Source organism: Hydra vulgaris, chromosome 06 (genome assembly GCF_038396675.1).
Source record: "Hydra vulgaris chromosome 06, alternate assembly HydraT2T_AEP".
In the NCBI taxonomy this organism is placed as follows: domain Eukaryota; kingdom Metazoa; phylum Cnidaria; class Hydrozoa; order Anthoathecata; family Hydridae; genus Hydra; species Hydra vulgaris.
In genome coordinates, this window is record NC_088925.1 from 2,284,052 (window position 1) to 2,356,140 (window position 72,089).

Here is a 72,089-nt window from a genome sequence, read left to right on the forward strand (position 1 = left end):
AAATATGCCTAGATTTAATTCCTCGGCCTTAATTACCATTGAATTAATTAAAAATAATTAAAAACTATATTGAATTACCAGATCTCAATTATCTATACTTAGACATACAGCTCTCCCATCTTTTTAAAAAACCATTTGAGACTTTCCAGGACCGCCCTTGACCACCCCTAAAATGAACACGTGTGTGGTTATGACCATTCCTAGAGACCAAATAAGCCTAGATGCTAATTTCCTGACAATAATTACCTATATTTAGACATACAGCATGTCCCATCTAACTTAAAAACTGTCACAACATACCACGACCACCCTTGACCACCCCTAAAATGACCACTTGAGCAGTCATGACCACTCCTAAAGACCAAATATGCATAGGTTTGATATACCTGACCTCAATTACCAATATTTAGACATGACATCCATCACCTATTTGACCATTGGTGCATTGTATCTTAAATATTGTAATACATAACGAACAAATATATATATAAGTTATGTTAGTGTATTCTACAAAAAGAGCGCTCAATATTCTTAAAGAACAGAGCAATAATAAATCAGTAAAACACTTATCTAATATTTTTCTTCAACACATGCTGAAGAAAAAAATTAGATATGTGTTTTTACTAAAAAAGAATACAATAGTAAAATCATCACTAAAATTTTGATAAAAGACAAAGACCAGCTTTATTTCTAACCAATAAGCTAAGAATTACTGATTTATTGCCCAGAATTAAATCTGCTCTTTTTTTATTTAAAAATTATTGTAGTTTTTTATTCACAACGCAACACGAATTAATATATTTTGTTTTAAATGCCCCCAAAAAGACCAAACGGTTTTGTAACAGATCGCGGAAACACTTAACTAGGAAGTTCACGCAACTTTCCTTACCGATGACGCTAATTATGCCCAGTCTCGCAATTATCTCGGGATCCTTTGTTTCTCAAATATAAATAATGTTTAAATAGTTTCTTCCCAGTGGCTTTAAGACGGGTTTATGACGACACGTTCGCAAGGATCCTAATAATGCCAACCTAGCTTACACATTCCAGGTACCCTTTTATGCAAATTTTTAAATGTTTAAATTGTGTCCGCGAAAAATAATTTAATTTGAGTGTTTAATTTAAGAGAAATTTTGACTTTATAGTGCGACTATAAAAAGACCTGTGTAATAAGAATCACTACTTATAATGTAATAAAAATTAGTGCAAATGTAGCATATAGCTACACCAAACTTTGTATAAAATTTCAGTCGGATTGGTTAACTGGTTAAGAATTTATGGCAGTTTTAAATTATATTTTGTTAATTTTTGCTACATAGACCTTGATACGTTACCAATTATTGTGATATTCTATCACTATTTTCAAAGTTAAGGTTACATAAGTGTTCTAATGTGTAATATCAACAATTTTTATTATAATTGTTTTATAGCTAAATGTGCCATTTTCATTCTATAGACAAAAATATTGGTTTGCTATTTGAAGCGTGGTTTGAATTGGCTTATGCATTGCGTAAATATCTCAACATGAATAAATTGTAAAACATTGTGTTTGATTTTCTCCACAAGAAATTTATTCAAAATAGCTGTTTTAATTAAATACTCTTCAATATTTTTCATGCATTAAAACTCATAACTACTAACAGCAGTTAAAGATTAAAATGGTTAAAATAATCATTATAAATCGTAAGCTATGATTTTCTGCTGCATAATCTAATAAGTCGAATTATGGTCGCAGTTCTTTAAATATGCTTACTGTTTAGATCAGTTTGCCAGTCTTTTGAGTGAGAGGTTACTTTTGAGGCAGTTAGCTGGTATAAATCCTTAACGCATTTCCAACAATGCTTAGATAAAACTTGAGAAAACCTATAACACCAACAGTTCAGAGCTTAACAAAATACTCATCAAATTTTTTGCGATTGAATAACATGATTCACAAGACTTGACAAATCATTCCAGTGAGCAACAACCTGATCTGTACCAGAATCTCCTTTTCCTTTGGTAATTTTAAAGTCACTGCAGGTGAAGAAATCACTCAAATGTTGACCTGCTATTAAGAAATTCTTATAAAAATTTGGCCTTACAACCTTGCTGCTTGATGGTTTAGTTTACAGTTCCAGGCAGTTTCTTTAATCCGTTGTTTGATACTCCCAATTTAATTGTACATTTAAAAGAGCTAGAGTGGTCAATTTTGAAGCGCTTGATAGTAGCTGGACACTACTTTGACCTTTGTCTCTTTTTTGAATGGTCTTCTTTGAATATATATGTAAAAATTATTCAAGTATAAATATTTACCTGAGGTAATTGTAAGAGGGGGCCCGTCAGATATTTTAGCAACTCAAATAGTTTCCTCAGGAGATAACTCTTTATTGGAAATAACTCGAGATGCAATTTGTTTGGCTACTCTGGCATCTTTCGCTGCTAAAGATTGAAGGTTTTCCCTGAACTTTATTTGAGAGCATTGGTGGGGCAAACCTTTTTCAAAAGGTTAGAGGCATGTGCTGCAACGTACATTTGGCTTTTTTCTCAATGGTAGTTTGCTCTTCAAGAAGATGTTTTTCCTGAAGCTTTGAACGACCAATTTAGCAGATTAGGCAGTAACACTCTTGTTTTAGGTCTCTCTTGTAATAATTAAAATTAAAAAAAGGAAGGGGAATAACTTTTTCCCCTTTTTGTTTTCTGTGCAAAATTGTTTTACACGATTTGCAGAGTCGTTTTGGTACCCAAGAATTGCTGATATTGATCTTTGTTTCGTATAGCTGGCATATTCGATCTCCTTGTAAAGCAGTTAGCTGTCTTAAGCATAGGTAACTTTACAAACGCTTTTAAACCATTCTTCATTTTGACGGTAAACATTTACATGTATTTTGACGGTAGATTATGCGTTTGATAATATTTTTGCGCAATGCATTAGCCAAGTTAAACCACGTTTTAAATAGCAAAGCAATATTTTTGTCTTCCAGGAGACTACACCCTACGGACTACTGGACGTCCGTGAGAAATGCAATGGACGTCCCCCGGACGACGCGTACTTAGTATGGTGACGTCTAAATAAATTGTTACAACGCGTTAGTTCCTTTTTTTTAGACGTCAACGATACGTCTTGTGCCCACTGGGTTACGGTAAGCAGAAGATAGTATGGCTCAAAATGAGGCTTTTTAGCTTTCAAAATAGCAGACCAGATAATATATATATTGATATATTGATAATAATATATATATAATATATATTGATATATTGAGAACATAAAAAGGATAGCTGCTATATTGACTGATTTAGGTAGAATATGCAAGGGGATGCAACTACATCAACTGAGGGTTTGGGTTGGGGCAAGTATAAATCGGTAAATTTAGTAGCACTCTTACATTTCTCACGAAACAGTATGATATCTGGTCTGCGTTTTTTTTAAAACTCAAAACCTCATTTTGAGCCATACGATCTTCTGCTTACCCTGGGTTACTTTTCAAATAGCTCTAATTTATATAGTAATCGCGATGCATTTTCTCGGAATTTATCGCATAATCACGGAAATAGTTCTTGAAAAATAAAAATAAAAACGTTTTTTTTTTTTTTTAATTTTATTTAACAATAATAAAAGAAATGCATAAATATAGATGTATTATCTTTTATTTGCTAATTTTTTAAGATTATACTATCTGTAAAAAGAAATATTTATACAATGTGTATATATATTTTATCACAATGGCTAACTTTGTATACACTAGTTAAGGGAAATAAAGGTAAGCTGTTATAATTATTATAACTTTTTATAATTGTTATAATTGTTTAAACCCATAAATACCACTTATTATAATAATAAGTGGTATTTATGGGTTTAAAAAACATTTAATATACTAATAATGTTTTATGATAAAAGGAAAACATGAATATTTATCATTATTATGTTTTTTAAAAATAAGAAGTTTAGAAAGAGTTTTGCAATCGTAGTTGGTTTTGTAATATAATGTTTAATATGTGTTACGAAATTTTATTTCAGTATGGATTAATTCATTTAACAAAGTTAATTTTTGCTCGCCTGCAAACTTACCAAATAAAAATATAATTCTTCAATGTGATGTCGGAACGAGTGGTTCGTCAGAAAACTCTTTTGACATAAATTTTAATTATTATTTAAATGGGTCTATCCAACGCTTTCGAGAAAAAAAAAATTTTCTGAATGAAACAAAAATTTTATGGAGCGGAGTTGGAAAATCATATTACAAACTACAACGTAATTTAACTATATTTAATGCTTCAAATAGTGATATAAATGTTTATTTTTGTTCTGTATATGGTGAAGGTACATTGTTAGCAAGAGAGAATTTTACTTTATCAAACATTGAAAGCAATAGTAAGTTTTTTATATTTTGTATTTAATACTTTATATATATATATATATATATATATATATATATATATATATATATATATATTATATATATATATATATATATTACATATATATGCCTAGAACTACCTAAAAAAAAAGGTAAACTTAATCTAACACAAATTAAACTATGTGCTGGTATTTTTTTTTCGTTGAAATTTGGCAAGTGAATAACAAATGCATGTAGAAAACTATTTTAATAATAAAAAAAAGGGGATCGACATTTCTTCGACTGCAATTTCATGTGTGAACATCAACCAAATATTCAGGAGCAAAATAATCCATAAAAAAGTTCAGTAACCATACATAAAAGTCTTGAAAAATTAAGATTAGCTCTTCTTCTTTCAAAAGAGTATCTATGTGTATATATGTTTCTAAAAAAAAATTCTACAAAAACACTTCTGTACCACGCTGCCTAAAAAAGTGTTAAAAAAATGAGAACCAAAATTTTAGCATAAAAATCGGTTCCGTAAATCGCGATTTCCGCGTACCTAATATATATATATATATATATATATATATATATATATATATATATATATATATATATATATATATATATATATATATATATATATATATATATATGTTCAAAACTTTAACTACATCTTAAGATAATAATAAACCAATAGCAATTTTAAAACAACTATTGAATATTATGTACAGACAGGAAAGTTACAAATAGTTATATATACTTATACTGACAAAATGTAACAACCTACCATGTAACTAAAATAACTACTGCAAAAAAAGTAGCAATCATTCAATAAATAGAATAATCCTAATATCAATAATCATAATAAAAACAATATAAGTACTATAATTATTTCATTAAAAAATAACAGAAAAAAAAAAAACAACTTTTTTTTTTCAATCACTCTCACAAACAAAAATGTGTCACACACACACAAACATTTAGTGACAAAAAGTATAGAGTATTCATAATAGATGAAAATATTCAAACAAAAAAGGAAATTGTATTATAATACCCTTCAAACACTTGTCATCAAGGTCAGTGAGAATTAAAAAATTAATTTAAAAATTATTCTATACTGTTTCTTTAAAAATAATGCGCTTTTTTATTATAAATCTTTTTCACTACTTTCCATTTTAAAATGTTTTTTTTTCTCTTAATTTTGGTTTTTTATATTCTTGTTTCTTTTCTTGTTTTTTTTCTTTTGTTTATTTGTTTGATTTGGTTTTTAATTTTTGTTTATGTTTTTTTCTTTTTTTTTCCTTCACTTGCTTTATTTTTATTTTATTTATTTTTCTGAAAAATTTCCATTAAACCTTTTCTTTTTACTTTTTTACATTTTTTTTCTAAATTTATTTAAAAAGTTCATTATATAAAAGCGTCCACCATTTTGCTAATCCTTGAAAATGAAATAGAATGAAAAATATTTTTTATTCAAAAAATTTTTAAATCCAGAGTTTTTTTTCATATAAAACACATTAAAGGGTTGGCAGCATTTAAATTTCAAAAATGTTGTTTTTTTGACACACTAATATATATATATATATATATATATATATATATATATATATATATATATATATATATATATATATATATATATATATATATATATATATATATATATATATATATATATATATATATATATAAATAAAAAAATATATACATTAACTAAAACTTAAAACTTTTATGACTTTCTTATTTTTTTTAGGATATATATATATATATATATATATATATATATATATATATATATATATATATATATATGATAAAAAAATTTATACATTAAAAAACTTTTATGACCTTAATTTTTTAGAAAGTATATATATATATATATATATATATATATATATATATATATATATATATATATATATATATATATATATATATATATATATATAAAAGATTACATTTTGAAAAATTAAAAACACACAGTACATAAAAAGATATCAATACTGAAATAAATGCATGCTTATATAAAAAAAAAATGAAATCACTAATCTTAATTCTCCAATTTTACCACATATCATTTGTTTATAATCATTTAAAATTGTGTAAATATACCTGCATGTTATCTAGTAATTATATATCTGATGATGTATACATTTATGATTTTAATTTTTATATATGCAATGATTGCAAACATCAGTAAGTTGAGATTTGATATGTTTATCAGAGTTATTTACTCTCACAATAGAGATATTCTGAAGATAAGTTACTCAAAATAGTTCCTTACTTTGCTTTAAAAAAATATGCAGCTGTGATGGTTAATAATGTGAAATCTTAAAAAATTATTAAGCCATATTATTTTATACTTATATGCTTTATTGGAATATATTTCGAGGCTGAATATATCCAGCATGATTCTGGTCTTTTGCATAAATTTATTTAAAGTAGATCTAAGACGAATCAAGTGGTTGTTGGAGGGAATAGTTATTAACAGGCAGTGTTTGTTTTTGAAATCATAAAATTTAACTGTCATAAGTAACAATTACAGCAGTGGCTTAGTGTATTTTGTTTTCAATCTCTATTACTTTTTTTCCTGACTCACTGAGTCATTGAATTGGTTGTCTAGTTAAATAGTAAAAATCAAAATGAACATCTCGTGTCTATTGGAGGAGATAGCAAAAATGTCAACACTGTGTTAACAGGTGGAGTTGTAGAAAAAAATAAATAGAATATTAATTTAGATTGTTTGTGATCTGATTCACACTGGTGAATTAGGTTTATGGCAACTATTTGAACATTTAGATTGTGCAAAGTTTTCTAATAATAAATAGTCTGGACCACTTGGAAAAATGGGCAACTGAGATTGAAATCAATACAAACTTTGTTAAGGAGTTATAAAATGATGTAACTCAAATTAGATAATAATCTCAGATTAAGAAGAATGCCAGAAATAAATCTTAATGCTGAACAGCTGTAAGATCTTATAACATGGAACTTAAGTGTAACTGAGCCTCCACTTACCTGTACTCTAAGCTCTGCCACAATCAAAGAGTTTGTTAATTATCCTATAGAAGTTGAATGGACTTCTCTTACATAGTCAGTTCAAAAATGCTTCAAGTTGGTAAATCAAGCTGCAAGTCATGTTCACATAAATCAGAGAAGAGAATCATGTAGATGTGCTTGCAATCAGGGAAGAGAATCGTATATACAGGTGCACGCAATCAGGGAAGAGAATTATATATATGTGCTCATCTTGCCAGTAGAATTTAATTTCAAAAAATAGTAGCAAAAATGATATGGCAACTCATGTAAATTTGCAGATGGATTAGCTAAAGAATTTAAAAATTGTTAAATTAGCTAAAAACTTGGGTTTTACTGTTATTCATTTATATACTTTTATAAGTGAGGGAAAGTGGTCTTATTTTTTTTAACTAACGTGTACAGTTGCAGAGAGAGAGAGAGGAGTGATTGAAAGAATACAGACAGAGGGGGTTTAAAATCAGAGACAATACTGTGTACATACTTTATATATGCTGCCCAGCCTTTCAAATAAATCTATTTTGCTGACTTCCAACAAGAAAAGTAAAAACAATTTATAACTTTGTAAAAATGGTCTGTGTAAGTAGCACCAATGCTCACTTCATTATTATTTAATATTAACATGTCTTAATTTCTTTAATAATTTTCGATATTTCCATCTTACATAATGTTAGTGGCACAGTAAGGTCATTATGGTTGGGGCTGAAGCAAACAGGGTTGGGAATTTGCAAGACAAGGATATAGGTTAACTCTTTGCTTTGAGTAATTTTGGCAAGAAGAGGGTTTTTTTGTCCATTTGTCCACCACTTATATATGCCTATGCATGGTGTATATTGTATAAAATGCTAACAATAATAGGTAACAAAAATAAACTATTAAACATTAAACCATGAATAACTAACAGCTAAAATAACCAAAAATATGATTTATATGAATATATAAAAATATGAATATGAAAAATATTCGAATATTGAATTTACCAAGCTAGCACTTATTGGAATTTTGTTAAATAAATTTTTCTGTGTTTAAATATTTGTAAAAACATATTTACTACTTTTTGGTAATTTTCTAAAAGAAAAAAAAGTTGACACACCCTTTTGACTCAGTAGTTTTATTTTTTAAGGTTTTTTAAGTTTATAACTATTTAATAGATTACTTATATTTCTACTTTACATTAAAAAATTTTTTAAAAAAACTTTTATACAAATATATATTTTATAAATTCATTTTTAGATCGTTTATAAAATAATAAATAAGTGTCAAACTATATTTGCTAGTTGACAGACTTTAAATATTTATGAAATTTTTTCTATATTAATACTCTTTTTATTAATTGAATGTATTGCTTTTGCAATGGCATTCTTATTTAGCTTGGTTAATGTTTTCAACAAGATTTTTTCATTATTATTACTCTTTTTATTAATGCTGTAGTGGTGTAGTGGTAGACCGCTCACTAGAGATAATAGCTCCTTTGAGCAGCAACCATGATAGTATTTGGACCTTGTTTAAAAGAGAAAAAAATGCTCATATTTTACAACAGTATTCCATACATGGATGAATATGAGATTTGCAGCATTAAAGAATGGAGTCAGGAGAAAGATAATGGCAAGCATCATAAGAATAAACAATGTTAGCAGATATTAACTTAGCAATAGATTATACATATGGTTTCCATAAGAGGTTAATAGTGAATGACAATCCAAGAAGACGTAAAGAGGAGGACTCAGTGAGAGGGTTGCCATTCATCAATATAGAAATTTTGGCAGAATTGGTATATTAATGAAATGTTTATTTTATAAGCTTTGTTAGAGTTGAAATTCACAAGCTACTGCAAGCCCCAATCTGTTACAGAAGTGAGATCAGATCATCATCAAAAAGATTAGCTGCCTGTTCAAATTAAAATTTAGACATAATATTGTCAGGAATGTTATAAATACAGATAAGAAACAAAACAGGACCAAGGATAAAAGGATAGAACCTTGAGGTACCCCAGAAGTTATTGGAAATGAAGAAGAGTGTTGGCCTTTCAGAATGAATTTGATAAAGCAGTTAGAAAGAAATGATTTAATAATCTCAAAAACTTTTCTAGATACTCCATATGTAACAAGCTTATGAAGAAGACCAGCATGCAAATTTTATTGAAAGCTTTAGATATATCAAAAGCAATAGCCTTTGCCTTGCCACCTCACCATCTAATGCACATTAGAATCTTTCAGTAACAGCAGTCAGTGAGTCAGCTCTACAACAAGAAGATCAAAAACTGTCTTGATTATCAGACAGTAAGTTATTTGTTAGAAATTCTTTGATTGAAGACTCAAAGATCTTGCTAATAATGGATAGAGAAGACTAACGGGATGATAGTTAGAGGGATAAAAATCTTCTCAAGAGTTTTAAAAAATTAGAACCAAAGATTCCATTTTTCACCAGGCATGAATTCAAGATTCAGTCAAGCACTTATTAAATAGTTTTGTGAGAATTGGAAAGAGTTCTGGAAAATGCTTTTTGTAAGTGAATGAATGTTGCCTGGACCATAAGCCATAGATGAAATTAATTGAGATATGAGCAATGGAAGCTGAAGGACCAAGCATTGATAAAACTTTAGGAATAAGATTCTAGTCATTTGGAGTCAACTAAACAAATGAGATTAAAATTAATGTAAATATAAACTATAAAATGCTGGTTTTTTAATTGTTATTATTTACCTTTGATTCCAAGAAAAGCTGAAGATGACATTGAATTTCTAATTCAATGTCATCTTCAGCAAGTTTTATACCTTGTTTTTGTTGCATTACACAACCCAACATTAAAAATGTACTTCCCCATCTTGTTTCATAATCAAATATCATGGCATTAGGTCGGACTGATGCTTGTCTCTGGTACTTGGCTAATATTGCTTTTGCCTTTGGTTTTCGCAACTTTTTCACCCTTTTTCTTAACCTTAAGTTAGACTTTAGTTAGAAAATTATCAAAAACTTTTGATTTACAAGGTGATTAAAAAATTAAGAAGTTGAATTGAATAGTTTTGAAATGGAATTCAAATAGAGTAAATAACAAAAAACAAATTTTTTATAAAATTAGATTAAATAAAAACTATATACTGATTTTTTTAAATATTACCACTTTACACATTAAAAGTTAAACATAATTACCTTTAGCATTATGTCAGCATTATTTTGAAACCAGAAAGTTTTGTTGCTAAAGTCATATTACTTGCATTGTCTATAATAACGATATAAATATTATTTAGTCCCCAATCTTTACAAATGTTTTTTAAAGCTTCTGAAATATTCCAACCAGTATGAGATATTTTGAATGGAACACATCTGAGAACTGCAATTTTTTTTTAAAGTCCTCTGTAATCCAATAAGCAGTAAATGGCATAAAAGATTCATTACTTGGTGAAGTCCAAATATCAGTAGTGATAGCATATACTGTGGGATTTAGTAATGATTTAACTGCATATTGAACTCTTTTGTTGATGTTTAGAACCAGCTTTGTCCAAAAAATTTTTTCTGATGGTACTTTGAATTTTTTTGAAAGATGGTTTATAAATTTTATCTACAATAAATTGAACTTAATTAAATTGAGTTTAAATATATGATATTCATAACAAAAAAGTTTTATCATAGCTTAATATAAAAGCAAGATATTTTGCTTATAAATAATAAAAAATAATGAAAAAAAAAAATAAAAGGACGAAGACATGTGACAAAGACATTGCTATAGATTTCATAGTTAATTAATTATTTTCCTTTTTTAATAACTAATTTTACTATTATTATTTCTTTAGCTAATAACTTTAATAGATTAAGATTAAAATTATTGAAGAAAAGAAGTATAGAAGTATTGGTAGATAAATAAGTTATAAAATAATAGCAGACATAAAAACATTAAGTTTAACAAAAAATTGCTATAAATTTAACAAGCCTTAATCTTTTTGCAGATGGCTTCAATAATCTATGGATGATAAAAGTTGCTCTTATTATACCAGTCAAAAAAAAAGTAAGCGAGACACATTTACTTTATGTTGCAATAACAACAGTATTAAACTATCTGCACAGACAAATTACTTATTTTTAATGAATGCTCTGTATACCAGCTAAAAATAAAGAAGTTAGACAAATTGACTTCCTGTTGAACAAAAGTTTTAAAAATACTAATTTTATAACTTTTTTTCTAGACATTTTATGTAAATGCCAATATTTATGTTTATGACAAACATCAGAATAATCAGACATTAAACAAGTTAGACACAATTATTAAATGCAATTAAACAATTAATTACAATGTTATTAAATCAATATTATTACTTTTATTATTAATTAAATTTTTTTTTTGACAATATTTGACAAATTTTAAAATTTTTAAAGTAGTTTTACAAATAAATTCAATTATGTTCTAGTATTTGTCTATCAATTTCTTGCAATTTATATTTAAATGTTTTGAAAATGTAATAATTTTTTAATAAATATTTGAAATGTAAAGTTCAAAAATGTAATTCTAATGATTCCAATTACAATTACAAATTACAAAAGTTAACTACATTTTAAATTCAAATGCAATTTTAAATTCAACTTTTCTTATGATATTTATTTTATGTTATTTTAAAGGATCCTGATTGTTAGCAATTTTTATAAATTTCCTCAAAATATTAACTTTGTTTAAAAAGAAACCTGGAAATCCTGGAAAAGTTAGGGAAATTTAAAATTTTGTCAAAAAGTCAGGGAAAGTCATGGAATTTAGTAAATTTTACAAAACTCAGGGAAAAGTCTTTAATTTTAGTGGATTCAAACATGTGCTATATAGTCTCATAATTAGGGTTGGCTATGTCAACCTAAAATGACATAAGCTTTTTTATGTTTAAACTTTTGAAAGATTTTACAATAAAAAGTCAGGCAATTATTAAAAAAAAAATTATAGAAAGTCAGGGAGAAATCAGGGAAAATGAAATAAAAATGCCTGTACTACCCTGTACATACAAGGCATAGACATGTCCAGACCTTATTCGCAGGTCATCCACAACAGTGGCATATTCAGAGGGAGTAGGTTCCGGCACCCCCATCACCCTCTTAAAAAAATTAGGTTTCGGTTTAGTGATATGACCCCAAAATAATATGCGGCACTAACAGCACTACTACTAACATTATTAAGTAACGTATTATTATATATAGATATTAAAACATTCATGCCCTCATGAAAATGAAAATCAAAAAATTTAATATGAAATCAGAATCTAAGAAAAAAAGTTTATATTATGTACCGTAATTTATAATGTTAGATCAATTTTTGCAGGTCATGCCTGTGCATGACAGGCAAGACCTGTAGATATGCCTATGATACAAGGCTACCCTGTATTATTATTAATTTATTTTCCTTTTTAAAATTCAAAATTTTAATATTAAAAGTTAAGCTTTTGAAAAAAGGAGTTTGATTAAACATTTTTTGTAGAGTTTGTAAACAATTTGTTCACAAAAGATATAGCAGAATACAAGGTACTCTAAATATTGTTGGTTTTGAGTAAAGAAAATGCACTTAAGGTATCAAGCCCAAATAGAGATTGAAATATATCGCACTGGAAAGTCCAAGTGTTTTGGTAAGTTTTGTTATCTTGGAGATCTAATTGGATCAACTAGTGGAGCAGAAGAGTCATTAAGAGCAAAAGTAAGATGTAAGTCAGACCTTGTCCTAGACATGTTTTACTTTTCCTATATTTTCCACTTCTAACAGCAAAAGTGCATCATTAAAAGAAATTTATACACTACATGCATCCATAGTGTTATACTGTATGGGATTAAAATTGGGAATTAAAGTTTATGATGTTCATCATCGGGAAAGAACAAAGTAGATCAGATGGATATATGGTGTCTTTGAAAGATATGAGAAGAACCAATGGTCTTAGAGAGTTTGAGAGTAGTAATAATATCTGACAGTGTGTATCAGAGAAGATTATAATGATGATGATGATGATGATATACATATTTATATAAAATATATCATGAATTTTAAATAACAATAATATATTTATAGGGACTATCAATTTTAATGCAGCTCCGGTCATAAGCCCGGCCCTGGCCCCAGCTATGTTTTATCAAACCCGGCCCCGGTCAAATATCAACCCCGGTCACTTACTACTGAGTACTATCTATGCTTTAAGTCAAGTTCTATAACAAATTTAAAATGACTAATGTACCAAAAACTATAAAACACAAAAACCATCTTCATCACTAAGTTCTCTAAACCTATCATTCGCTAATATTCATGGTCTTCAAAGTAAGTTTTCTTCTGTTGAGTCTTATCTCTTGCAAAGTTCACAAAACCTACTTGCTCTTTGTGAGACTAATTTGAGTTCAGCTGCCTCATCTTGTGATCTTAGTGCTGAGGATTATGTTCCTTTAATTCGTAAGGACTCCAATAATCACATACTTGGCCTAAGCATTTACAATTTGCCCATTTGTCAGGAAACTAAGTTTGAATCCACCGACTATTCTTTTATGTGCTTTCGTTTAGCATCACTTTGCCTTTCTCTTTGTTCTATATTGCTCTCCTTCATCTCAAGACTGCACTCTTTTTGATGTTATTTCTGATCAAATTGACCAAGCCCTCTTTATTCATCAGCCAATATTGCTGTTGCGGTGACTTTAATGCTCATCACACCGAATGGCCTGGCTCTAGTGTCAGTGACTCTGCAGGCGATAAGGCCCAAAACTTTTGCCTTTCTCAATTTATAACTCAAATACTCAACTTTCCAACGCAATTTCCAAATAACCCGAACCATTTACCTTCTCTACTCTTTAACAAACACTTAATCTCTCACCTTGAATCTAATAACTTACTTTCTGATCATCAATATGGATTTTGATCTTCCTGTTCTAGAGCTGATTTGGTAACAGAAATAACCGATAGGTTTTATTGTGCATTAGATAGAGGTGGAGAGATTAAGGCTATCGCTCTTGACATTTTTAAAGCTTTTCATAAAACTAAGCATGCTGGTCTTTTCCGTAAGCTTTCTTCTTATGGTATATCAAGCAGCATCTGTAAGATTATTGAATCCTTTTTTTCCATTCATAGTATAAAAGTTGTCCTCAAGGGACACCAGTCTTTTTCATATCCTGAAACTTAAGGGGTTCCTCAAGGTTTTATCCTTGGATCTATATTCTTTTTAATTTACATTAACGATCTTCCAGATATTCTCACATCTAAGGTGGCATTGTTCGCTGACGATACCACTATTTATTCTTGTCTTGATAAGAAGCCAGCACTCTCTGATTGCTTGGAAGGAGCATTTGAGCTTGAAAAGGATCTCACTTCTGCTACAGCATGGGGCTCACAGTGGCTGGTGAACTTTAATTCAGGTAAAACCCAATTTTTTTCAGCCAATTGTTATCCCAATAGTCTAGATCTTTCTATATTTATGAACAGTAATGTACTTGATGAGTTATCTACCCTTCTTTTTGTAGGATTAACTCTTATTTCCGATCTTTCTTGGAAACCATATATCATATCCATTGCAAAATTTAGCATCTGCTAAGGTTGCATCTCTTTATTGTGCTCAACACTTTTTTCCTTTGGATTCTATTCTTTATCTCTATAAATCTCAAATCTGCCCATGTATGGAATAATGTTACCATATCTGGGGCAGATGCAAAAACGCATTGTAAACATAGTTAGACTTGCTCTTGCAGCCAACCTCCAACCATTATCACATTGTCGTAATGTTGCTTCTCTTTCTCTTTTTTACAATTACTATAATGGGCACTGCTCTAAAGAGCTAGCGTCTCTTGTGCTATTAACTAAAATTCATTCTTGTGTTACTCATCATTTTTCCTTTGACTGTTCCTAAGTGCTCCTAAAACTCTTATTCTTCTAGTTTTTTTCGTCAAACATTAGTTCTTTGGAATTCGCTTCCTTCATCTTGCTTTCCTGATTCATTTAATTTGGAATTATTTTAGTTGTCTGTCAATGGTTATAATGCTCTTTCAACTTGCCTGAGGCAAAATAAAGACAATAGAAATTTTACTACTAAGTCCTGTAGTTTACACCTTATTTTTAAATTGAAAACAGTTTTTTATAAGATGAGAATTATAGGGTTCTATCTGCTCTTTTTTATGTTGTGAGAACTTAACTTTCGATATTTAATTTTAAAATGTTTTAATACTATTATTCTTTATAGTTATAAATTACAAGTCGTTTATGTTATTATGGTTTCATTATTAAAAATATATTATTATTCATAATATTTTTAAAGTTGTTTGTTTTTATTATTAATTATTAATTAAAACTTTAATTGTTAGATTCTTTTAACATAAAAAAATGCAGATAGAACCCTATAATTCTCATGCGACAATTTGCATAGCTCATTGCTTAGTAGTCAGTACTGTCTCTTTACCCTCTTTTAATATTGTTATTGGTGACTTAAATGCCAATCACACTGAATGGCTTGGCTCTAACACCACTGACCCTGCTGGCATTAAAGCCTATAACTTTTGCATTTCACACCCTCTTACCCAGATAGATAACTTTTTGACTGATTTTCCTGCCAAAATTCATTTACCTGCCAAAATTCATTTACCTGCCAAAATTCATTTACCTACACTACTTTATTTATGTCTTGTCTCTGATCCTAGTTTGTGTTCAGTTTCTCATTTTTTTTCCTTAGATGGTTCTGACCATGCCATGATCTCTTTATAGCTTTCTTCTCCTACTTTTTCTTTAAATCTCTTTTAATCTTGTTTCTCTTACTTTCTTTTTGGATTCACCCTATCATCGCACTACTTACTACTACACTAAAGCTGACTGGGATTCTTTTTGTGATTTTCTTCATGACAGTCCTTGGGTTGATGTTTTTTCTCTCAGCTGATAAATGCGCCACCTACTTAACCTCCTGGTTTTAGGCAGGAATGGATGCTTTTATTCCTTCTTTTCAGTTCCAAGTCAAGCCTTATTCTTCTCCATGGTTTTCACCTTCTTGTGTAGCTGCTATATTTATTTGTAATCTTTTTTTTTTTTTATCTTTTTCAGAAGAACAACTGTCTAGAGAACAAGCAGCTATTTATTATCGCAAGAAATTAAACATGAGCGAGACTATGTTTTTTCAAACCAAGACGAGAAGTTAGTACTTTTCGTGAGACCGAAAACGAGACGAGACAAGAAATTTAACAATTTTTGATAAGAAATTTATTAAAATCCAAGTAACAAAAAAAAAATGTAAAAATGGTTTTGACAAATAGACACAAATGACATTTGTCAAATGTAAACAACTTTTTCAAATATTAATTCAAAATTTTTTTGCCAAACTTTTCCAACAAGACAATGTTTTCTCTGATTAAGATGATTTGTTCTACTTTTTCTGGGTGTAAGTTGTGTCTGGATGATCGGATGACATTTCCACCTGAGCTAAAAACTCTCTGATTTAGTTGAACTTGCTGGAATAGCTAAAATTGTCTAGCTAATGAAGAGAGTTCTGACAATGTATTTGAATGCAATTTCCATCAATCAAGAATCAGAAAGTCTTTTTTAGCAACAGGGAGATATTCATACTGGCACATTTCGCTCAAAATAGGATTCAGTTCAGATGTTGGCTCTTAAGTCTGACGTTTAACTTGCGCTTCAGTTTTGAATTAGGGGACAAATCTGCTGAAAGGACTCTGGCAACAGGTTGGCACTCAACATTATCCTTAACCTGTGAGGCTAACCATTCTTTTGTTGTTTGAAATTTTTTAAAGAGCTTCAAGTGAAGTCCCTTTAAAGCAGGATTTAAGTAGTATACTACAGCACTCAATAAGTTTTCAGTGTGACAAAGAGGAAATCTTTTCTCAATGCAGCTTTTCAAGTTTTTTGCCTACAAGACACCGTAGCCATTTTTTCCATCCGTCTCAATAAATTGATCAATTTTGTCATGGATTAAATAAAGAGAATCGGCGACAGTGTTAATTGTTGGAATAGACTCAGCCGACCACGTTTCTCGGAGATCACGGAGTCAAAATATTAATTAATTAAAAAAACAAATTATTAAGCATTTTGTAAATTATAATAATTTTTAATTTGGAAAATAATATAATATTTAAGTCTCGTTCTACTTATCGCGAGAATTTTCTATTTCTTGTTTCTCACTAGAAGTCCCATTTCTCATGAGAAACGAGAACAAGACGAGATCTCGCTCATGGTTACAAGAAATCGATGTAAAAAGGTGCTGTCTGATGCTAAGCTCCCTTAATCTCAGTTCACTAAATCTCATATGTTATCTCAGTTAGGCTCTTGAGACTTTTGGAAAATCTTCAACAGCATTGTTACCAAGGGTAGGTCTAACATTCAATCTCTTATGAGAATGATCTTATTACCTCTCCCAAAGGTAATGCAGAACTATTAGCAAAGAACTTTTCCTCTAATTCGACTCTCAAATCTTATGACCATTCTCTTCCTTCCTTTCCAATTATGCAGGTTGACCAATTGTTAGACATTCAAATTATTCCAGCTTCCATTGCTAAAGTCATATCTCAATTAAGCTCTTCTACAGTCCAGGCAACATTCTTGTCATAGTCTTACAAAAGTTCTCCAAAACTCTCCTCAAGTCTCTTTAAACTACTTAATAAATGCTTGACTAAGTTTTCCTGCCTGCTGGAAAATGGCATCTATTGTTCCAATTTTCAAAAACTCAGGTGAACATACTGACCCCTCAAATTATCGTCTGATCAGTTTTCTTTCTGCTAATAGCAAAGTCTTGAGTCTTTCATTAACAAATTTCTTACATCCCATCTATTTTGTTTCTAATCTACATTAATGATATTGCTGACAACTTTACATCTAAAGTAGCTCTCTTTGCTGATGACTCAACTTTATACTCCTGTCTTGATAAAAAGTCTTCTCTATTCAATCTCTTAGAATAGGCAGCTGATTTTGAATCTGGTCTCACTTCTGTAACAGATTGGAGCTTGAAGTGGCTTGTAAATTTTAACTCGAATAAAATTCAGTTATTTACTGCAAACAACTATCACAATTCTGTTGACATTTCTATATTAATGAATATCAACCCTCTCACTGGCTCCGCCTCTTTACATTTTCTTAGATTATCGTTTACTACTGAATTTTTATGGAAACCATATATACAATCGATTGGTAAATTAACATCTGCTTAAGATGCTTCTCTATATGTTGCTCACCATTTTCTTACTCTTGATTCCATTCTCTGCCTTTAAAAATCTCTAATTTGTCCCTGCATGGAATATTGTTATCATATTTTACCGGTTCTTCTAATGATGCTCTTTCTATTCTAGACAAGGTACAAAAATTGTAAACATTGGTGGATCCACTCTATCTGCTAAGCTTGAGCCTCTTTCCCATTGTTGTAAAGTTTCATCTCTTACTTTTTTCTACATGGATGCTAATAAAGGAGCCCTCATCTTTAGTTCCATTAACTAAAACCAATTTTCATTTGACTTTTATCTTCAGCAAAGTCTCATTCTCTTTCATCAGTTTAGCAAAGTCTCATTTGTTTACTGTATCTGTCCCTGCAAGCTCTAAAAACTTTTATTCATCTAGCTTTTTTACCAGCACTTCAACTTCTCTATTAAGTTGAAAAGAAAGAGCATCATTAGAGGTAGAGAATGGAGTAAGGTGTAAGAAAATGGCAAGCACAGTGCAAAGAAGCATCCTTAGCAGATGCTAGTTTATCAATTGATCGTATGTATGATTTCCATGAGAGGTCAGTAGTGAACGATATTCCAAGAAGGTGTAAAAATGATGACTCAGTAAAAGTGATGCAATTCATCAATGTAGGAATGAGGAGAGTATTGAGAGTTGTTTGCAGTAAATAACTGAATTTTGTTGGAGTTAAAATTTGAAGTAACTGCAAGCCCCAATATGTTACAGAAGTGAGATCAGATTTGAGATCAGCTGCCTATTCTAAACGATGGAAAAAAGAAGACTTTTTGTCAAGACAGGAGTGTAAAGTTGAATCATTATAAAATAGAGCCACTTTAGATGTAAGAAGTCAGGAAGATCATTTATGTAGATAAGAAACAAAACAGGACCAGGGATAGAACCTTAAAGTACCCCAGAAGTTACTGAGTGGTTAGCCTTCGAGGATGACTTTAATAAAGTGGTTAGAATGAAATGAATTAATAATCTCAAAGACTTTCCAGATACACCGTAAGAAGCAAGTTTATGAATATATATTAACAAACTAAACATAATTTAATTGTAATGTAATACTGCAATCTTAATTATCATTTTTAAAAAAATCTCAATAAAATCAAATAAATAGAGTCTCACCAATGTGGAATAAATTACCTGGTTTTAGCAATAAAAGTGAAACCTATTTAAAATTTACATTGATAAATATTTAAAGCTTTTTGATTTGCAATTTGTAATATACTTTATTTTTCAAAAAAACTTGACATTGTGTTGTCAAAGTAAAATTAACTAACATTAATTTTTTATCTAATAATTTATTAATGTAATATATTTAATAATAATATTTATTAAATTATGTTTATTTAATTTATAATTTAATATTATTCATTAATATAAATTATCATTAATTTCACTTGTAGTTTTTAAACTACTTTTAAAACCAGTTGAATACTTAAATTTTAGAACAGAGAATCAATTTAAAAGCACAGCTATCTAAAATCCATGCCTATTACTCAAACTAACCATAAAGAAAACTAGAGACTTATTTGTTCAGAAAAGTTTGAAGAAGGCTGTTTATGCGGTTCATATATATTTACTTAAAATTAGAAGAATAAATTGACTTAGTTGATTGCGTGGTTATTTGTTGTTACTAATTCTTCAACAGAAAAAAAAAAATGCTGTTTACAAATTACCAAAAAATTCAGAAGAAGGTAGAAAGTAGCTATTTGCAGTTCTAAGAAAGAAACATTTCTGATAACAAATTTAATGTTGTTTGTTCTGAATATTGACCGTAAAATTTAAAAAAAGTAAATCTTTATGTAGGGAGCAACTCTTTTCTCCATCCCCTATATTTCCTTTTGTTAAGTCCAGCCTTATCCCAACTGCATCACTAAAATCAAGAATTACAAATTTAGCAACTCCCAGTACAAGAAATATACAAACTGATCAACTTAAAATCTTCATAGCCATGGAGTGTTTGCATTATATTGATGCAATTTGGACTTACCCCCTCCTCCCCAAAAAAATTTATTATTGAAAAATTTTAATAAAGGTAGTATTTGTTTATAAATGTGATGAAAAAATTTGTATTAAATCAACTGAGTTTTTCTGCCAAAGATAATTTTTCCTTACATTATTATCTTAAAAAGATGTATCTGCATTTTGTTTTTATAGACTTATACAATGTATTTCTTTTAAAATATGAGACATGTCATTGTGGATGCTCATACTAAGTATTTCTTTTAATTTAAAATATGACGTCATTGTGAATGCTTTGTTACAAGTTTATCTAAAAACCATTTAATAATATGATGAGAACAAATCTCTTTAGGTCATCTATAAAAATTTCATTTGTTGTTATTATGTTGTATTCTTCAAATACTATCTTACTTCAAATACTTCAAATACTTCATTGTTTTGAATATTTTGCTGTTTTAAGAGCACTTTATAAACAATTTAGAAACTATTACTGACTTCCCAGTGTTTCTGCTCTGTAAAAATTAACATTGAAAGTATTTAAATTAAACAATAAGAAATTTATTTTACATGTATTTAGCAAACTTACTGATCAGTCAAGACAGTAAATTTTGATAGTAGATGAAGAGTCTCATTAACTTACCACGGTGGAGAAATATTAGAGAAAATTGTTAGTCAACCTTACAAATTACCAAAAACAATATTATTTTTTATATTTATGTCTTTTTGGTGAACCCAATTTTAAAGTTTGCATGATTTTAGTATAAAGCCTTGATTTAGATTTACAGTATGAAATTTATACTTAGTTAATTTTATACTTAAATCAGTTTTTAATGCTAGTGCAAGCTGTGATTTATTTTGACGATAATAAATGTTAGGTTTTTCTTTCTCTCTCTTTGAAACTGTTGAAGAAAAACCATTATTGGCTAAAATTAACATTTTTTTTACTTTATGAGTATGTTCATATATTGAAAAATATAAGTAAAATAAATATAAAATAGTTCTGCTTTTATAATTTTTATTAAAAATTATTTTTGTTAAAAATTTCTTAAACTAGTTTGATAAAATAAAGATAAAAAAAACAAAAAAGTTTACCAAATCGACCTCCAGTTTTCAAATTGTGCCACTCAAATAATAATATATATCAAAATAAATAATAATATAATATATCAAAATAATAATATAATATATCAAAAGCCTAAGTTTTAGATAGCGGTGGTTTGAAAAAAAGGAGACATTTTAATGTTGGTTTATATGCATTTCAAATTTATAATGCTTTATTATCAATCAAAGCAAGGATATCTGCATTTATTTGTAAATTAAATTTATTTGTACTTGATTATCAGCTAAAATATAGTAAATAAATTAAACAATTAAAAAATTTAATTTTTTATACTTGAATCAAACTTGAAAATATTTTTGAGTTTATTATTATTTATTTTGAGTTTATCATTATTTATTTTGAGTTTATCATTATTTATTTTGAGTTTATTATTACTTATTTTGAGTTTTTCATTATTTATTTACAAAAAATTGAAGCTCAATGCAACATCACAATGGCAAATGATAAAGTCAAACAAACTAATGTCAATATGTTAATGGTGGCTACAATTTCTTTTGTTATGCTATTAACAGTAGCTATAATTTTGCTTTTAAAGAAAATGAAAGAAAAAAAGTTTAGAAAGATAGGTATTTAATATTACTTGTTGAATCTTAAAATATTTTTTATACAATAAAAATGGAACATAAACAAAAAATATAACTTAAATTACAATAATAGCTTATTAATATATTTTATGTAAAAAAGCTTCAATTATTATTAAGTGTAAATTAAGTTCATAATTTTTTTGTTTGCCTAAAATTATTTATTTGAATAATAAAGTTATTTTAATTTTATTATTTCATTTAGATAAAAACTTTTTTTAAATAATTTTTTTAAATTCTAATTTAAATTCAAATCTAAAACAAAGGTTTTCTTTCTCTGCTGTTCTTACAAATTATTATTAAAACTTATTTAGAGTTTTGTCATTGGAAACTGGGTTTTTTTTGTTTCTGTTTTTTTTTGTGCTTGTTTTTCATTGGAAACTGGTTTTTTTTTGTTTCTCTTTTTTAAAATTAATTCATTCCCGAAGGACTGCAAGCAGCCATTATTACAATGGGAGTCACTAGAAAACAGAGAATAGTGTTATTAAAATGGAAGCTTCTAGAAGACAAAGTGTTTGAGAATTACTAAAAAATAAAGCAGATATTTTGGAGTTACTCGAAAACAAAACAAAAAAGCAAGGAAAGGGTTGACAGAAGACTTAGAGCATGAATGGACAGGTGCAGTAAAAAGATGCAGCTTTGCTTAATAATAAGTCAATCAATAATGAATTTTAGCTGGTGGAACTAGAGATTATAGATAATTTGTAGAAAAGAAGAAAAGATGCAACCTTAGACAATGGAAGAATGTCTTAAGCCTGGTAGATAAAGTAACTCCCTTTACAATAGATTTTTGAATCTTGTCTAGAAATGAAAGAGCATCTTTTTTTTTTACCAAAAATCACCTGCCCAAATATGAAAACAGTATTCCATACATGAGGGAACAAGAGATTTGTAGTGGTTGAGAATAGAATCAGGAGTAAGAAAATGGCAAGCACAATAGAGAGAAGCCTTAACAGATGTTAACTTTGCAATGGACTGTAAATATGATTTCCATTTGAGTATAATCTAAGAAGATTTAAAGTAAAAGACTCAGTGAGAGGGTTACCATTCATCAAAAAAGAAATGTCAACTTTGTGATATAGAAGCTACTTTATTATTAGAAACTAGATACCAAACTACTACTTTGACATTGAGACTGGATTTAAATTTGACACTTGGGACTACATTGGTACTGGATTTGAACTTATATTGCACAATTTTTCTAGGTATAAGCATTTGATTCAACACTTTAATTTATAAAACAATACAAAAACGCATTCACAGGCATATGTGTACTCAAATTTTGTTTATTATCTGCATCTTGTGAGTTTTTTGTAGTTCAGACAAAAAGCCTTTTTGATTATATTTAGATATTATTTTTTAACTATTTAAAAAAATCATGCAATTGAACTGTGACTAAATTTTTATAAGGAATGGCAAGATCTGCTGAAAGGTGTAAATATGTGTATAAGGATGAAATAAACCTTGGATTTTTTCTGAATTTTTCTTAGGGTAAGGTTTCTTAAATTGGAATCAAAACTAAGTTTTATCTAGTTTAAAACTTTAAAAATTATTTTGATTATGTTTAAAGTGATTTCTGTTTCTTTTTTATCTTGCTGGAGCTTTTTTCAGATTATTTTTACATATATTTTGTTGTTTATATAATAAACAATAAATTATAAAATAAGTGCTTAAAGAAGATACAGATGACTTAATTACCCCAAACTTGACAATTTTTAAATAAAATTAGATTGTTGAAAATGTTACTTAAAATTATATTAAAATATAAATTATAAAACCTTAATTAACATTAAAAGTTATTAATTTTGTTACTAATTTTAAAAAATTATATAAATTTGGTATTAAGTGCATTTTTATACTTTTAGCAACTGTTATTCAAATATACTGACAATATCAGTTAAATATAAAAAATATACTGACAATATCAGTTAAATATAAAAAATATACTGACAATATCAGTTAAATATAAAAAATATACTGACAATATCAGTTAAATATAAAAAATATACTGACAATATCGGTTAAATATAAAAAATATACTGACAATATCAGTTAAATATAAAAAATATACTGACAATATAAGTTAAATATAAAAAATATACTGACAATATCAGTTAAATATAAAAAATGTACTGACAATATCAGTTAAATATAAAAAATGTACTGACAATATCAGTTAAATATAAAAAATATACTGACAATATCGGTTAAAAATAAAAAATATACTGACAATATCGGTTAAATATAAAAAATATACTGACAATATCAGTTAAATATAAAAAATATACTGACAATGTCGGTTAAATATAAAAAATATACTGACAATATCAGTTAAATATAAAAAATATACTGACAATATCAGTTAAGTATAAAAAATATACTGACAATATCAGTTAAATATAAAAAATATACTGACAATATCAGTTAAATATAAAAAATATACTGACAATATCAGTTAAATATAAAAAATATACTGACAATATCAGTTAAATATAAAAAATATACTGACAATATCAGTTAAATATAAAAAATATACTGACAATATCAGTTAAATATAAAAAATATACTGACAATATCGGTTAAATATAAAAAATATACTGACAATATCAGTTAAATATAAAAAATATACTGACAATATAAGTTAAATATAAAAAATATACTGACAATATCAGTTAAATATAAAAAATGTACTGACAATATCAGTTAAATATAAAAAATGTACTGACAATATCAGTTAAATATAAAAAATATACTGACAATATCGGTTAAAAATAAAAAATATACTGACAATATCGGTTAAATATAAAAAATATACTGACAATATCAGTTAAATATAAAAAATATACTGACAATGTCGGTTAAATATAAAAAATATACTGACAATATCAGTTAAATATAAAAAATATACTGACAATATCAGTTAAGTATAAAAAATATACTGACAATATCAGTTAAATATAAAAAATATACTGACAATATCAGTTAAATATAAAAAATATACTGACAATATCAGTTAAATATAAAAAATATACTGACAATATCAGTTAAGTATAAAAAATATACTGACAATATCAGTTAAATATAAAAAATATACTGACAATATCAGTTAAATATAAAAAATATACTGACAATATCAGTTAAATATAAAAAATATACTGACAATATAAGTTAAATATAAAAAATATACTGACAATATCAGTTAAATATAAAAAATGTACTGACAATATCAGTTAAATATAAAAAATGTACTGACAATATCAGTTAAATATAAAAAATATACTGACAATATCGGTTAAAAATAAAAAATATACTGACAATATCGGTTAAATATAAAAAATATACTGACAATATCAGTTAAATATAAAAAATATACTGACAATGTCGGTTAAATATAAAAAATATACTGACAATATCAGTTAAATATAAAAAATATACTGACAATATCAGTTAAGTATAAAAAATATACTGACAATATCAGTTAAATATAAAAAATATACTGACAATATCAGTTAAATATAAAAAATATACTGACAATATCAGTTAAATATAAAAAATATACTGACAATATCAGTTAAATATAAAAAATATACTGACAATATCAGTTAAGTATAAAAAATATACTGACAATATCGGTTAAATATAAAAAATATACTGACAATATCAGTTAAATATAAAAAATATACTGACAATATCAGTTAAATATAAAAAATATACTGACAATATCAGTTAAATATAAAAAATATACTGACAATATCAGTTAAATATAAAAGATAAACTGACAATATCGGTTAAATATAAAAAATATACTGGCAATATCAGTTAAGTATAAAAAATATACTGACAATATCAGTTAAATATAAAAAATATACTGACAATATCAGTTAAGTATAAAAAATATACTGACAATATCAGTTAAATATAAAAAATATACTGACAATATCAGTTAAATATAAAAAATATACTGACAATATCAGTTTAATATATATAAAATATAATGACAATATCAGTTAAATATAAAAAATATACTGACAATATCAGTAAAATATAAAAAATAAGTGGCAATAAAGAAAAACAGCAAATAAAACTAATTCTTCTGTTCTCATTTAAAAGTTTCATTTTTTTATTACAAACTTGAATTTAATCTCTTTGCGATATTTGAACTTTTTGCTTTTCAAAAAGTGATCTATAATATTGGTCTATGAAATACTATTTTATATTCTTAAAACTTGCTATTTTTCCTTGATAGTTTAAAAGGTTCTTCTGAGCCACTAGATGTATTAGTAAATACTAATGAAATCACACATTTTGGGTATGACTTCTTTACCCTCGTCTTCATGGAACAATCGGTGTAAAAAATTAATTCAATTGCTTGATGATTATGAAAATTGCTTTTGGTATTATGCAGTTTTGAAGAACAAGATCAGTTTCAAGAAATAAGCAAATATGAAAAGAAATTTTTTTCTATTTTTTTTTTTTAATCATAATAACTAGAAAACTCAGTTTTTTTAACTTTTTTAATTTTTTAACTTTTAAAGAATTTACTTTAAGTCGATTTTTAAAAGATCAAAGATCGGAGCGGGGACTCAAAAGGTATATGTATGTGTAAGAGAAAGAGGGAAAGAGAGAGAGAGGAAGGGGTTAAGTAATTTAACCTTGCCCTTCTTAATTAGAATAGCAAGCAAGGTAACAAATTTTTAAACAAGAATTTTTTTTTTTAACTTACCTAAAAAAAAATGTAATTTTTATAAATGCTTAAATGGAAAACACTCAGTCTAAAGCCAATACATGAAAATATTTTTTTTAAATGCAAAATAATTGTAGTTTATCCTCATGTTTTAAAATTTAGTAATAAAATGTTAGTTAATGACCCTACCTTAATGTCAAGTAAGTTTCTTCATTTTTTGTGTGTTTTCAATATAAATGTGCTAAAATGGTTTTGGAGCATCCAGTATAAGAAGTAGAACACACAGTATAAGAAGTGGAATTCCCAGTGTAAGAAGTACAACAATTAGTATAAGGAATGGAACACCTAGTAGAAGAAGTGGAACACCCAGTATAAGAAGTGGATTACCCAGTATAAAATGTGGAACACCCAGTATAAGAAGTAGAGCACCAGTATAAGGAGTAGAACACCCAATATAAAAGGTGTATCTGTATTAAAAATAGGTAATGGCAGTTGCAAATTTCTTAAAGAAAAGTTAATTTTTATTGTTTTTAGAACAAATACAACCTAGGTAAAAGAACTTCTTTGGAGGCCGAATCTTTAAATAGATTGGTTAGCGAGAGTCATCAGTTTGAGGAATTGAAAAATCTGGATACAGTATTGAGCTTTTTTTTATTAAAACTTATCGTTTAGCTCAACACTTTTGTTTTTTCTAATTTTCTTAAACGCTTCTGTTTTCTCAATTTTTAAAACATGGATAAAGATGAGTTTGGTATCATTCAAAAATTTTATCTACTTTAACATATCTAAAATTCAGCAAAGTCTATTTAGGGCAAAAAAAGTTATGAAAATTTTAGTCCACCTCACTTAGTAGAAATTTGCTTGAAAATCAAAAAAAACCACTAGGGTCTGCTTTCTGTAAGTTGTGACTCAACAAAAAATAGCTTAATCTTTATGAAACTTTGCACAACCATAAATTAATGTGTATATATTATAAAAAAACAAAATGTGTTTGAAAAATATTTTTGAAATGCTGATGACAGCAGTTCTGTCAATTATTTTTGATTTAGGCAAATTTTGACCCCTTTACTAAAAAAATTAATAAATAATTAGTTTAAATTCTCAAATAAAACTTGTTTATTAGTTATCTAAACAACAAATAATATTCATCTTCACTTTCTATATTCATTTTCGCTGTCATTGAGATTGATATCATCATTTTTCATAGCATTTGTGCATTCTAAGTCTTGATTGCCCACAGGCAATCAAGTTTTTTTTTTTCCATAATGTTGACATGACAAATTTTCATTCTTTTACAAGTTCAATTTTTTCCATAGCAAAGGTTCTGTCAACATCTTGTGTATTGCACTAAAATATGAAATAGCATCTTTTGTATTGCACTAAAACATTCTGTCACCTCTTGTATTGCACTAAAATATGACCTTTTTCTCTTTAATTCTGTTCTATGATGTTTTTTATCTTAGATGGATGATTTTAAACCATCAAAAATAATTTTGATATAATTACCATACTTTTTTGTAATACATGTCCAATATTGTTCCATGATATCTGTATGAAAGTTTCCAAATATTTGATGCAGTAAACTCCTCCATCAAGTATTTTATTTACAAAGTTTAAGTATCATTATGTCATTTTTCTCTATTAAAATTATGGAATCCTTAAAAAGTTCTCTACCAAGCTCTGCTTTGTTGGGTTTCCTCATTTAGCCATCTTTGAAAAAGAACGTGGGCTCCAGGGTTAATTCATATTTGAAGCAGTCAGTCATGTCTTCAGCACTATCAGTTAACATCATTAGCCTTCCGAAAAAAATATTTTCTACGTGGACTACATTCACATTAACTTTAACAGCTGGAAGCAACGTAGCAAGTGTTTTTACCTGCTTTGAAGGCTTGAAAATTTCATGGTTGGCTGCAATATTATTAATACCTTTTAAATTTCTAAACCAACGTTTTCTGCTTGATCTCAACTGATTTCATCATCTTTATTAGCATTTAGGTCTGTAAATATACATATAAGTCTTAAGTCTTGAAACTTGAAAGGATTAAATAGCTTGAGTTATTCCTTTAATATTCCTTTAAAGTTATAGAAGAGTCTAAGTAGGAAATCACTTTAGATACAGAAGCTAGAGTGATGCAAATATCAAGCAATGGATCAACCTGTTTGTTGGCAATATCAGGTAGAACGCAACTAGTGGATTCAAGAGATGATGTTGATTAACAGTTCAGATGTTGATTAACAGTTCAAACAATTTAGCTTTATCTTTAGGTGAGGTGACAAAGTCTGAACCATACAAGCGAGGTGGAATTAACAATTTGCCCTTATTATTTATACTATTAAAGATTCTCCAGAAGTCAAGAGAGCCTAATTTTTGAGATGAAATACGAGATTTCACAACCTCAGAATAGCAGGCTTTGGCGTTAGACAAAACCTTTTTTACAATGGTTTTTAGCAGTAATAAACAAACACCTGTTTTCTGGAGAATTGTTTTGCTGATTGATATGGAAGTAACGGTTTCGATTGCCAATTGCAGCAGCACAATGTGAGGAAAACCATGGAGGAGTGAGGCTTGACCTGGAATCATTGAGAGGGAACAAAAGATTCCATGCCAGCCCGAATCCATGAAGTTAGGTAGGAAGCACATTTGTCGACAGGAGGAGGAAAGATTTCTACCCAAGGTCCATCATGAAGAAAATCACGGAAAGAGTGCCAGTCAGCTATAAGGTAGTTGTAATAGGTACGATAATATGGGGATTCAGGTGATGAAGAAGAATGAGATAATAGTTTTAGCAAGATCAAACTGTGATCAGTAGCACCTAAGGGTAAATGTGGTGAAACGAAGCACTGATTAGTCAAGTAGAGAAGGTAAATGATTCGGGTTGTCTGGAAAGCGAGTTGGAATGTTGACTATTTGAGTAAGGGATTGAGAAAGGCAAAAGTTGTGGGCTTTATTGCCTGCAGAATCACTGACACCAAATGAGCCAGGCCATTGAAAGTAATAATAAAAAATATTTTATTTCAAGGTATCTATAAAGTATGTACGCAGTTAAATCACTGATTTTGAAACTCCCTTCCCCCCCCCTCCCCTTACCCTACCCTCAATTGCATCTATATGTTTTCAATGAACCTCTCCCTGCATACGTCTGCGTTGTTCATTTCAAAATCTCCCCATTTTTTCTAACCTAAACTATTTCAAAACATTAAAAACAAAAAACTCTTAGTTAAAGCTTCTTTTATTTGATACATATTATAATATTGATTTTTAAACTTGGAATTCAATGCTTCTTTTAAAACAAACGAAATCATGTTTTAGGAGAGATAGACCCCTTCCTCCCTCATACCTACGTAATTACTTTAAAGAAGACCATTTATCTAAATCTTCTGAGTTTATCATCCCATCAGTTATGATGCCCATCCTAGGAAAAGTGTCTTTACCATCCAATGTACAAACATTGTTTGCCACCCATTAACTTTATGATCCATATAAATATAATTGCTATAATTGCCATATCAGAGTTTCTGATTGATTTATGCAAAATCCTAGCTCGTCTACCATATTGTGCAATTCAGAATCTTCACTTTTCTGTTTTGTTGTGCATTTCATGGGAACCATCTGACTTTCAAACCACCCACAAAGCCTTTCAAAACTGATAAATTTTCTCTGCGACCAGACTTTCTGAGGTGATTTTTTTTTTTTAATTTTTAAAAAATAAAGGATTATTAAGAAAGATTTTCTTAAAAAACATCAGTCAAAATCGGTCATTGCGCTACTTTATGACAAAAAAATTACAAATAACAAATCAAAGTATTAATGCGTTATTACAAGAGGAAGGAAATCAATTCAAATATATTTGAATTGAAACTTATATCCTGTTGGTTGAAAATATCTTATAACTTTCAAAGGGGTTTGTTTTTAACTTAAAAAAATGCTGGTGTCAGCATTTTTTAAGTTATTACCATGTTTTTTAATTTTTGTAATTTGTACACATTAAATTAGAGTTGTTTAAAATTTTATAGAATTTTTACCAAGTCATTGCATCTTATTGACAGCAGACGATTTTTTTGATTTTCAAGAAATTTTTTGACAAAGTAAGGTCAATCAAAATGTTCATTAGTTTATATAGATATGTTTGAAATATTTTTAAAAAATGATACAATTACAAATGTACATATCCACAATTCAGAAATAAGTTACTCTTGGTTTCTGTTGCGTGTTTAAAACCTTCTAAAACAAAGAGAACAGCATATGTTTTTTTTATTTATTTCACAAAAATGTTTTTCATTCTGTGAAATAAACTATTACTATTTACCATAAATACTAGTTGAAATATTAATATTTTACTTATGAATTTACTTTTTCAATATACTTTGCCTAGCTTCATGGCAGGCTCCAGGTTAGTGAAAACAAAATCTGGGTACTTCTTCTCTCAAATAGAAAACAAAAAGCTCCTATAGTTTCCTGTAATCACTCCTCACAAAAGATTTTGAGACAAGGGCCTCATTTCTAAACTCCAGAGCTTTCTTAGCAATTTCATAAATGGTTGAGTCAGCTGACTCCAATCAAACCTAACCATTGTTGATAGACCTAACTAGATCTATCATCAATGTCAAAGTATTTATTAGATTCAAAATTACTTCAGCCTGATCACTACCTTTGGATCTTAGTATCTGAACAACACCTAGCAGTATCTCATCTGTGTCATCCATATCAGGGGATGTAACACTGATCGCTATTCTTTCTACAGAAACAATTAGTTTTACAAATTTCTTCAATCTGTTTCATCAAAATCTCTTTTCATCAAAATAAGCTCATAGATTTTTCCTCTTCAGAGTAGTTATAATTTCTTGCCTGAGCTAATCTCCTAATATCTCAATATTGTTTTCATGCTTCTGAAGGCAGGCTACTATCAACTTAGTAGATTGAAATCTTATCGATTTAAAATAAAAATAGACAAGTATTTATCATTATGGTTTTTTTGTTCTTACATAAATTTTTGCCTCATTGTGTATTATTTAAACAATTAGGGGGAGGGGGAATATTATACTAAATAGGTAATGCATAAAATAGGCCATTTTTAAAATTTTATATAAAAAATAATAATTATCTGTTCCAACTGGGAGATTTTAGAAACTGGATGTATCTTATTAATATTATTGAATAATAAATCAATGAGCTTTTAATACACCAGCTAGAAACTGATGAATTCTAGCTGGTTCATCTAAAGCTCATTAATTGCGTATTTTAGGAGAAACAGCAGCCTCATTGAATTTGTTGACACGTTGTACTTTCTCTTCTCAGCTTTCTTTTTTTTTTGTTTTTTTGAGTATGACCCATTTCAGTTAATACTTTTATTATTAGTTAATGCTAAAACAAATTTTAAAAAAATCAATTCTAGTGTTCCTCTAAAAATACATTTTATTATACAATTTTCAAGTAAATTATAAATATATAAATATATTATAAATAGATAAATATACACATAACTGTTATATTTTAATTATATTTTAAAAAACTAGTTCATATACTATTAAAAAAACAGTTTCTTATTATTACTATATAGTTCTGTAGAGTTTGGCCAAAAAATAGCGAAACATAGAAAAAAAATTTATAGGCATATTATATATCATTATAAAGATAATTTTATTAGCTTTCTAATGGTGTATCTTGTCACTTTTTTGGAGTTGAGCAAAAAAAATGGCAGATCAAAATGTGAGTGTAGATTTCATGTAAATTTTTTAATTTAAAAAATTAAATAAATATGAAACAGTGTTCTTAGATATCATAGCTTCATTATTAAAAGTTTTTCTGATAAGATTTAAGTATTTTATTATAAAAATGAATTTCTCTTTGAAATCGTAGCTATTAGAAAAACAATATAAAAAATACCTATAAATATAAAAATAAATATTTATCAATCAAATATCAATCGAGACAGAGCGTATTACAAGAGCCAAAATGGAACTATTTGATTTTAAAAAACAGTTTTTTTTATTGTGGCGGTGATTGTATCTATGACAGAAAAAATCCAAATTGCAACAAATTTGAAGAAGTACATACAAAAAAATCAGCCATACATTCTTCCACCATCGAAATATGCCACAATAGAGAAGACCAACTTGTTGAACGCATTTAATCAGTGTGAATAATCTACTAGCAGCAGAAGGCAGATATCATGACATCATTCAATACTATGTGTGAATTGTTAAAAAGAGACAGAGTTGTACACGTTGTCGAAATTTCATTCAAAAATGATGTCAATCAATGATGACGTTTATTCAATAAAGATAACCTAAATTGAATTAAAGTATATATTTCTATTAGCCAGTGTTAGAGACATTTTATGTAAGAAATAGTACCAAGAAAAAAACACAAATGTAAACAAGGAGAGAGAGTGTTGTTTTAACATCTGCAAAACTTTTGAAAAACTCCATAAAGAGTCATGATCACAATTTCAACGCATATCTTTCCAAAGAGGACATCGTAAACATTGAAGGAACCCATGCACCTCAGTTATTCATGTACCTCAGTTATTCATGTACCTCAATTATTAAAAACATTAATGAACTAGTTCAAGCACCTTTAAAACAGGTTTCAATATCACAAGCTTTATTTTCTGGAACACATCCCAGGTCTATTATGCCATTGCAGTTTGGACTAAATATTGTTCTCTATAACTGTCTTTCATCAAACTGGCTGAACATACTGCTTTCAAAATTAGGATTAAGTGTTTGTTATGACGAGGTAAGTCTCATTTCATTAAAGTGCTGATATAGTATAGTATTTACTTGTATAATTATAAAGATGCGTATTATTTATTTTTATCAGAATCCCCAGAATCCAAACAATACCGATGTTTATGTAATTTTTTTAGGTTATCCGTTACAAACAGAATGTTGTAAAGCATGATATTATCAACGAGATCATCTCCGGAGAGGGAACCTCCTTTTTTCAATTTGTAGCTGACAACACAGACCATGATATTGCTACTGTTGATGGAAAAAATTTGCATCATGGACTTGGGTCATTTGCAATTGCAGTCGTTCAGGTTTGTTATGCATACTACAATTTAAAATAATATTGACCTCTACAAAGTTTGAAAACTAATTGTTTTATTTAATTTTAGGCAAAAATTCAAGCTCGTTTTATTGATCTTCTATGGAACATTGGCTACCTTTTCAAAAATCCATGTCCAAGTTGGTCTGGCTACATGGATTCTGCAACAAATAATATTATAAAACAGAAATCTAATCTTGCTATACTACCTGTGATTGATTTACAGCTACTAATTTGACAACCCTATATTCACTAATTTGCTTCATCATTGATCACTCCAAAAAAGTGAATGTTACAATGCCATCCATAACATTTGATCAGTAGCTTTACATAAAAGCATACGGAATAGTCTCTACAAAAAACTTAGATATATTTGTTCGTCTAGGAGGTTTCCATCAACTTATGAGTTTTTTAGGTTATTTTGGATGTATGATGGAAGGAAGTTGTTTGAGAGGCGCTCTTAAAACAGTCTATGCCCCTTTAACAGTAGGACACATGTAATCAGGAAAAGCATTTTCACGCGCTATACGAGGCCATTTTTTATGTGCATCAGCAATAAATTCACTGATATTAAAGAATTTTTGAAATGATTTGAATGATAGTGAGCAGAAAAATATTTTAGAAATGTATCATTCAGCACTAGTCAAATGTAGTAGGTTTAGGTTGAAAATTTGATTACTTCAAAAATTTTAGTTTCATGATATTAAGGAAAGGTAAACTGACTGATCTATGAAGAGAACGAATTGTTTGGCGTACATCCTAACAAAAAAATCAACTTTTTAGGGTATTTGGGCAAATTTTCCCCCTCCCCAAATTTTTAAAAATATTTTTGGGGAATATATTAAAATTATTATATGTTTCTTCAAAAAATATTTTAGTTTTTACTTGTTAAAATATAAAAAAAGTAAATTGCAAATCTAAATGATTTTTAAATAGATTTATAGAGTATTAAAATAACAAATATGTATAATATAATACAATTATAATATCTAAGACATAATAAAATATAACTAGAATATATTAAAATAAGAAAGTCCATGAAAAATTGAGAATCAAACTCAAACAAAATTAGGCTTAAGAATAAACTTATAGATAAAGCAACATGATTTATAAATGAATTTATTAAGTATTAAAATAACAAATATTATACAGAATATAATACAAAAAGTATCATTTACAAGACATACAATTTTATATAAAAGATTAGTTATCGTATTATAATAGGGAAATCCAATAAACTTATGGATTTTACAAATTTTTCACAGACTATTTCACAGACTTTCCAATAATTGATTTATATAAAATCATCTAAACTCTATTGCTTGAGTATTCAATTACTGCTCTTCTCAGTAGTTCTCCATGGTTTGATCTGGATTCAGATGTTGCGAATCTACTCAGAGTTTTCAGCATGTTGTGATGAACAGATTCGGAACATTGCTCAGCAAATATGCCTAATGGCATTCTAATATTGTTTAAGAAATTAATGAGGTGGTGTTCAATAATATGACCTTTCCACCCCATTGAGAGATTGTGGTTAAAGTTGATTTTAACATAAAGTTTAGTTTCCTAAATCAAAAGTAAAAAATAAATAGCTAGTATGCCTATGACTTAATATTTATAAATAAGAATTGTTTCCATGTTTATTTCTACATCATATTCAATAATTATTTTCCTAAAATTTCTTTTTTCAAACTTTTCTTAAAAATTATTTTCAAATTTTAATTTACCTTTAACTTCTTAACATACATTGCAATGGCATCTGCATAAATCTCATGAAGTTTCATACCAAAGCACTTATTGACAACTAAAATGTCATGGTTAATGTTGAAATTTAACCATTTAATTTAAAGTTATGTTTTAAATTGAAAAAATAGTTCATACACAAATGTGTGTGTGTGTTTGTGTGTGTGAGATGTGTGTATAAATTACCTATAGAAAATGATTTTAACAGCTCAACAGCTGGATTATAAAAAGGATAATGGTCAAAAATATGTTGTTCCAAATCAGGCAGAAGCTTCTGAATTTTGTTAGCATTTCTACCATCCAACCCACCTCCATTATATCCATGCCAAATTATCCCATGGTTACTTAGCCATACAGCAATTTCAGGTTCTTTACATAAAACATTAGAGATCTCTGTAACAATCTTCATCAGCAAATGAGGTTCTGGTGGAGGAACTACATCAAGTACATATGTATCTCCAGCTACATCAAGCAAACATGGATGAATAACATTTTTGTAGATTTGCATAGAACATTTCTTAGATTCATTTTCAGCAAAGCTTGTATACAGCAACTTTAACTTATTGAAAGTTCTCAGTTCTCCCAGATTTGACTTTTCACCATTGCAATATAAACAAGAGTATTTTCCTCCATGTCCTGATAAGCCTAAAATTATATTTAGCAGTTTAAGATCTACTGCTAAGTAGAACTTAAGTCTGTTGAGCATTATTTTCTCGATAATTATCTGAAGGTTCGCATGATTTTCAGTAACATTTTTGACAAATGCCGATTCCAGAACTTTCTTAACACTAGTATTTTTGTTTTCTCAACAGTCAATATCTGTTTCTATATTAAAAACATTCATAACAAATTTTAAGGATCCTTGACCACCATCTATTCCAACACGAATAATAACTTTATCTACTTCTAGTCCCCTAACAGTGCAAATATGTTCAACAAGTGATTTGGAATCTTTCACATACACAAAATCTTTAATTACAGTATGTAGGATTTTTTTATTACCAAATTTTTTCTTAGCTGTAAACTCCACTTTTTCTACTGCGTAATAATCATCAAGACTAGATGACCATATCTTTATTTTCTTTGAAGTGTTAGCTTTCACTCCCAATCTACCCAAATCTTTTCTGCAATCCATTGCAACTGAATTTATTGTAGAATCTGATAGATCATGTTTTTTTTTTATACTATAGAAAGTTTGACTTGATATTGTTTTTATTGTCCTCTTCTTTCCTATCTGTAAACTTAACGGAGTCCCACCTGTCGACAATTTTATAGTTTCCCCCAATTGAATGTTTTGAACTTGTTGGATTTCTTTTTGAGATTTGGAGAGGACTTGTTCTACTGTTTTTAAACCTAAAATTTTCAGAGAAATATGGAATACATATTTACCTTTGAATCTTGGAAGTAATCTAATTCTCTCAGACGTGAGCAACCAGTTTTCTAAAGTTACAATAGATAATGACTCTCCTTTTTTGGCAGAGTATAAGTAAACCTTGCAGCTTGAACATAAACCTGTTGGGCTAGAAAGTAGATCTGGATTGTAGTTACTATTTGCATACATTTGAACCAGATTTAGGAACTGAGTTCCAGGTTCAAACATTGAACATTTTAAATTTTTTTTGCCACAACAAGCACAAATAATCTTGCGAGATGATAAATGATCTCTATGTTTATAAGGCATGTCACTTATATTAATTATGCTAGTGATATGTAAGTGAATATGTATATATATATATATATATATATATATATATATATATATATATATATATATATATATATATATATATATATAAATATATATATATATATATATATATATATATATATATATATATATAAAAAACTAATACAAAATATTTTGAAGTTAGAAATAAAAATATTATAAATTACCAAACTTCTTATATCTAAACTTAATCAAAAACATTTTCATAAGGACCAAAATATTTTTTCTACAAATTCTATTAATTAATTTTCTTACTGTTTAAAAAAGTTGAAAAAAATATTATAAAAAAATTGTATGTCACAATTTTCCTTTGGGAGGGGGGAAATTTGCCCCAATTCCCTAAAAGTTGGTTTTCTAGTCAGGATGTACGCCAAATAATTCGTTCTCTTCATAGATCAGTCAGTTTACCATTCTTTAATATCAGGAAACTAAAATTTTTGAAGTAATCAAGTTTTCAACCTAAACCTACTACATTTGACTAGTGTCAGAAGACCCTTGTTTTCAAGAAAGTAATGATCTGGCAGTTAGATTGCTAAAACTGGTTTACAGAGAAAAAGGGTTATTTTTCATTAAACTCACGAACATCATCTTTATGATTACATTATGTACAATACGTAACTGTGGTCCAAGAGTTTTTTAAAGCAGAAAAAACAAGTAACTGGTCATTACATATTTCTGCAACAAAATCATGCTCAATCTTTTTGCTGCAACAGGGCACAATAACTATGCAAAGTCGTGCAGGCTTTACCTTCAGACCGTTGATGCCTTACAAACAGAACACCCTCTAATTTACGCACAATACATGGCCGATAACCACACTGTTAGAAGAACCGAAAAAAAATGGTCAGGGATATGGACTGATCTAGCAATTGAACAGACTCTGATGAAGTCACTGAAAGGTAGAGGTGGAGTTATTGGTAAAGACATGACTAAAAATGTGTTGAGGGTGTGGACAAAAACATTGCATCGATGCGCAGAAGTAAGTGATGCGATGAGCACTCTAACATCTCCGCATGAATCTGTTGACAAATATTAAGAAATATATCCTGGAAGAATAAAGCGTTAAAGTCTTTACGACTTTAAAAAAATACAATAATGGTTTTTCGCTCATAGCCCATTCATGGTCGGAGATCAATTTGTTAGTTTGGACTCAGGTTTGCTTGCTAATCAGAAAAATATTACCTGTGATCGATCAGAAGAGATAGGAGCATCAATACGCAAAGAGTTGAATGGTAAAACCTTCACAAATTACTCTTTCAAACAAAAAAATCAAATAACAACACTCCAGAGCTTATAATTCTGCGTATTTATTCAAGACGAAATTGTTACAATCGACCCATTAACACTTTTTCTACGAATGGTTGTTGTTGTTGAAAGAAAGCCAGAGAATGAAGTGGAGGGTTACTTTCAATATGAGTTATCACGATATCCAACATCCTTATTTAAAAGAGGTGTTATGAGATCAGCACAAAAGTCAACATTGAAAAGTTTATCATAAAATGAAAGTATGGAGAAATTTGAGTGACGTTGATTTTGATCCATTGAGTTGGGGATGGGCAATGCAAAATCAAATGCATGCACCAATTATGACAGTTATAGAAGCAGGCCCTCAAGACATTTTGAACATTATCAGATGTGGCTGCAAAGGTCCATGTAGAAATAAATGTACTTGTCGAAAAGCTGGATTAAATTGTACATCATTTTGTAAAGAGTGCCATGGCATAACATGTACCAGCAGTAATATTAATATTCCAGAAGAAGGCATTGAAGAGAAAGAAAGACATTTTGCAAGTTTTATTATATGTATTGGTGAAAAAAGTTTCAAAAACAAAGAAAGCAAAATAACAAAAATGGAAATTAAATAAACTTAAATAGAAAATAATAATAACAATAATTTAAATAATTTGTGTACTGTATTTTTGTTTCTACATAGTGTTTGTTATTTTCGGCAACAAAATTCGGTAAGTCAAAGCAAAAAAAAACAAAACAGTTTTAAATATTAAAAGTATTGATTTTTCTATATTTTATTTGTTTTTTTTTAAAAGAGGAGAGCGAAAATATAAGTTGTCATGTGTTTGTAAAATGTATTTGTATAATTTTAATGTAACAGGGTCATTCCATATAAGATTGCCATAATTCAAAAATATTTAAACTGAATATTAGAAATAGATTTTTTTAAATTAAATTAACAGACACATTAGTGCATCTTAAAAAAAATATCTTCACTTCGTCATTTATTTTTATGCATGTGTAGGAGATAAATTAAAACACGTGTTATAAAGAGTAATTGAAACAAATTGATATAACTGTGTTTGTGCCCAAATCGCACAAACAAGTTTGTAAAGATTATTAAATTAAGAATTAAGAAAAATTAAGAAAATTAAATTAAAAGAAATAGAAAAAGAAAAAAGTAATATTCGTCGCCAACAATCAACGCCAGAGCAAAAATTGAAAAATAAAAAGCTTGCTAAATTACGACAGCGTAAACACAGATATCTTCAAAAAGCTCAATGTTTATTGATATTCCTAGTTTCTCTTCTAATCAAATGGAAGAACCCGTCTATCATTCAAGTTTGTCAAAAGCGCGTGCTGTAAACCACGTTAAATTAGCTTTACCAAAGTCACCACGAAAAGCAGATTATGTCGTTAAACATTTAGCAATAGAAATGAACATCTCTTTAACAGATATATCAAAGATAAAAAAGTGCATCCGTTTATCTTCTAATGTATTTAATCATGTACTAGAGTTTTACAACCGCGAAGAAATCTCGACGGTATAAAAGACTTTATAAAAATTGATGGTGAAAAATTTCAAAAACGTTACTTGTTACTGAAATTACGGAATTGTTATGCCCTGTACGCAGAAAAATTTGGTAGCGAGATAGAATTTTCCAAATTTTGTGCACCTTGTCCAGCTTCAAATACTAAAAAATTCATAGACGTCTCTTGAAACCTGCTGTTGTCTAGTTCATGAAAATTTTATTAATATGTGCAACGCTTTATCCTCCGACCTTAATTTTGAACCTTATAACACAAACTGAGTAAACAAATGAATTCTTTGCAGCCCTCTCACTCCAGATTGCCTCTTACTGTCATGTAGTTTTTGTGCTGTCCTAACAACCGAATGCTACCACCATCCAAAGAGCAAAACGAAGAATGCATTGAAGTCAGTTACATAAATTGGTACTAAGACAAGGTTACAAATCGTCTACAGCAGGGATTGATCAAACAGTCTTTCTATGCAACATATACAGAGTTTTTGAAAATGTTACCTCAATTTCGGATTCACCATTTAATTAAACGTCACCAAGTCTGTTTATCGCCACTAAAAAGGTAATATTATGGATGGTGAATTATTAATACACTTTAGTTTTAGCCAAAATTATTGCTGTACTTATCAAGAACAAGTTCAAAGTGCTTATTTGAGTCAATCTCAAATAACAATCTTCACTTTTGCTGTTTATGGTAAAGATTGGAAAAATATGGTTGCTTATTTAACAGATAAAAATGATCACAGCAAAACATGCGTCCGTGTTTTCCTTGAATTAACTTTAAAGGTATTTTTCATAAACAGTTTAATTTTTATATCTTTTAATTTTAACTTTAAGGTATGCATAACATTTGTAATATATTTTTAAAGGCTTACGCAACCAATTCAGTTTATACACAAAGTAACGTTGTGGAGTGATGGTCCATCTTCTCAATTTAAAAACCGCTTCATGGTAAAATTCCTGAAGTATTTTCGAGTGTCATTTAATATTCCAACTTTCGAGTGGAATTCTTTTGCTACAGCCCACGGAGAAGGAGCCATTGATGGGGTAGGAGGAACTTTAAAAATAATAGCATATCAAAAAGTTTAAGCAAGACAAGTTATTATTCAAAATGCGTGGCAGTTTAATGAAGCTATATGCAAAGATTCGACGGTAAATTTAATATATTTGACTGAAGATGAAATCGATCAACATTATAGTCAACTAAGCGATAATTTACTGCTAGCAGAAAAGGTTGAAGATATACAACTTTACCATTACTGGAAAGTTAAGAATGAAATTTTTAGCATGAAAAAAATATCACCACTATCAGACGAATAACACAGCAAACAAAAAATCGTTATTTAGTATATTAATTTGTTTAGTTTATTTAAATATGTCTTTAATATTGCAATTTAATAAAGTGATTTGTTACCTAAATTGTAATGTTATCTGATATCACAATATTTTGTCAAGACCGCGATGTGTCACGACCGTGACTTTTTTATAGCTACCATTTTATGTAAAACATGAACAAACAAAAAAGAATGAAGAATAATTAAAAAGGCTAAATTTTTAATTTGTTGAAAGTTTCCTACAAAAAAAAAAAATTACTTAAACAAGTTCTGATTCTGTTTTTGCAGCTGTCACGACCGCGGCTGATTTTATTTTGACATAGCGATGCAAATTTACTGTAAATTATAGATAGTACTGTAAATTATAGATAGTAGTACGTGACCAAATGTACTCGTTACAAAAAAAAAAGGTTTATTAAGTTCCTTGCTTATAATTTCATCTTTTGCAGTAGAAATGTCACGACCGCGACTATATGGAGTGACCCAACAAGTATATACCAAGGATTAAAGTAAGCGATCGCGAGTTGCAAACTCTGGAACTCTGGAAAAATATCTGGTCTTCAAAATTTTATTTTATGCAAAGCCTTGTACTTTGTTTTCAAGGAGCAAATTATTATAAGTTTGTTAGCAAAATAGTTATAAAAATCAAAACAATAAACCTACGATTACAAAAGTAATAACACTCTAGTCACTAACTGCATTATAAAAGTAATAAAACTATAATAGTGTTATTACTTTTATAAAGCGCTTATTAGTTTTAAAGTTCATTCTTTGTTCAAACAACATTAGTGATTCCAAATATTAATTAGAGTAGAAAAGCATTTTGAAAAAATAAAGCGGATACTCAAATATTATAGAAAATTCAGGAACATTTACAAATCACTTAAACAACTTTATAAAAACTTACTTTATAAAAAGTTTACCGTTACGAAAAATGTTACTATTAGTCCGTAAAAACGCGCGTTAATTTTGAAATCAACCAATAAATTTTTATTAGTTAATTTTAAAATCAACGCGCGTTTTTACGGACTATTAGTAACGTTTTTCATAATGCAAGACTTTTTATACAGTACGTTTTTATAAAGTTGTTTAAGTTCCTTAAGTTTTAATTATTATTTGAATATGCATTCTATTTTTCTAGACTTTTCTACTTCAATTAAAATTTGGGATTACTTATGTTGTTTAAGCAAAGAATGAATTATAAAAGTTATAAGTGCGTTATAAAAGTAATAACACTGTTATAGTGATATTACTTTTATAATGCAGTGTAGTTAATAGCGTTATTACTTTTGCACAAGGCCGACGACACCTGGGGGACACGTGTCTTCCTCCCCCTCCCCACATACGCACGCTTTTTTTCTAAAAGAATTTTCTTTAAGAATTGACGACAATTATGCCCTTCTCCCCCCCCCCCTCTCCCTACTTCAAAACCCGTGTCGTCGGCCCTGTGTAGTTGTAAGTTTATTGCTTTATTTTTTATAACTTTTTCGGACTAACATTCTTTTTATTGTAGGCTGAAAACCATTTTTTTTTGCTTCGAGCTACCTAATTTTGTTGCTGAATGTAACAACCACTCTAAAGAAACAAAAACGTAAACAGTACACAAATTATTTAAATGATTAATTTATTTTTATTTTTTTCTAATTAAATTTTCTTTCTATTTCCTATTTAGTTGGTTTTTGTTTTTTTGTTTTTGAAACTTTTTTCGCGATGATTATTATAAAACTTGCAAACGCCCGTGACCAAGTTGTCTAAAATAAAATACTCGCGTGTGGTTATACAAGATGAAAAACCGCGCCCGTTTCCTGGGAAGGCTTGCTATAAGCGGGTAAAATCAAAATAATAGACAAAATCCAGTTATAACAAAACAGTATACAGAAAACACAAATTTTGTTCAAATAGTCATCATTCTTGTCCCTCTCTGTGAATCAGGCTTCAATGAACCTTCTGTACCAAATAGCCCAGATGGACTGATTCTTATATAGTCTAAAAACATTGGCTTTTCAAATCCTTTATGGTAAGGGGCATTAAAAATTTAAAATTGTTTGGTTCACATCTAAAGAAAATATAAAAAAATGTTAAGTTTTATCAAAAATGAAGAAATTGAGATTTTACATGAAATTGACCCATACATATGAACTCAGGAATCATAAGGGAATTGGAAAAACATCCGTGAAAAAAAAATTTTTTTTTTGGGACACTTAATAATTAGTTAACGAAAAACTATATATGTATGTATAAGTGTTAGCTTCATTGAATTCGTGCAAGTTTTGATTTGTTTTATTAAAAAGCATTAAAATGATTTGCAAGGAAATGCTTTGATCTGCATGAATTATAGTAAAAATTTATAGAATAAAATTATGGGAATAAACAAAACACTATCGTAAAAGTTAAAGTTTTTTTATTAAAAATTTTGATAAAATAAAATATTGTACAACGAATAAGTTAAATATGATTACAAGCAGCATCTTTTCCAAGACAATTGCATATTGTATCTTCCTCATCTTCTGGATCTTTTTCTATAAGAGTTGTTAACTATACTTTTTAAAAAAGTCAAAACGATTATCTTGCTCCTAGTTCACTACTGCATGCACATGCATTAAGCTTTTGATATCTTTTTTTTAGCTTCTGCTACTGGGACTCCTTTTTGAATATGAGAGTGACAAGATAAACAATTATGACCTCTTTTAGTTATAATCTGAGGACTAATCAGCAAAAATTTAAAATTAGGTTCCACTTGAGCTTTAATATTTTTAGCTGATCCTCTTATAATAAAAAAACTTTTATTCTCCTGAATTTTAATTGGCATTGGCTATGAAAGACTCTTAGGCATACTGACTTGAAATCAAACGCATTCCAGTCTATTCAAGCAATTTTTATATCTCTCTGAGTACTGAAAACATTATAGTTCTGGAAAATATATTCTTTCAATTTTCATAAACTTTTTTTCAAAATTTCCAAATACACGGTCACATGGCAAAGATGTATGCCTTCGAACAGGAAACAAAAATTCAATTGTTTTTACTAATTCTTGTGCATGTTTTAACAGCCAGAAGCCTGCTATATAAATTAAAGCGCTACTTTTATTTTGACCACCACAAGCATCAGAAACTAAGTGAACAGTGTCTATGCCATCAATGTTTATAGTGCAAAGCTTGTCAAACATTGTGCTGGAGCAAGAAGAACTTTTTTTTTTTAAGTCGTTCTTATTCTAAATATAGATAGTGACATTATCTTTAAATCATCCACTATTTTTATTATCTGCAACACAAAAGTTGTATATTTTTTTGTTGCCTACTGTATTAAACTTGCTGGTCTGGAACTTTAGGGATGATTTGGCTTTGCTGATGGTCAAAGCAAATAATTTTCAAATCATCTCTTTGTTCCTTCAGAAGATCATAGAACGCATTTGTACTTCCTTTGTGAACAGCTAAATCAGCTATAAACTGTTCTTTCTTTCTAAATCATTTTCACACTTTATTTGTTGTCGAATTCTTCTGCAAAATGAACATGCATCTGATTTAGGAGAACCAAACCCTAAATTAAAATTAAATATAAAAATTCATGTTACTGGTAGACTAGGTTGCTTCTCTGTGTTTTTAATGCTTTTTAGCTCTGATGGCAGATACAGTTTTCTAGATTTGTTTCTACTGTAATGGCTCTCCCTTCCAGAAAGACTCTTTATAAATTCTACCACAGCATTACGCTTCTCACTGAATTTTTGGCTTTTTTTATCAACACCTCTCTTTTCTTTTCTTGGATTTCCCTTTTTAAAGAAATGTTTAGCAATATTTTGAACACGAGTTTTACCAACCTGTTATCATTTCAGAAAAGTGTCCTTTCAAACATTAACTATTTGTTTGTTTTCTTTTTCCATAAAATAACTAATTTCACAATTAGACCTATTCTTCATTTTTTTTAGGATCAAAATACTCTCTTTTTCTAGATCATTGTTTCTTCTGAACTGACATAAATTTTGATAGAAACTTGTTTCTTTTTTCATGTACTACATTTTCACATTCATGGGTAAGATTTTTTGAGTGGCTCGTTCATATTTCATATAAGATACTAATCAAAAAAACGCAAGCAAGAGGAGACGCAGAGAAAGCTCTTGTTAAAGAACAAAAAATGAATATTATACAAAAAAAGTTCTAACAAAAAATGGGACTTTTGACTAGTCAAAATGTGGAGGAAATTCAAATGACGGCAATACTGCTCAAAAAGCCTTTTCAAATGAAGAATTGAATGAATTTGCCGAAATTACAGGAATGAATTTGCCGAAATTGCAGGAATAAACAAAGAACTTATTTTAAAGTTGCACATAATCTTAATTTGCATATTATGTGAATTTCAAATAGAGTGTAAAGTTAAAAATTCAATAACAAAGAGAAAATAATATGTAATGAAAAGACTTTTATGTAGGTCTGATCCTGTTATTTCATCTTATAGAAAACTAATTCATCAAAATTTCCTCTGGGTGTTGTGGAACTTTTTACTTGCAGGAATTCTACGTTTTAGAATAAAGACAAATCTAATTCATAATTTTTAATTGTAATTTAAAAAAAACTTTTTATATAAATTTTTGAGTTTTTAGCGAAATATTTTGCTTGATATTCATTTTATATGGTTTGTAAAATTAATTTGTAACAGTTCTTAAAAAAAAAGATAAAAAATACTTTTGGCAAAAAAAACAGGGCTTTGTCCCACTGTACAGCGTTCAAGTATTATGACCATATAAAGCTTAAGCCCCCCTCAATTTGAGGGGGTTAAAAATTTATATGATTTCTTATATATGATTTTTAAATTACTTTTATTGATTTTTTAATTACTTAACTACTACTTTTACTACTACTACTACTACTACTACTACTACTACTACTACTACTACTACTACTACTACTACTACTACTACTACTACTACTACTACTACTACTACTATTACTACTACTACTACTATTACTACTACTATTACTACTACTACTACTACTACTACTACTACTACTACTACTACTACTACTACTACTACTACTACTACTACTATTACTACTAATGCTAATGCTGCTATATGGTAAACTATTATAATAATATGTTTATTGAATTATTTTTATAGAAAAGACTTATGATGTCAATATATGTTATGCTCCTAAGGATAGAGATTGGGTCGTTAACACACTTGTGTCAGAGCTTGAAAGAAAAGGGATTAAAACATTTATTAATATTAGAGATGATACTCCTGGGAATTTCTTTGCGGAAAACATAATTGAAGCTGTTGAAAATAGTAATCGCACAATAGTGGTGATGTCACCTGACTTTTTTAAAAGCAATATATGCGAACAAACATTGCAAATTGGGTTGTCGCATCAAGTAATACTAATTATGTATCGCCAATGTAATGTCCCATATATCTTAAGTCATATGACTTATTTAGATTGGTGTGATAAAGATGTTCGACCTTATTTTTGGCGGAATCTTTTTCAAACTATTCGAAATAATTAAACATCAAAATATATTACATCAAGTGCAATATATTTCTTCTCGCGCCGTTGAAGAACTTCATTGTAAATATAATAGAGTTAAGTTTACGTATGTGAATATATATATATATATATATATATATATATATATATATATATATATATATATATACATATATATATATATATATATATATATATATATATATATATATATATATATATATATATATATATATATATATATATATATATATATATATATATATTATATATATATATATATATATATATATATATATATATATATATATATATATATATATATATATATATATATATATATATATATATATATATATATATATATATATATATATATATATATTTATATACATATACATATATACAAATGAGGAGCCCATTTGCAAAACGCGGTAAGTCCGAGTAAACTGATTTTGAAAAAACAACAAAAAACTAAACTACTTTCAGTTGCGCATCAACATTTTCTTTGTCCATTTTTAGGACCAAAAATTTTTTAATTGGTCCGATATTTAAATGGATGATAGATTTAAGTATTTACAACGTAGAAATAGAATTAACTCAAAATTTTTATTTTTGTGACTTAGCACTTAGGGCTCCTCATATATTATAATACAAATTTTAAAGTTGTTATTAATTGTTAATTATGGCCGTAACCATTAGCCAAATTCGGACTATGTTCAAGGAAATGTTTGCTAAATAAAAAAAAACAAGATTACTAATAAAACAACCAGAAGAAAATTAATGACGCAAAAAAAAAAAAAAAGGAAAGGTATTGTACCTTGAATACAAGTTACATATTTTGTAAAGTGTGTAACTTTGAAAATTAAAAACAAAAACAAAATATTTCATTACAAAATTATAGCCAAAGGTTACCAAATATTGTTTTGGACATTTTTCTAACTACTTTACCTTTTTGAAGAACTGCAATATTGTAAACGAAGAAATATCATTTCAAGGTACACCTATATGTTGTACCTTGAAACAGATATGTACTTTGAAATGCTTTCTAAATATGTATTTAAAGCTTTATGTTGTCATCATATAAAAACACAAATATAAAGATAAAACTTTTATTATCATTAATTACAAATTGCAATAAGTGCAAGTGTCTAACAATATGCAATAAGTGACTAACAATTCTTTTACATTTCTTGGTGATATAACTACCGTAAACCGGGGGCTGCTAAACTCCGTTTTTAATGGTTATTTGACTACAGTTAAATTAAAGCATAATAAAAAATACGCTTAATGAATTAAATTGATTTTTTTTAATTTATGAAATTTAATTACAACTTGTTTATAAAGAAAAATAATAACTTTACGATTTGATATGCCTTGATTGAAATTTTAAAATTAGTTCAAAGTATCCTCAATGAGTTTGCACCAAAAAATTAAAATTTGTTTTTAAAATAAAAATAATATTGTCCAAAAAGTTAATGCTAGAATAAAGTTTAGTTCAGGAATTTCACAAAACTTTAATATTTTGTGTAGCCAAAAATATCGTTTTAATACAAAAAAAATCTTTCCCATAGTGTGGATTAAAGTATAAGGTTTAGTACAAGAATTTCACAAATCACTACTTTAAATAAATAGAATATCTTCTTTAAATTAAATATTCAAAACAAAAAAATCAAACAAACTAAATTAAAATAAACATTTAAAACAAAAAAATTCAAACAAACTTCCATGTTATAAACCCTTTAAACATGCCTTTATAGGACCGTTGTGTTCCCGCCTTCGGCACAATATGCTGGCACTTTGCTCATCGTTTCTACGACGGTCCTTTATATACAAGCCACTTATGGCCCACCATTGAACCGGTAGAATCTCAGCAGACTTATCTTCGTTGGACCACTGCACTATGGAAAATTTGGATCAAAAATCAATAACTTTTGTGTTATCAAAGAAAGTGGCGAAATTTTGCACTAATGTAAAGTAGTATATGACGCTTCTAAAGAAATATTTTTTTTATTAAAAAAAAAATTTAATACAAAATTTGTAAATAAAAATCAAAAACTCGAAAATTTCATATTTATTTTATTTAAACATGTTCACCTAAACATGTTCTTTTTTATTATATGAAAAAACTTTAAAGGTATTCGAAACACAAAAAATGTTCATTTAATTGGAAAATATTGATAAAAAAAACATTTATACGAGCTTTTGGCTAAAATCTAGATTAAAAAAAAACACGTACTTTTTAAATATTTTAACAAACGTTTTCCTTATATTAAACATTTTCCTTATATTTTTATATTTTTTTATATTTTCCTTATGAGTAATTCCATATCAAAACAACCAGGCCATGCAACCCTATGTCCTTGGATTTTCTTTATATTTTTACTATAGTTAGTACATTATAAAATAAGGTAAATCCCAAAATTTCAAGGTCTAACTCCCAACGGTTTTTGAGTAATGGTTGTTTTAATTTTGACTACTATTATTATTTTGGTCATTTTCCGCCATTTTTAAATTTACATTTCTCCTTATAAAACCAAGTCTTTAAACATGTAAATTCTAAAAATAAGTGACTTAGTTAATCTCAAGATGAGGAATTTGAATATATAAATAAAAATACTCATTTTATAATTAAAAAGTACCTTAATATCAATTATAAATGTTAAAATAATGGACACCTGCCCCAGTAAAATTTTAAGGGGTGCGGTAAATTTTTTAAGCTTAAAATTTCAAATTAGATCATTGTATGTTTGAAGAACATTGTGAACAAAGTTCATATTTGTCTGATATTATTTTTGGTGCGTTATTAATGTTATTACATTGGTGATAGGTATCCAACGATAATCATCCCTTTTCAGCCATAAAAACCGTTTAGATGGACCGTGTGGATGCATAAACTTTATTTTTATATTATAATATTCTTCATTTTTTTCTTCGACTACTGCAATCCACCAAAACGAGTCATATGTACATGCGTAATATTCGTACTTCTGCATTAGCTCAAAATTTATTAAACTTAAATTTTGGTTACTTGATTTTTTAGTTATATTCATAGATTTTGGATTTATATCGTTACTAGTTTTTTAAATAACATAGATGTTTTCGAAACTGGTATGCAATGGTGAAATCCTCGAGTTTCTGGTATTGTTTTTCCCTTCTCAAATCGTTTATTTTGCGTAGCTCTAACTTTAACCTTAGTTTCTTTATCAATTTTAAAGAACTTTATTGTGAGTATTTTTTGAGTACAAAATTCAAACATTGCATCGATTGTTAGTATTTGATTTTTCTTTGGACGTTGCAAACTTTCTCTTGCTATTGTTCGTTTTACTGTACCGCCTATTGCATCGCAAAAAGATTTGCCGTGACTGGTTGCAAAAAATATCTATTCAGCTTCCAATAAAAAATCTTCTTAGTGATGGCATAGATTTAGAAAATTTTTATAATTTTTATACTGTTCTCCACATCCATCAGAAAAGTTATACAATTTGAAAACTAAACACACTTATAACTGAAAACAAACCTTTTTCATTAAATGTTTATAAGTTATATCCCATTTCATTCCATATAAAAGAAGAACTGCATTTTGATGATAAATGCATACGCACACTGAGTGAGCACCTGAGGCTCCAACACTTACACACCACTTAGGACGCAGACTGCAAAATTTAGAAATTCCAAGATTAATCCCTGGATTTATAACTTTAAATTGGCTGTACAATTCTTTCAGGTTACACAATAACAATCGTTTTTGTACTTGTATTCTGTTATTTTTTCCTTTTTCAACACTTACATAATTTTTTTTATCAGACATAGTTTGTGAGTACTTATCATCTTCATAAAAACTTTGAGCAATGGAGACAACATTAAGTGGAACACTTTTTCCAATTTTATCCATTTGGAGTAAAAGTATGCCACTCTCCTGTTTCATACAACGTGCTGTTCGAATAGCATTCACACTAACTTCAAAGTAGTTAAAAGCATAGTCTCTAGACCAAGATTCAGGAGTTAAAGTGAGAATTTTTAATTTATTTTTATAGTCAGAAGCATTTGTCTTTTCTTTCATCAATAGTGTCAGTTTATCCAGAAATACAAATATATTTAAGACATCACTAAAAAGAAGATATAGGGGAACCTGTTGTACCTTTGACCACGTTGTACCTTTGGTCACTCTACTCTGTTGGCTTACTATTATTATTTAAAAAAAACGGGAAGTGTCATTTGAAATAGTAGTCCATGACAACTCTTCTTATCGTAAAACATTATACTTGGGATAGATGGTATTGATCCACAAGCAATTATAAGTTTTGGCTCTTAAAAAGTAAATATTTGTGTTAATCTTATTCTGATTTTAAAACTGTGATAAATTGTTGTTTGATTCATCTACGACATTATAAACATTACCCAACATCTTTTTTTTGTTATGGAAAATTTTGGATGATTATGTCTGACCGTAAATGGGGATTAAGACAATAACTGTTAAGAAACCCATCTCGTGTACCTTTGACCAGTCAAGGACGTTGTACCTTTGACCAATAAAAACTGCTTCCTCGGTAATTTGCGGACTTTAAGAGGGCAAGATTATAAAATTTATAATCTACCTCAGAGTTGTTACGACATAATATGTCTGGCAGATCTGTCGACATATTTTCAGACATATTTTCTGCCGACATAAAATATGTCCCACATATTTTCTATCGACATATTTTGACATAATTTTATGTCTGAATTATTTTCTGCTGACATAAAATATGGCAGACATATTTTCTATCGACATATTTTGACATATTTTTATGTCTGAATTATTTTCTGCTAACATAAAATATGTCAGACATATTTTCCATTGACATATTTTGACATAATTTTATGTCTGAATTATTTTCTGCTGACATAAAATATGTCAGACATATTTTCTATTGACATATTTTGACATAATTTTATGTCTGAATTATTTTCTGCTGACATAAAATATGTCAGACATATTTTCTGTCGACATATTTTGACATAATTTTATGTCTGAATTATTTTCTGCTGACATAAAATATGTCAGACATATTTTCTATCGACATATTTTGACATAATTTTATGTCTGAATTATTTTCTGCTGACATAAAATATGTCAGACATATTTTCTGTCGACATATTTTGACATAATTTTATGTCTGAATTATTTTCTGCTGACATAAAATATGTTAGAGATATTTTCTGTCGACATATTTTGACATAATTTTATGTCTTTGCAATCAATTATGCTTCATAAAACTTTTACTTTAAACCCTATAAGCAAACATCCGTTGTTTCATAATGGTCTTTTTCTGCCCTTTTTAGCGATGTATCATTTGATAGTATTGACTAATATTGGCATTTATTGACTTATTTATTGATTATGACTTATTTATTGATTATGACTAATATTGACATTGATAGTATTGACTAATATTGACTAGTATTGAGGCATCATTTGATAGTATTTGATAGTATTGATTAGTATTGGCGCTTTCCCTTATTAGAATGTAAAAACCATCTCAAGCTGAGTTTTTATTACTGAAAGTGGTTTTTATTAGTATGACTAAACTTAAAATATTTCTTTGATTAAAATAATAATTAAAAAAAAAAACTTTTACAGTTATTTTTAATTATTAGTTGATCCTGAAATAGATTTCTTTATGAAAAATTGAATTCAAAAGATTTCAAAAAAACGGTTCACAGAATTTCAAAACTTTTGTGCCAAATTAAATTCATTTAAGCTGAAGAATTTGAAATATTTCACAAAAGTTATATTCAGCTCATTAAATTCATATTAAGAAGACTAACCGGTAATAATTTATAACTAATTACGAATAATATACTTTTAGTTATAATAGTTATGATTTATTTAACAAAAAAATAATTGACAATTGCATTATAACAGCATAATTAACTGCCATAAACTTGCATAAAATGTTTTGAGTGAAATATATATTGGAATAATTTTTTTTTTCGTTTTCTTTACGATTTAAAGTCAAAAATGGAAAATAATTTATTGAATGAATCAACTATTAGTTAAAAATAACTAAAAATGTTTTTTTTTAAATATTATTTTAATCAAGAGAATAATTTTAACTTTAGTCATATTAATAAAAACCATTTTCAGTAATAAAAACTCAGCTTGAGATGGTTTTTACATTCTAATAAGGGAAATCGCCAATACTAATCCATACTAATTAATACTATCAAATACTATCAGATACTATTAAAATTAGGGGTATTTGGGGTAAAGTCCCTAATATTGTCGAAAAAAAAGTTGTTCAAAAGTATGTCAACCTGAGTCTCAAAAGAAGCGTATTTTCATAGAGATTTTAAAGATGTTATTCGTTTGTAATAAAAATAAGTATTTTTTGTATTATTGCTGAAAAACATTTTGTTGACATTTTTTTAAGAGTCTTTAGCATTTTTTCAAAAAATTTATTTGCCAAAAAATTTGAAGGAAAAATTTTTATATTTTCTAAAATCTCTATACTATCTTCTAAAATACGCTTTTTTTGAGACCCAAGTTGACATACTTTTGAACAACTTTTTTTTTGACAATATTAGGGACTTTACCCCAAATATTAAAGATCTGAACCCAAATATCTTTACAACTTGACGTGATGGTAAAAAATGAGTTGCATATTTGAAATCAAAATGTGAAATGCAACCCAAAAAACAAATTGTTTTTTGGGTTGCATTTCACATTTGTTTAACTATTTTTACTTAACTCTGTAAATTAAGTTGAAATGCGCAATAAATTTGTTAGATTGATTTTTTCGTAAAGAAAACGAAAAAAAATAATTATTCCAATATATATTTCACTCAAAACATTTTATGCAAGTTTATGGCAGTTAATTATGCTGTTATAATGCAATTGTCAATTATTTTTTTGTTAAATAAATCATAACTATTATAACTAAAAGTATATTATTCGTAATTAGTTATAAATTATTACCGGTTAGTCTTCTTAATATGAATTTAATGAGCTGAATATAACTTTTGTGAAATATTTCAAATTCTTCAGCTTAAATGAATTTAATTTGGCACAAAAGTTTTGAAATTCTGTGAACCGTTTTTTTGAAATCTTTTGAATTCAATTTTTCATAAAGAAATCTATTTCAGGATCAACTAATAATTAAAAATAACTGTAAAAGTTTTTTTTTTTAATTATTATTTTAATCAAAGAAATATTTTAAGTTTAGTCATACTAATAAAAACCACTTTCAGTAATAAAAACTCAGCTTGAGATGGTTTTTACATTCTAATAAGGGAAAGCGCCAATACTAATCAATACTATCAAATACTATCAAATGATGCCTCAATACTAGTCAATATTAGTCAATACTATCAATGTCAATATTAGTCATAATCAATAAATAAGTCATAATCAATAAATAAGTCAATAAATGCCAATATTAGTCAATACTATCAAATGATACATCGCTAAAAAGGGCAGAAAAAGACCATTATGAAACAACGGATGTTTGCTTATAGGGTTTAAAGTAAAAGTTTTATGAAGCATAATTGATTGCAAAGACATAAAATTATGTCAAAATATGTCGACAGAAAATATCTCTAACATATTTTATGTCAGCAGAAAATAATTCAGACATAAAATTATGTCAAAATATGTCGACAGAAAATATGTCTGACATATTTTATGTCAGCAGAAAATAATTCAGACATAAAATTATGTCAAAATATGTCGATAAAAAATATGTCTGACATATTTTATGTCAGCAGAAAATAATTCAGACATAAAATTATGTCAAAATATGTCGACAGAAAATATGTCTGACATATTTTATGTCAGCAGAAAATAATTCAGACATAAAATTATGTCAAAATATGTCAATAGAAAATATGTCTGACATATTTTATGTCAGCAGAAAATAATTCAGACATAAAATTATGTCAAAATATGTCAATAGAAAATATGTCTGACATATTTTATGTCAGCAGAAAATAATTCAGACATAAAATTATGTCAAAATATGTCAATGGAAAATATGTCTGACATATTTTATGTCAGCAGAAAATAATTCAGACATAAAATTATGTCAAAATATGTCGATAGAAAATATGTCTGACATATTTTATGTCAGCAGAAAATAATTCAGACATAAAATTATGTCAAAATATGTCAATGGAAAATATGTCTGACATATTTTATGTTAGCAGAAAATAATTCAGACATAAAAATATGTCAAAATATGTCGATAGAAAATATGTCTGCCATATTTTATGTCAGCAGAAAATAATTCAGACATAAAATTATGTCAAAATATGTCGATAGAAAATATGTGGGACATATTTTATGTCGGCAGAAAATATGTCTCAGACATATTTGACAGATAACAACCCTGATCTACCTTATTAGGCGTCGTCTGTGCTTTATTGCTTTTTAATGCAAAATTTTTTCTAGTATTATGATGATGAAATAATTCCATTGAATTTTATTGCAATTCACTATTTATTCTTGAACCACTACTACACTTAGAATAATCAATTTTGTTAATTTAGTTAGTTGGACAGCTGAAGCAATATTATTGTCAAGTTCATTTTATTACCTAGTTTCTGCTCAGCTATAGGGAATTAAATGTATCGAAATAGTTAATTATTTTGTTAATATATTTTAGTTTTAAAATGCCAAGGAGCAAGATTGGTGTTTTTCGCAAAAAGATTTCCGAAATGGATATGCTAAATGCAGTGAATTTTGTGCTTCAACTTAAAATGAGTTTAAGTGAAGCTGCAAGACATTGCAACATTAAAAAGTCAACTTTAATATATCAGTTGAAGCAGTTTAAAAAATCTGGTAGTTGCGAATATTTATATTCACATACCAAACCAAAAAAAGTATTCTCAACTGAAGAAGAATTAATTTTGGTAAACTACTTGGCAGATGCTGCAAATATGCATTATGGACTTACATTAAAGCAGATAAGATCCTTTGCATATGAGTATGCTTTAGCAAATCATAAAAAAATTAAAACTTCATGGATGAAAAATAAATGTGCAGGTGAACAATGGCTGCGAGATTTTCGCAAAAGATATAATAACAAGCTATCTCTACGTAAACCACAACCTACAAGTCTTGGTAGATCTTCTGCATTCAATAGAGAAACTGTAAGAATTGTATATAAAAATTACAAAAATGTTTTAGAACGTTATCATTTTGACCCATCAAATATTTGGAACTGTGATGAAACAGGAATTACCACAGTCCACGTACCACCAAAAATTCTAGCTCCAAAAGGTAAAAAACAAATAGGGAGCATAACTAGTGCTGAACGAGGCAACAATGTAACAATGATTGCAGCCATTAATGCTACTGGAAATAGCATCCCACCATTACTTGTATTTCCACGTGCTAAATTCAAAGACTACATGTTAAATAATTGTCCTCCTGGAAGTGTAGGAGCAGCTAATAAGTCTGGATGGTCAAATGAAGTCATTTTTGTGCAATTTTTTGAACATTTTATTAGTAATGTGCGACCGTCAATTAAAAAACCTGTTCTTTTATTAATGGATAATCATGAGAGTCATGTAAACATTTCTGTTATTGAGTTAGCAAAAAAATCAGGCATAGTTTTAATGACATTTCATCCTCACACAACCTATAAAATGCAACCTCTTGATCGTGGTGTTTTTGGACCATTTAAAACTTTTTATAACAATGCCATGAATAACTGGATGATATCACCAGGCAATGCTGGTAAACCAGTCACAATTTATGATATATCTTACCTTGTTGGTCAAGCTTATGCTCATGCTTTTGTACCAAATAATATTATAAACAGTTTTAAATGTACTGGATTTTATCCATTTAATGAAAATATTTTTACTGATATTGACTTTTTAGCTGCAAATGTTACTGATAGGCCAATAGTGAATACTGAAGCTTGCCTTTCTAATGAGATTATTGATGTTAAAACTGCTCCATCCAGTGTACCATCAACGTCATCTATTGTGTTAGGGGAAATCCCTACTGTGAGTTTACCATCAAGATCAATTGTTTCACCTAAGATAATACGACCTCATCCTAAAGCCAAATTAAGAAAAACAAATACTTCAAAAAGACGTAATAGAAAATCATGTATTTTAACTGATGCCCCTGAAATTAAAGTTATTCTAGATTCAAAATCTAATAACCAACAATTTAAAAAGACCTCTTCAAGCAAAAGAAAAAAAATGGCAAAGCAGATTATTTTTAGTCAGTCTGACATATGTTTAAATGATGAAAGCTCTAATGAAATTGATTTTGGAGTAAATATACTTGATAATGAAAGTGAAATTGTTTCTGGAGATTTTTTAATTGTCAAGTTGGCTGGAAAGAAATGCTCTAGATTTTATGTAGCAGAAGTTTTAGAAGTTGTTGGTATAGTTTACAAAATTAAGTATCTTAAGAAATCAGGAGACTTTTGTAACAAGTTTATAAGAGAAGACGACAATCTTTATGATTTGGAACTTAAGGATATTATTATGAAACTTCCACCACCAAGTATTGGTCATGGTTCATCTAGGCGTCAGTATCTTATGTTTGATGTTGATCTGACTATTTGCAATAGTTAATATATTTTACTCTTTTATCATTGTATTTTTTGTTGTCATCATTAAGATATTTTCTATAAAAAGCATTATGATCATATGTAAATGAATATAGACCGCCAGCTAACATAAGTTATAAAAATATATTTTTGCTCTTTTCTTATCTAAAATAATAAAAATAACTGTATATATTAAAAAATATGTTTTGTACAATTAAATCGCGTTTAAAGTTTTGGACCTTAATCCTAATTATTTCATGTAAGTAGCATCTAACTAAAGAAAATATGTGACTTTATCTAAATAGTTATAATAACTGATTTTATTGAAAAAAATTAGTAATACTGAGTATCGTAACTTTAATACACAAATCTTTGCAAGATTGTAAGGATTGATTTTTCTAGTTTTTTTTTAGACAATTAGGATTGATTACAAAATAATTAGATTTTTTTTATTGATATAAGATGGACCAAAAGTTTCTATATAATATATAACAAGCTAAAATATTAAAAAGGGTTCAAACATTGCATGATTTTTTAATAATAACATTTTGGTCAAAGGAACAACGCGCATCGGTCAAAGGTACAATGTACGTGTTGTACCTTTGACCAATAGACTTCTTTTTTTAAAACGCGGGAAAAAGATACTTCTTGGTCAAATGAAAAAAAAGTTCTAAGTATAATTTTTGGGCAAAATATAAGAGAATATTATAAAGTTTGAATGGTTTGGATTTACTCAATAGGCTACGCAAAAAACGCCTTAAAGCAAAAAGTGGTCAAAGGTACAACAGGTTCCCCTATGTTGTAAACTGGAATTGTAGATGTATATATTATGAATTCATGCGGGAATTTTCACATTATATGATTTATTATCGATTAAAGCTATCTAAGAGTATGTAAGTTAGTTTATCAATAAAAACTGACTCAGAAAGCATTATGGACTTTTTAAATATAATACTTTTTAATACATTATTGTCAGAGTAATATTATTCGATGCGTAAAAATATAAACAAAGATATTATTAGGGATGCGAAGTCCTATAGATTTTCAGGGACTCCAGGACTACGGAATCCGAGGTAAAAAAGAGGGACTCCTTGGACTTCGAACTCCGAAATTTTTTTCTTTGCCTTAACCGGAGATTTTACGGATGAAAAAATCTCTAAAATGCTTGAGTAGACTATTTAAAGTTTCTATTAAACCGTAAAAAATTAATATTCATTTTTGTTTTCATTGCTTTGCTGAAAAAATAATTATTTCTTTTCGGTTAAAGGTGTTTACTAATACTACTAGTATAATTTAGATTAGCGGATTTGTTAACTTTTTTTACTTGTATACTTTGACCAGCGGATTTACACACAATGTTGAAAAGCTTTTTATTTTATTTTATTAATTCAGTTTAATCATTAAATCAAATAAAATTGTTCTAAAATATGAAATAACTTGAACATATTATTTCTGTCAATATTATATATAGCATCAAATACACATATAAATAAGCTATATATATATAAATAAGCTATTTATATATATATAAAAATACATATAATATAGCATTCAAACAAAAAACTCATGCGTAAAAAAAGAATATCATTAACTAAATCAGATGTAAAGCGGCTACAATGCTCCGGAGTCATGTGCTTCAACACTGAAAGCAGTAGTTCCACGCTTACTTGAAAGGTAGGCAAAGACAAAGCAACTCTGCAGGCATCCCTTATAATTTTTGGGGAACGGTCAGTCATATTGAAAGGGTTAACTTTTAAAAAATCATCTAGGTTGGACGAGTTATTCTTAAAAATGACGTAATTTCCTGAATTACCTTTAAAGTAGCACGAATTTCTGTTTCAATGCAAAGTTGGTTCTGCACATCTTCTTCTGAAAAGTTCCATTCTATTTCCTTTTGGCACAGTAAAAATAAGTTAGGTCTCCGTTTTTTTACTTGCAAGACATGCGCCTCATTTTCAGAATCTGAATCAAACACACAAACAGCAGAAGAGTTGGTTGATATTATTTTGATCTTTTTTTTTAATTTGAAACTTATTTTTATTTTTCAGTTGAATTAGTTTATATTTTATCTTCCAAAGGCCATCAGCTGCAGCCATCTAAAGAAATTTGTAATTTTGAATATGCGTAATATTTATATTCGTTTCTATAGAATACATTTATATAGCATATACTTATATAAATAAAGTCGTGATAACATTATAACTATAATAAATTATAATAATAAAAAAAATCGTATCTTTACATGACAGCATGCAACCATGTTAAATATCTACGTAAACTGCAGCGAGAAAAAGTGAATTATCTCGAATGGGCAATTTCCCGATTCATCATTCACTTTTGAATATCTTATGCTAACTCGCGGTCTTTTCAATCGAGTTCACACCTTAATGAGTTCCAAATAATTAGAAACTCACCTGCAATTATATTCTCCCGCTGAAGGCGAATAGTGAGATCGAGAGCCATCTCCAATACATCTCGTAGTTCTTCCCAGATGCCTCAATAATATTGCTGAACCAATAATCTGCTGAACTTTAAACTCTTTAGGAGCTTTTAATGTCATCTTTTGGATAATTATTCGAATCTGAAAAAATAAAATATTTTATGAAAAGCATGTCTCAGTATTTTTTAATTATATTAAAAAAACATTGCAGAAGCGAATATTTCTATATTAAAGAAGGGTTGTCGCAAAGGCATTTCAAAAAATCAGTAGCGAATGAATTTTTGGTATCATTATGCAGAATCAACATTAAACTAATTTGGGTATTTAAACAAAAAGAGCAAAATAAAAAAACTATTTATATATATTAAATACTACTTATTTCATATATACTAAGTAAGATAAATAGTTAAAATAGTAGCTTATCAACCTTGATGAGCCTTTAAATCATGTTAAATTAGCTCGACTAACAAGTAGCTTGATCTAAAATAGGAATTAAGTTTGTGGATTGATCTCTGAAGTGGTCAAACTTCTTTAAATTTCTTGCAACTTCTCTTGCACTACTAATAAAATTCTTTATTTTTAAGGCGTCATTAAGTGCCCGCTGTGGAGTGGACAGCACATCTTTGAAGGTGAATTATGTTCATACTGCTAGCAACTTCAGCAGCCAAGACTGTTGCCGTATTTTCCTCTGTCATCCAAGTCATCCTCGTCTAACTCATCTCATGCAAATTGAAAATTGACTTTCTTTTCGTCAATATCCTCCTTTACGTTGCTGCTGAAGTCGCGCAACAACTTTATGTTTACCTAACATATGTTGCATTGTGAAAAATATTTTATGAATATTCAAATCAAATAATACTTTTAATTTAAATGAAAAAAAAATAGCATTACTTCAATTTTAAGTTTTAAAAAAAATTTTTTTTAATTATTAACTCACATCTGAATTGTCCATACTTATGCCTAAAACGTTAGCTTTATCGATTCCAAACTTACCAAAACATTTTTCAATAATCTTTTATTGAAAGTGTGGTCTGCCGTTTGTTTTCCTTTTCTAACAACGGTGCTAAGTTAGACAATAATAACTTCATCTTTTATTGAGCATTGGGCATTAATACCAAGATAGTGACGCATATGCCTTGTTGTCGAATTGAATTTTAAATAGATCAATAGTTTTGATATTACATTTTTAATTTGTTTGCAATGCTTCATGGCAGGGTTGCAAATTTGAGTTTTCATATTATCTCTGTCAAGTGTAAACCGAAACTATGAAGCCACTTTTCCGCAAAGTTTTTGTATGGGTTCGCGATCAAATGCCTGAAAAAAAAAACAATTCAGAATAAATAAACAAACAGTTTTGATATAAAATGTTTTTTTTCATTTAAGATTAATTGCGACAAAGAAATTTTGAATAATTTTACAAAGTTAAACCAAATAGCAAAGTACAAAGAAAAAGTGTGAAAGTCTTGGAAAATAAATAACATAAATGTAAGTCTTTTAATAAATCTTAACCTGGAATGAAAGTCTTTCAACTAAAACCAGTTCATTTAACGCTTTTAAAAAACACGTCCTTCTTTAAATTCAAACTAACTTGCTGAGAGGAGAAATATTTTCTAATAGAAATCGTTTAGATTCTTTTTTGAATTGTTTTGGGGAGAAGTTTAGAAAAGTTTTAATAACATTTTTCATAAAACTTTTCCATATAAATGGTCCACTGTATTTAATTTGAAATAAACTGAGTTTTAAATAAGATCTTGGAACCGCAAAATTTTTAGTTGAAAACTTTGTGGGGGATCTATGATTAATTTCGGTGAAGTAAGAGTAAAGTATATTAGGAGATAAAACATGTTTTGACTTAAACATTAGAAGTATAACTTTGTATATGTTAAATATATAAACATTGAGTGCATTAAGTTCCATTAAAAGAGATTCACCATTAACAGTACTGTTGACACCAAAAATAATTCTGATTGCATGTTTTTGTTTGCTATGAATTCTATTAAATTTTGCAATGTATTTTAGTACAATTTTTTTGAAAGAAGGTTGAAAATAATTTATCTTGAAAATAGCACTTTTTAAAAACAATACTTTTAAACAATCTCAATGATTGGTTTGTGGAAAAATGCACATGCATGATCAGGGCCGCCGAGAGCTTTCATGAGACCGGAGAATAGTAGCAAAGAGGCGCCCCTTTGAGCATGCATATTTTTAAATTTAAAGCATGTACAATTATACAAGTTAATGACTGTCTTTTTATTTCAAATACTGTTAACTTACATCTATATTTTTAGGAAAATCTGGTCTGGATTAAATATCACAGAATCTTTGAAATATCGGAAACTCTTTTACTGCTTTTTTTGTAGCAAAACTTGTTATTATTATTGTTGGGTCATCTTACGACAGGGTGGCATCCAATTCCAAAATCATTCGTTTAATAGTGGCCCTACAATCATTTTTTAAATTAATTTTAGTTTACGTAAAGGTTGTTCATCTTCTACGACAGGTACTGATACGGTGTTAAAAAATTCGAATTAGAATGAATATAGATTGGAAAATTGGCAATAGACCCTTTGAGTATATTTGGTCGAGAAAGCCTAAAGTATTTCCAGAAGTGAAAAACAAAGACTACTTTAAACTATTAAGATGCGAAATAACTTCCATAAAGTTGTCTTCTAATTCAAGCTTTAATTTTTACCAGTTCTTGATGTTTTAACCAGATAAATGAGAATCTTAATGAAACAGTTTTTACAACCCCAATTTTAAATTGAATTTGTTGAATGGAATAATAAAGCTCAAAGTTAAAGATAAAAAACTCGTGGAAAAAAACTGCATGGTTATTTGCTATTTTGCCATCATAATTCGCTTTGCAAAAAATTCTGTTTATCATCATGACAAGTCATCTGCTCATCATGGGTCGATGTTTTGGTTAAAAGTAAAGCAACAGTTTTCGAGCGGCATTAGTTTTCCGTGTTTATTTTACAATTAGTTTTATAGATAAAAGTTGTCCGAAAGCTTGAAAAGATTGATCCTCCATCTAGCGGAGTAATGGGAAATGCCGGTTCTGGCTCATTTTTTTTTTACTATTACCTCATCCATAATTTTTAAACTCATTTCAACTATGATCCTAACCATGATCTCACATCATATAATCACATCACATCTATAATCTCACATCATGTTTCAACTATGATCCTAACCATAATCTCACATCATATTTCAACTATTATACAAGTCATAATTTCTTAACTTATTTAAACCATAACTCTATCCATAATTTTTTAATTCATTTCAACCATTATCATAATCTCATATCTTTTTTAATCATAATCCCATCCATAGTTTCTCAGCTAATAATATAAAGAAAACAATAAAAATAAAATACTATAAAGAAAATAATAATTTCAAAATTATGAAATTGATTTTATAATTTTTTTTGTTTAAAATTATAACTAGATCATAAAAATAAAATAATATAAAGAAAAAAACAAAAATAATATAAAGAAAACAATAAAAATAAAATAATATAAAGAAAATAGTAATTTCAAAATTATAAAATCAATTTTGTAATTTTTTTTTGTTTAACATTATATCTAAATCATTAACATTAGGCATAAATATGGCTCAATTTTTTTAAGTTAAGCGTAAATGTAATATAGCTTTGCATAATAGTAAAATTGTCTTTTTAAAGCATAAAAACTTCCAGATTGTCCAATTTGTTCACCCCAGAGTTTAATATAACCACTAATCTTCTTCCATTAGCAACACTATTTTTCGTTAAATTTTTTGTAATCTTTGCCTTGTACTTTGTAAGAATACAACTTTGATCTGAGTTCTACAAATTCTTTAGTTTGTGCTCCTGCTGTTTCATCTTTAAGCATCCATATTACTTTCTTATTAACACCAACTTTAAAATCGACATTATTAATTGCTGGGTGCTTTGGGTCAAATTCACTTGTACCAAATTTGCTTTCAACATCATTAGAAATATCTGCATAAAAGTCTTCTGTTTTTATTTCGTATGCTAAAGAATCGGTATCCGTGAATAATAGTTTTGCTCGATCAGAATATTTGTTTTGTATGTATAGTGAAATTCATACAATAGTGTTTTATTTAAATCTAATATACACATACCCAAGTAAATTGGTTTGTTACAAAGTAATTTTGTTTTTTTCATATGTATTGCTATTAAGTTTTCCGTGAATAATAGTTTTGCTCGATCAGAATATTTGTTTTGTATGTATAGTGAAATTCATACAATAGTGTTTTATTTAAATCTAATATACACATACCCAAGTAAATTGGTTTGTTACAAAGTAATTTTGTTCTTTTCATATGTATTGCTATTAAGTTTTCCGTGAATAATAGTTTTGCTCGATCAGAATATTTGTTTTGTATGTATAGTGAAATTCATACAATAGTGTTTTATTTAAATCTAATATACACATACCCAAGTAAATTGGTTTGTTACAAAGTAATTTTGCTCTTTTCATATGTATTGCTATTAAGTTTTCATCAAATATTGTTCTACTTTCACAGTTGGGTTGAGATACTAATTTGATAGCCTTATCTCTGTTTGTTACTAACCTCATACCAACAAAATTTTCAATATTCTCTATTGTTTTTCCAAACACTGAATTATTCATTAGTTTAAAAAAGTCTTTTTCAAAATCATTAGTTGCTTTAGTTCTTAGTATTGTATTTAGTTCAATATATTCACTGAACCATGCTCTTTCTTCGAACTTTATACCTTTATGAATTTTTGTAATCTTTAATCCTAATCTTTAATACAATTTAAGATTTTCATAATGAACTATATAATTTTTCTTATTATTCAAGTTAGGCACTAATTTTTCAACTTTATCAACAGTTATTCTTTCGGTGCAAGTGGATAATCATTATGATCATTATGTAGATTTTCAGGGAAATTTAAATCAACTTCTAGTATACAGGAAATTGATTTCCAGTTAGTTACCTCATTTTCATCCATCCATTTAAAACTATGTGTTGGAAGTGGTTTACTCATTGCCCACCAATATAAATTATTAGCATCTAGATACTGAATATATGTTGATTGTTTGCTTTGGTCATACTTATCACCCATGTACTTATTATTAGAAGTTCCTGGTCTATTAGATATTATACTAATTCCATCAGTTTTTTCTTTCTTTATCATCAATATCATATCATAATCACTCAATAATTCTAATTTTATTTTTGTTTTCTTTAATGCTGCGTCCCAAGCTAATCCTGGTGATGTATAATACCAAGCGGGATCTAATTTATAACAATTAATACAAACCTCTCTATAATTTTCAAATACACCAGTTAGTACATCTGAAACATTGTAAAAATCATGGTAATCTCTAAATATTTAACAATTAAACTCGTTCCGTACATTTTTTGCATGTGAGTAATCATCACCACTTATACCTTCATCGTTTAATTTTGAAAAGAATGATTATTTAGGTGGTAGTTGTGTTTCAGAAAATTTATTAATAGAATCAACCCAATCATATGGATACACACCTTTTCTTAGTAACAAATCTAATTTTTTACCTGAATATAACTTTCCGATATTTTTACATTGATCTTTTGTTAAATTCTTTGATAAACTATCTAATTAGAATGCATAAATCTATAACTATCTATGAAACGGAGCTCACATTTAATTTCATTACTCTTCCCATTTTTATTAATAAATTTACTAAGTTTAATTTCTCTAGAAAAGCTAAAGTACTTTTCTTCATTGTTTGGTATACAACTCAACTGTTGTTGCGGTAGTGGTGTAGTGGTAGAAAGCTCGCTTCATAAGTGAGGATTCTGAGTTCGATTCCCACCACGTCCCTGGTAGTACCGCGCCCAACTTGACTCTCCGCGCAGCAGCCTTGTTCGTCAAGGTTCGTGTTTCGGAGTTATAGAGTTGAAAGAGGACTATAACCACAAGTAGTCTCCTCATTTGTAGTGGCCCTCTCGGCCTTGGGGAATTATAAAAAATGAATTGGTGAATTATAAAAAAAAAAAATTAAAAAAAAAAACATTTTCTCCACATAATTTCTTTATAAACAAGTGACAATCGTAACAAGATAAATTGTGAAATATAACCGGAAAGAATTCTGGAATTGCAAAATTCCAATTACAAACATTATGAGCAGCACCTCTATATTTTCCAGTAATATGGCAGTGGTCACGTACTTTATCATTTTCAAGATCTTCTCCACAAATGTGACATGATACTGCAGCATTAGAATCATCATGCGGCCATCGCGCAGTTGTTAGAGCGCTTGCTTTATAAGCAGGAGAACCAGGCTGGAAACAAGCTCTGGACAAATTTTTGCGTCACGGTAAGGAAGGAGACGTAAACTTCCCGGTTAATTGCACTTTCGCGGTGTCTGTGACAAGACCATTAGGACTTCTAAGAGCACCTAAAAAAAAAAAAAAAAAATCCTCGTTTTCAATGATCTTTTTTGTAAACTTAATCATGTTACAAATTTTCTTAGTATCTTTTTCTAAGCTGTCAACAAATGTTTGTGCAACATCATCCGTTTCATTACTTGCAGTAAATGTGACTAATTTACTTTGATAAATACCTTTATCAAAACATTTAATATAATAACAGAATGAGCTCGGAATATGCCTTTGATATTGCTTAGTATAGGAATTGGTTTGATAAAACTTTCAAAGTTGGCATACACTACAAATGGAACTCTCATTGATCTATTATTATTAATAAATTGCATTGTTGAATTTGGTTGCGGAAGTTCAATACGTACTGAATTATGTGTGTCACAATACAATTTGTGTTTAGATAAAAGATTCTTTAGTATTAAACCCAAGTAAGCAATTTCTACAATAATTCACTTAATGTTGATTCTTAGATGTTTGTGAAGAAAGTAATCTGCTTAAACTTTTTATTAAACAATAATGATTAGTTTTACCATTTGAGATTATTAGTAAATCTATTAAATGTTTGCAATTATTATTTTTCGACACACGTAAAATCTGAATTTCTAAATCTTTAAATCCAAATACATTGACACTGATATCTGTATTATTTTTCTCAAATTGTGTAATTTGGTTTTAATGATACTGGAAATTCTATTTTTTTCCAATTTATTTTTTTAGCTTGATGCTTGATTTTTAAACTCTTTATCTACTCATTGAGGATGAATATCATTGAGGATGATTAGATTTAATGCTCTTGTGACACACCACTTAAAACACTCATTATCTTCATTTTTTATACTAATTATTGCCTTTTTAGTTGCTAAATTTTTATCAAGTGGAATGTATGATTTAGTTTTAAGAGGATTATACTCTATTTATATCCATCTTTTTAATGGAAACAAATCTCCAATTTGACCCTAACTGTTGGAATGATGATAAATTTTCTAAAATTCTCAACTTTCTCGTTTCATATAATTCTTTCAAATCTGTTGATTCTAATACAACCTTAATCTTCGTTGAAAATGAAGCAGTTGTGGTTAGAGTTTCTCCTGTTTTAATATTAGTACGCTCCATTTCACAAGTGAGAACTATATAAACAGTTGATTTTCTTCTTTCATTTAAGTACTTTATTAGCACTATTTTTTACATGATTTATAAATGATAAAGCATCGTAATCATTTTCACTCAAAGCTGTAAATTGTTTTGTAACATTTTTAATAGTGTTAATTTAAACTCTAATTGTTTTTAATTTCAAACTTATTGTACAACTTTACAGCTTTACAACTTTACAACTTTACAACTTTACAGCTTTACAACTTTACAACTTTACAACTTTACAACTTTACAACTTTACAACTTTACAACTTTACAACTTTACAACTTTACAACTTTACAACTTTACAACTTTACAACTTTACAACTTTACAACTTTACAACTTTACAACTTTACAACTTTACAACTTTACAACTTTACAACTTTACAACTTTACAACTTTAGACTTTAATGCTTCAATCTTTTCATTAGCTGTTCTTTTAATTATATCTGTAACAGACGTAATCCAATCTGCAATAGAATTATTACTTGATTCTTTTCGAGATATTGCTATATTAGTTGCAATAAAAGGTGTAGGGGTTAAAATTGTTGAAGATGCTATATCCGGAATCGGTTCGTCTAATATATTTTGTACTGCTCTTAGTTCAACTAATGGAGCTTGTGCTGCTCTTAGTTCAACTAACGCAGTTTCTTCTAACGCTTTTATGAGATCAACTTTTCCTTCACGTAATTCAAAAATATCTCCATCCATGCTTAGTTATACGCATAGCACTATATAATGATGGATATATTATAATTTCTCCTGTTTTCATGTTAGTTAATTTAATAGACACTAGATTATTTCTAATTTCCCATAATCTTTCATATTTTGGATCTATAATTTTTCCGGTGTTTCACGATTTTATTTAGGTCTCCCAACTGATCTTTTCTCATTTACTTATTTCACTGGTTGTATTCTAGGTCTCCCAACTAGTCTTTTCTCATTTACTTTTTTCACTTCAGTCATAATAGATTCTTTATTTACTAACCCATTATTACCCATAGCAATCATTAGCAATGTAGCGAGATTTTCATATGTTTTTGAAATGTTATTTTTCTTGTGTATTTCATATTTATTTTATTAAGTAAAAAAAAAAAATTTAACTTATTTCCAAAAAATTTTTAATAAACAATATCCATTTTATTAACGTCTGATTAAAATTGTTACAATCTATCAGATATTACAACAGCAAATGCTTTAGTATTTGCTGGAACAGCTGCATTAAATGTTGCTTTAATTTGTACATCTATTACTGATGATTTTAATCTTTCTGATTTTCTACTAACATCAAAACCCATAAGTGGGTATACATCTTTATAGTCAGAAGGAGTTATGTTTCTTTGCGTGATCAGTTCATTGGTTCCATAAAATTTTTCTCTAAACACAGATGCAACTCTATAAGCTCTTGAAAATTTATGATTTGGGAACAATAAATTATAATCAACAACAGGATATCTTTCCTGATTAAGCATAATGTACATATTTTTCAAGTCACAATGATCAAATATTGAAGGATTAAGTTCTTGGTTTCTTTCTTTATTTGTTTGAAATCCAACAATAATGTATCTTGGTTTTTCAGAAGATGTTTTTACGCTCAGTCTGCAAGAAAATGTAGAAGATTGTTGAACAGATATAGCATCACACTGCCACGCATGAAAAGATACTGGAAGTGTCACTTTTGATTCAATAGTTTTATAAAGATTAATCCATTCTACATCTGCTGGGATCACATGTGGTATAAACAATGATATTTTATCAAGATTAACTTTTCCCGCAGCTGCAGCAGCAAATCTAAAATTTGCATCATCGTCACTTTTTCTTACAAGAGTTAGTGTATGTTTAAATCCATAAATAACTTTATCGTAATCATCACAGAATCCAAAAAAATGCCTTAAAGGTATGCCAAATGAAAATGTTCCTTTTTTAGTTGGTTTCTGAATTATTTATGATTGTCTTACTGCAAACCCTGAGTTATCAGCAAGTACTGCTGTTGCTGCAGAATCTTTATACCACAATTGATTTAATCTTTGTGCTAATTGAAAATCGTTTGGGTATTTAAGCAATTCTAAAATTGTAGTTGCTTGTCCTGGATGAAAAACATCGTCAACTTGTTGATTTAATAACTGGTATGATATTTGACTATAACAAGTGCATATAAATAAGTGTAAATAAGTGCATAATAAGTGTAAATAAGTGCATAGTGTAAAAAGTGTAAATAAGTGCGTGTTAAGTAATATAATAATTGTAAATAAGTGCATTGTGTAAATAAGTGTAAATAAGTTTAAATAAGTGTAAATAAGTGTAAACAAGTGTAAACAAGTGTAAACAAGTGTAAACAAGTGTAAACAAGTGTAAACAAGTGTAAACAAGTGTAAACAAGTGTAAACAAGTGTAAACAAGTGTAAACAAGTGTAAACAAGTGTAAATAAGTGTAAATAAGTGTAAATAAGTGTAAATAAGTGCATAGTACCATTATTTGTAAGTGACAATGCATCTGCATTAGCATAAGCTGTTCCATCAGCTTTAAGAAGTCTTCCTTCAAACAAGAGAAAAGCCTCAGATGGGATTGTTAACAAATCTTATTGCTCAACGTTGATTCTTATTTCTCCAGAACTATTTAGATTTGTACGAGCTACTAGCTCATATTTATGGAATTCAAATCTTTCAATTCCTTCATCCACAGTTGGAATTTCTTTAAAATTTAATACTTCAGAAGTTGCCATTTTGCTTTTTTATATTTAATATAAAAATTTTTTTTGATAGACAATTCTAAAAAACTAACAAATGTATAAAAAATTACGTAAGTTTATTCCGCCAATCGAAGACCTCGATCGCGTTCTTTTTTTAACTAGATCTTCTATTCTTATAGCATTTTCATTTGAGATTTTTTTCTGTTGATTTTTTATCGCAGCCCCCATCATTATTTTATTTATATTTGTTGTTACCTCATCTCCATCATTTATTAGATCTTTAGATCCAGATTTTATTAGATCTGTAAATCCAGATTTTATTAAGTTTGAAATTATTTCTCCAATTTTTTTTATTAACAGCAGTATTTGGTTGTGAAACTATTTTTGAAGATGCTTTATGAATTAATTGTTTTCCTTTTTCATTTGCAGCATTTCTACCAGCTTCTATTGCTGATGTTGAAAGTTCTTTTCCTGCTGATTTAGCAGCAGTTATTGCAGTTTTTCCTAATTCGCTAGCAGCCAACCTATTCAACATAGCTGATGATACTCTTGTTACTTTTGACGCTGCTGCTCGTTTTAATAAATTTTTTATACTTCCTCCAACAACATGTTTCTTCATATATCTCTTTTTATGAAAAATTAGCCTTTTTTATGTGCTGTATATATTTTTATGCATTGAGATTTATTTTGTATCGATTTATACTGTGCACTATTCATAACACCTTGCCGTAATAATTCATCAGAAATTGCAACAGCTTCATTTCTTGATCCAGTGTTACCTGTTTTTCATGCAGCTATACGTAATTCAAGAATTTCAATTAGTGCATTAGGGTCGCTATGAAGAATTATAGTTGGTAATCCTGTTCCTTTTGATTCGCGCTTCTCATTTTTCTTTATATCTCTCCAGATTAGAGCTATTATTTCTTTGTATTTTCCACACCAAGATGACTTTGTAAGGGTTTTCAGTTGTAATTGCATCTGTTTGTATTAATAAATTTTTATATTTTTTAAGATCATCTTCAGCATATAAATTTTTATCAGGATTAAACTTTGTTATCAACTCCCAAAGACCAGGAGTACCATAATATGTTTTACTATCAATAGTTATATCATCATCATTAATAAATATTGTTTTTTTTCCAATGTATAACTTGTCATCCCTAGAATGTATTCTAAATGTAGCATCAGTAGAATTTTTCTTATTAGTATACATTCTTAGATAATGTTTTTCTTATTAGTATAATTCTTAGATCTGCTACAATTTTTCCGAGCCTCAAAGCCTCAGTTTCTTCATAAAAAGCCATTTGTTCTTTATATGCATGCTCAGCTGTTATTTCAGGATAAGCATTTGAAAAAGTGAGTGCAAGTTTATTAGCTTGATCTTGCAATTTAGATAAGTTTTCTTTTATTCCAGCTTGACTATCAATTAATGGTTTGTAAAATTTTGTCAAGTCTAAATGTAAATTAGCTTCACCCATCTTTTCATATAAATTATTCTGCTGTATTCTTTTTTTACTATCTAAAAGTTCTTTAACAATTTGATCTCTGTTTTCAGGATCTTCAATTTTTAGAAATGACATTTTTCTTTTTTTATAAATAAGATAACAAAAACAACATAAACATTTATGTTGTTTTTTATGTTTTACGTTTTATGTTTTATATTTATTTTACGTTTTATTTTAATAAATTATTTTGTGTTTTTACGTTTGAGAGTATATCAATTGCTTAATCTCTTCTTTGTTTAATTAATGATTTATACCTAGTAGTACCAATTGAAGTGCGAAATTTTAATTCAGCAAAAAAATTTAAGAGAACATGTTTTTAATGCAAGAACAAATGTAATATATACATATTATATGCATGTTATGTTTTAGTTAAAATGCTAAAGTACACATTAATAAAGAGAGTCCTCGAAATAACCC

At 28.1% G+C, this 72,089-nt stretch overlaps 1 protein-coding gene across 2 annotated transcripts; it reads left to right on the plus strand.

Moving 5' to 3' along the window:
• Positions 1-3,493: 3,493 nt before the first annotated feature.
• Positions 3,494-46,996, plus strand: LOC136081579 (toll-like receptor 1). 2 transcript variants are annotated; one of them, XM_065798953.1, is made up of 4 exons: positions 3,494-3,737; positions 3,995-4,348; positions 21,999-22,148; positions 46,583-46,996. In XM_065798953.1, exons 1-4 carry the CDS (start codon positions 3,677-3,679, stop codon positions 46,966-46,968), a joined length of 951 nt encoding a protein of 316 aa, XP_065655025.1. In that variant the 5' UTR covers positions 3,494-3,676; the 3' UTR covers positions 46,969-46,996. The 2 variants fall into 2 exon arrangements, with proteins under 2 accessions (XP_065655025.1, XP_065655026.1); XM_065798954.1 differs by lacking the exon at positions 21,999-22,148 and having other exon boundaries at positions 3,527-3,737.
• Positions 46,997-72,089: the final 25,093 nt, after the last annotated feature.

What these genes read in the sequence shown, in the direction of transcription:
- LOC136081579 (XM_065798953.1), top strand. Translation starts at nt 3,677, where the DNA reads ATGTGTATATATATTTTATCACAATGGCTAACTTTGTATACACTAGTT. An exon ending in ATCAAACATTGAAAGCAATA is followed by an intron (nt 4,349 to 21,998) that starts GTAAGTTTTTTA and finishes AAAAAATTGAAG; the next exon opens with CTCAATGCAACATCACAATG. An exon ending in AAAAAAGTTTAGAAAGATAG is followed by an intron (nt 22,149 to 46,582) that starts GTATTTAATATT and finishes TTATTTTTATAG; the next exon opens with AAAAGACTTATGATGTCAAT.